This window comes from Carica papaya, chromosome 1, assembly GCF_054855325.1.
Source record: "Carica papaya isolate Zhongbai chromosome 1, ASM5485532v1, whole genome shotgun sequence".
Taxonomy (NCBI): Eukaryota; Viridiplantae; Streptophyta; class Magnoliopsida; order Brassicales; family Caricaceae; genus Carica; species Carica papaya.
In genome coordinates, this window is record NC_142309.1 from 24146442 (window position 1) to 24217789 (window position 71348).

The following is a 71348-nucleotide window of genomic DNA, read 5'->3' on the forward strand; positions in this document are numbered from 1 at the left end:
TTCTCACACATATTCTTCTTCATATTCCAACACGTTAATTATTATCATCTTTCTCTGTTCTCTCTTCCGTAACCTCAGTGTATCACCATCTGGGTTTGGCATTGATTTAGGTCTTTCGTGTGAACTCGCAATAGTAATTTTTTAGGGAAGTCTAACTTAAGCTCTTGTCCATAATCTCAATGTATTTCTGTTATATTTTTCTGCTTCAGGTTCCAAAGTCTTGACTATTATCATCTTTCTTTCTTCTCTCTTCTCTCTTCCTCTGTTTTTGAAACAATTATGCATGCTTGAGGCGATAGTAATTCATTTTTCTTTTTCCTGAAAATAGACTCAGACCATAATATTTGTAACTCACAGATAAGGAAGGAATAATATGGCTGGAACTTACTATGAAACAGATGGCCTTGTGCAACTCTTCTTGGCTTTGGGTGACAAAGGCTGGTGCTTTATTCCTCTTGGTTATTCATAACTGCAATCACATTTTGCTAGACAATATTGGCTGCATGTTTAGTTTTCAAATTCCTTAGCCTATGGGTATCTTGATGTTTCTATAGAAAAGTTTTTATTCAAGTTATTTGAAAATTCTTTATTTATTTTTTTTAAATAAAAATGACCTCTGCAACACTAAAGAACTCTTTGAATATGTTAGATTCTGTTTATTGTCGTGAAATTACTATCCTCTTTTTATGAAACTGTTCTTTAAGAAACTGAAGCATTTTCAAGCATGGTTGCTCCTTTTACACATTCAGTCAATCAACATTAATCAATATTTTATGAATTATTCCTCGCTTTAATCATCTCTCTTGTCTGAAATCTCATTAGTTATTTTCTTGAGATTTATATCTCTCGTGTTGGGTCAATCTATTTTCAGATTTGCAAAACTCAAAGTGCATATGACTAGGAAGGGAAAGGAGAGTACTGGAGAAGTCTCAGCCACAGTTATAATGATAAGTTGAGTGTGACTGTGTAAGTATCCATTTGACAGTGTTCTAGGAGCAAATTCTGCCATGTTGAAGATAGTAATCCTAATATAATATTGGCCACCATCATAAAAATCAATTTATTGTTGTTTTTAGAAGTTTTAGTTTTCTCTTCTTAAGTATCATTGCAATACTGACTTTACTTTTTTTTTGTTGACTTATTTTGAAGTCAACTCATCAATATTCTTTGAAGCAATGTTGAATGGCTACAGGTTATGTTCCTTTTGTGTTGGAAGGACCGATGGCTTTCAATTTGAAAATTTAGTATTTCTTGAATAGTGCTCCTAGCATTGGTTCTGTAATTTATCAGCTTCTTTTATACATTTACTTGGAAAGCAATCACTTGATATGAAACCTATCCCTTGTTCAAGCAGTGTTGTTTAGTTTAGTTTTTGTCTAGGAAGATCTAAATACATGACAGTCATTTTGAATTTCATAGGTTTGTGGGTGTTGTTTATTCTTTTTGTATCATTGAGATATCTAGTTATTTTCCTGCTTTAACTTATTCCTTCAAACCATGTGGGTGGACATGTGATTCACGTCTTAGTCCTCTGTATTTCGATGTTTCTTGGTGTTAAACATATAATATGTTTAATGAAAAGAGGGCAAGATTGTCCTGAAACTCTGCTCCAGTTTTTGTACAAATCTCATGCATGATATCTTGCTGATCCTTATCCACTCTGCTGGTGAGGTGCTGCAGTAGTTTATAGACACCTAGAGATCCGGAGGGTAAGTTGATTGAATGGAAACTTGTAATGAATAGAAGGAAAATTATGATTGCGGAAGAGAATTATATGTCCAAAGAATTCGACTATCATGTTGGGAGAAAAAGAGAAGGAAAAAAGTACCTGAAGAGAGTTCGAGTGATTGTGAAATTCCATCTAAAATTAGGTGTCTTTCTTAAATTCTCTGATTGCTGTTTTGAGTTTTAATATTTATCAGAATTTTTTAATGCTGTTTCCAGTGTTTTTTAGGTGTTTGAGCTGTTTGAGTCTTGGTTACTCCGTCAAATTTATAAGTTACATGACGAGAGGTAATCTTCTCTCTCTCTCTCTCTCCCTCTCTTTGGATTCTCATGAAGACATAAACGTGGGACGCACCTGCTCCCTTTTCTATTATTTCTTCGTTGTTGAAGCATTTTACTGATTCCGTGGAGCCAGCAGATGAGTATATAACTTATAGATGGAATATGGTTGATGCATGATGGTATGTGGTAGACCGTAGACTGGTCTCACCAAAGTACGTAGTCTGGCATAGATGTAGGAAGGGTTGTTGGCCGAAAGCCAATGGACCCCAAAGCTCCCAACCAACATTACCTTTTGTAAGTGTTTCAGCTTTGAGTTGGACACGTGGGTTGATGTCCCATTTGGCCTTTTGATTATCAAAACATTTTCTATCATGTTCATGACTTTCTCTTACCTGGTTTGGTGGACGGTTTTTGATAAAAGTGGTGTGTCCTGTGCTTTCTCAAAATTAGTGGAATTTTTTATTAGGCACCAACCAAATGTCACAGCAGTGCTAGTAAGCCCTTGTGGGCAAATATATCAGTCTTTGCTCTACACTACTGTTACTACATCTAGCAAAGGTTACTTAGATTGATATTCATTTGGGTATTGATTTTTTATTTTTTTTTCTTTGCCCAAAGAGTTGGAGAAATGTGCTCTTCCAAGACTTGTGTGACTGTTAATCGTTTCTTTTTATGACTATTTATATGTAGCTTATGGTACCGTGTGTATATAAAAGTTGATGCTAGTGTGACACCTTTCAAAAGAAGGTACAACACCATTTGGTTAACTGGGGCCGTTTCCTTCTGTGATTGCTATATCCCAAGCATGAATGAAGACTGCGTTTTCGTCTGTTTTTGTTTGAATGTTTTCTTTTTTCAATTATGATTGACATTTAATTAATTAATATATAAATTTTTATTTTTTTTAAAAATGTTTAATCATGATATTAAAATTATCAATGTTCGAATATTGAATTGGATTAGTTATGTTTAATTTTTTTACATATATTACTTTTTGGCTATTAAATATTATTATTTTAGTAAAATTTATTTATTTATTAATTGAATAATATATATATATATCTAATTATAACACGATGAAAATAACTTTTAAATAAGAACGTGAAGTTACAATTTATTTATTTATTTTTTTTTTTTATAAAGAGTTTGTATTTATTGTTTTGTTAAATAGTAATTGGTTACTTGAATACTAATTTGAGTAAAGTTTGAAGAACGTAACATATTAAACAATGGTTTCAATTTGATTCTATCACGATAATGATGTTTGAGAAATCATTTGTTGGACACAACATATGCGTACCCCATCACAATTCACAAATGATAAAAGAGAGCATACAATCAACTCATGGCTTTTCTTTATTCACAATCTATCATTACCTCAATTTTTTTATTTAAACATGTATTATCAAATCAATAAAATAACAAAATATTTGTACAGTAAATTTTTAAACATGAGTACTTTTTTACCTAATTATAAAAATTAAATATAGATTTTAAATTGAAAGTTCTAAAATAATAAATTACTCCAATAACCACACTTATGAGAAAAGTTAATTATGTAATAGTAATTTTAGGAATTATCTGATCAGTTAGTTTAATTTTTTTTTTTTAATCTTACAATTGGAAAAAAAAAAAAAAAAAGCTCCATAAAATTTGTACGTATTGACTAAAATACTTTAATCTCTCAATTTAAGTACATAAAAGATTGATGATAATAATATCTGCTTCTCATTTTTCATAAAACAAAATTATTATTTCTTTAAGCTCAATTCACCTTTTTGTTTTCACAACAACTCCTATCTTCTTATGCCTATAATGGGGACTGTGCTTGTGTGAATTGCCTACCTAACGAAAACACCACGAACTGCTCTTGAGATAAACCCTAGTCAACAACCAATCAGTGGAGTTGATAATCAAAAAGAACCCTAGAAATATCGGACCCACCACCTTCTTCCTCTTCCTCTTCCTCTTCTTCTTCTTTTCCGTTAGGTGTTGAGTCTGTCCCAAGTCATTCCCTTTACATGAATATTTCTTTAAAAAACGCACAGCTTAATTGGAATTTTAAGTAGACCAAAATCACCCAACTTTTTCTTACTTACTCCGCTCTCCCTTTTACAGCATTATATAAAGGCTTCATTTTGAGAAGTATTGTCACAGCTGAACCTGATCTCTTTTGGTGGGTAATTAATTTCTTAGGTTTTCTTTTTCAATCTTCTGAATTCTGATCCGCCATTGACTAGAGAAGAAAGAAAATGGGAAGCTCTATTAGTGTCAGATTTGGGTGTTTGATTTTCATGGTTTTGTACACGGTAGCATCAAGCTTTGCAGCGGTTTACACTGTGGGAGAAGGTTCAGGCTGGGCATTGGGTGTTGATTATTCCGGTTGGACAAGTGATAAGACCTTTGTAGTTGGTGATACCCTTGGTCAGCTCTCATCTCTCATCTCTCTTCTCTTACTCAATTCTTTTTTTATAATAGAAAGAGATGCGATATATATTTCTATTATATCATAAAGAAAAGGATTACGAGACCTTCATCTTTTTCTGATTTTTATTTTGTTGAATCTTGAAGTTTTCAACTACGGGAGTGGACACACAGTGGATGAAGTGAGTGACAGCGACTACAAGACATGCACCGTCGGCAATTCAATCAGCACAGACAGCAGCGGCGCCACCAAAATCGCCCTGAAGACCGCCGGCACTCACAACTTCATCTGTGCCGTAATGGGTCACTGCACCGGCGGCATGAAGCTTGCCGTCAACGTAGCCGCCGGCTCAACCGCCTCACCGTCGGGAACCCCCGCCACCACGACTCCTTCAGACGCTTCTACTCGGAACACAACGGGAACCACTGTATACACACCAGGCGTCACAACAAATATGCCTCAAGGATACTCCGCTTCTGGGACTCTCTCTCCATGGATGGCCATTGTTACTACTTGTGTGGCTTTGTTTACCTGGGTTCTATCGTAAGTTTTCAGGCCAGGGTGCTTGTACGTCTACTACCCGCGCCCTTAGCCAGGAGAGAGGCAGTGCTTTCATTGTTTTTTAATTTCTTTCTCTGTGACTGTTCATCTGTAATGATGAGAAATATTATTTCGTTTGATCTTTTTATTAATGAGTTGTTAATTTTATTTATATTGGCGAACGATTGGACGCATATTAACTTATGATCTCAAAATTTAATTCGAGGTAGAGAATTCAGGGGCGGCATATTAACTTATGATCTTGTTTGGAATTTAAGATCGTATGAATACTTGATTTTGTTCTAATGCAGGATGTATGTTTTGGTGCATATATATTTTTAAAATATACATATATTTGGACAATGAAAATTTGTGGGAGCGAAAATTAAATAAAAGATATAAAATTTATTACCCATTATCTTGATTAGGAGTAGATCATCTCACTGCTAAATCCAGCCCGCTGATCAAAGGGTTACTTAGACTGTGTTTTTGGGCTTCTTGCAAATCTTTGGACTGTCGTTCTAATAAGAACAGAATCTTCAATAGAAAAATAAAAACATGAACCAAAAAATCAGGTGTAAAACAAGCATAGAGTTAAGACTAAACGAACAAAACCTTGGTGTTAAGCAAGCGGTTATTAGATTGAAACCATATATACACAACTCTGTTTGAAATATTTTGTATATATATTTTTTTAATTCTATATTATTTATAAATGTATTTATTTTAAATGTTACGTGTTGAGTTTAAATTTTCTTTTTAATAAAATCTATAAGTTGAAAAAGATAAAATAAAAATAATTTATATACTAATTGGGCTTATTTATAAACCATTAGGTGATAGACCAAAATAGCCAATATATATATATGCATGTACGTGTGAATGTGCGTGTGTATTGAAGAAATCAAGTAGGCAAATGCTGCGTGATATTTTAGTAGAGTACTTCAACAATCATTTTCTACATTAACAATAAATCTTAAGTCTCAAATTATAATAAATCTCAACAAAATTTCTTCTCCTTGTAACTAAATTTTTTAATTAAGACAATTATAATTAATTAATAATATTTATATTATAAAAAATAATAATAATAATAATAATGATAATCAAAGTCGTTGGCCTAGTTGTGTTGCCTCAAACAACAACAATTGCTACAGATTTCATCTGTCACACGTTACTATACATACATACATATATATTGTTTTATAGAGTAATTAAATCAATTGTAAGGGTTAGTAAATAAACTATTCCATTAATCTAAACTATAATGTTGTTGTAATTCTCTAAATTTATTGGGAATAAAAGTTGTAAATTAATTGAAGTAAAAATAAAACTAAAAATTTGAATGATTTTCTTGTGTTTGGATATGAACTGGAAATGCCGCTTTTAGTTCTGTTTCCTTCCAGAACATTCTTGTAGTTCTCGAGAAGTTTCTTCCCACCACACATCTCAAAGAAAGAAAGAAAGAAAGAAATCCAATGCTTTGCGCACTCACTCTTTTCTTTCTGTCAACTTTTCCACACTTATTCCCTACCTTGTTTTTATAATTAGAATAAATAAAGCTACTACTAGTATACATATACATGTATAATTTACACTAAAGAATATGTGAAGAGAGTCCGGATCATCCCACAATATATATATATATATATTAATATAAAGTTTTAAGAGATCATAATTATTAGTTAGAAAACGAACCCCAAAAGAAATATAAATAAGAATGAATTTTCAATTTCTTGTACAATGCTTTAAATTATTATCTACCACCAAAACGAACCCCATTTTATTACCCAAAAAGAACTTTTCTTTTAATATTTTATTATTATTATTAGTAACAAATAAAAAATAAATGACATTTAATTTAATTTTTTAATTAATAAATAAATCATAAATTTTCAACTTATTACTTAATTATTATTTTTTTTAAAAAAAAAAAAACCCCACTAACAGAAATAAAAATAAAAAAATAAAAAAACCGCGCACATGGGTTTTGAGTTTGTGCAACATGAAAGTCATATATATATATATATATATATAACAGCTGTTACCACGTGACACCTGTAAAAGTCCTCTTACTTTTCTTCCAACCCCATCAAAACACCACCTACCCACCACTTGCATTACACTACTCAGATACCAACTTTTTTCTTCTACTTCATAAAACGAATTATATAATATTTGGTACCAAAATTTAATAAGACCAAACTATAGGTACCAAAATACTATTACCAATAACTTCGGGTGCCTTTCCAGCTGTCCCCCCCCTTTTCTCATAATAATCTCACACACTACAAGACAAACCCACCGCACCATTTTCTACTTTTTTTTTTCTCTCTCTCAGACCTCGCAACGACAATCCTGAGATCACTTCAGTTTCAAATTCTCAAATTTAGACCTACAGAACTTGTTCCATGTAATATTTGTTTTCGTTTTTTGACATAATTTAACAAAGAAAATGATACGATGAGAAAATTTATTTGAATAAATGGGAAAATTAAAAATTAAAAATTATATTAACTTATAAAAAAAATGAGCAAAGAAAATTAGTAAATACATATATATATATAAATAAATTAAAAAAAAGAATTCATAAATACCAATAACCATAACAATAGTAAGAAGAGTAAGCAAATGGAATCTCAGATCAACCTCCAAAAGACCCATACAATCACAACCATCAACCACCGTAAATTCAAAATAAATAAACAATAAAATCAAAAAGACGAAGAAGCTCTCGAAAATCCTACTAAAATAACCCTAAATCGTCGGCTCCGTGTCAGATCTACAGCAACAAGGCCGCGGCGAAGACAGCTCCTGCGAAAGATCCGGCGGCGGAGATTCTGTTCAAGGCAGCTCCATTGCCGGGAGTGACGGCAGGAGCCTCACCGGGAGGGTTGGAAATGGATGGTGTGGGAGGGACCGGTGTGGATGGAGCTGAAGCGGGAGAGGTGGGAGGAGCAGGAGGAGAGATGGTGGGAGAAGTTGGTGCACTTGCTGGAGGTACGGTTGGAGCTACGGTTGGTGGAGTAGTTGGAGTGGTGGCTGGTGGTGGAGCCATGACTGAGGGAGTTGGAGCCGCAGCCTTTGGGGCCGGAGCTGGAGTAGCTGCTGGCGGAGATTGGTTCGGTGCTGCTCCGGGAGCCTGAGCAAGAGCGGAGTGGGAAGCCAGTGCCAGAAGCAGAAGAAGAAGGAAAGTCTCGTTGGCCATTTTCGTTTATAGCTCAAGCGAGTTCTCGAGAGAAAACGAAAGGCCAAAGGGCTCAGAAGCAAAAAGGAAGAAGTCGCAGAGTACAGAGGAGCCGACTGGTGAGAGATTGAGAGAGAACGAAAGAGAGACTGTGCGGGCTTTGAAGAGAGAGAGAGAGGAGAAGAGAGTTTATATAGAGAAAAGGTTAAAGTCGGTTCAGAAAATTTCTTGTTTGTTTCCTTTTCTTCCAGATTTTAATCGTAAGATGACTTGTTTATTCGGAAATCTCCATTTAACCACCTTATATTTACGTATTCTTTCATTTTAGTCCTTGCCGGTCTAAATAGATAAAAAGTCTATTTTATTTTTGTCCTATCATGTTGATTTATTTTTTTATCAACATATAATTATACTTTATTGAATTATTAATAATTTATAATGAAATTTTACTTCTTCTAGAAAGAGAATTATTTTCTTTTAGACATGCTTATAAAAATTTATGAGACGCAATCATTTTTGTTATTTAATTTAGTTAAAAATTAGTTTTTTAATAAGAAAATGTCATATTAATTTGTCTTTGGATAATAGTGGCATTCGTAATAAGGTTTAATAAATAATTACTAATTATGGGAGACGAACGGGGAGCAGATCTACAATTGGTTTAAACAATTAGGGGAAGGTTTGAGAGAATGAGAAACTTGAGGGATTCAAGTGCGACAAAAAGGAAACTGCATCTTCACTGACACGTGGTACCGATGATCGCAAGGGAAGGATCTGAACCGTCGGATGAAGTACAATAATTTGACAAACTCCAGCGACGCGTTGTCGTAAAGCATCTTTGATCAACGGCGGTGGGTTGTTGGTTGACTTTTCTAGTCTTTGAAGTTTCTAATTGATCAACGGGTATAATTTTTTAATTAATCAAGTTAATTATTAAACGCGGAAATTGCCCTTATCGTTATGATTAGATTAGCCCGTTGTGGACTGGAATATATTATAAAATTTAAATTACAGGACTATCCAAATCGATGAAGAAAAGACATGGAACTCATCATAAGTTAATACATCTAAAGATGTGTTACTGTTTTCATTATCTTTGTCTCGTTGTCCAGTTGTAATTTTTTAAGACCTTGAACTTCTTTTCGTTGTTAAAAAGATTTAAAATCCAAGATGTACTTCCGGGAAGATTGTTTCATACATCTATTAAAATTTTAAAATTTACCCTAAACAAATCAAATTGCCAGTTAACCGAATTTATATATTGACTAGTTCTCCCAGAATTTCTCTTAAATTATTAAATTCATCCAGCTTCAAAAAGTCTTAAGAAACCTGATTTGCATGTTTATTATATAAGACTACCGTATAGATGAGCTCAAAAAGAAGCACCATAAATACATAATGCCATCTTCTAATCAAAGCAAGTTAAAGTCGTCAAACTCAGAAACCGTGCCGCTCACTAGACGACAAATACTTCTTCAATGACTTGAGAAAATAGCTTTGCCGAATATATAAGTATTTATTTTTCTTCTTGCTTATTCTTGAATTCTAATTCTTCACGCAAGGAAAAAAAAAAAAAAAAAAGTAAAAATTAATTTGCATTACCAATTCAGATCTTCACTACCAAGGAAAGACAAGCCTCTAAAGTTGACTATATAATTAAGTGCGCGTAAAGTCTAAAAACTGTTAATGTTTCATCAATTTGTGATGTAGATTGATCTTCCTTCTTTACCCAAAAGAGAGATCTCTTTCCTTAGTCTTAGAAATACCTGATACCGAAATGATCCCAGAAAACCTGTATCTCATATAGCAGATAAAAAATCTTGGAGTGCTCGTGTAATATGCAGATAGGTCAGGTTCATGACTCATTATTTAGCTTCAAGAAGAATTGAAGAGTAAGGGGCCACATTGTAGATGCCTTCTATGCCTGGGACACCTTCAGGGACAAAGTCATTCGGAGACTCGAGATTTGTGTCCGCCTGAAATTTGACGAGGCAAATAAATTACCAACATGTTTGGGTTCTTCTTTAAATTATTGATTGTGAATAAGGAATATTTTGCATGCCAAGTCAAGCCACAATTATTCCTGATCAAATCATTCAACTGAGACTTTTTTATTTTATTTTATTTTTTAATTCTTGCTTCTTTCACTCTTTTACTTCAAAAGAATCTTTTATTGGCCATAGTTATATCCATCATTTAAACTCGGCAGCTCACTTTACTGCATCCATGTCATGAACGTTACACTAGGAAACTTAATTAAAACAATGCTTTATCATTAATTAGCAGCAAGTCACAGGTACACGGGTTTGCACTTACTGCTTGTGAATGAATTATACTTTACTTTTTTATTTTTTATTTTAAAAAAAGCAGCAAGTGAGAGGCTCCTAATGAACATCACAGCAGGAGTAAGGCTGCATCTATGTGGTCCTTTTTGGGAAAGAAAACTAAAAGCGAAGGAGCATTACAACATGTGGAGAATTTGGAGCAAAAAGTTAGGGACTGACATGTAAAGTGACAACATAGCACCAAACCGCACCATTTACTTGGAGCCTAATATACTCATTTGATCTCCCATCTCCACAAATTTGGATCAACCCAAGGAACATTTTCCGTTCTCACATCCAGGTGTACAGAGAGGGACAAACCCTCTAGTTTTTAGGAAAGCCAAGGAACAATGATCCCATATGCTTAGAAAGCAGTATAGGTTTGAAACATTAAAAATTGACCAAAAATCAGTGGGATAGGTGTCCCGAAACAAAGTCCAAATAACCACTAAGAAATTAAGATTATCACTGAAAGTTGTTTCTGTAGCAAGTATTCTGAAATTGAAAGGTAGCAGGTATCCTAAAATTGAAAGATGAAAAGACAATTTAAGCATATGAATAATATTCGTGGCACTAGGATAATGTAAGTGCTGAATATAGCATTATATGTTGCAGATATTGCAAGTTCAAAGAAAAGAAAAGGAAAATACTAACCACAAGAAGCCAATGCCTCCTTGCTGGTGGTGGAGGTATTGAAACTCTAACAAAAAAGTCATGTGCATTGAATGCCAAATATATATCTCCACCTTTCTTGTCATGAAGCCTGCAAAAACCAAAGATTTCTCATTTGCTGTTCTGACTGCATATGCTCGTTAAAATAACAATGAAATATGCTCACTAGTTTCCAGAAAAAAATATATACGGCACAACATCTTCTAAAATTCATTTCATTATATATATGTTCACACACTAATTGTTTCCAAGCTAAATACTGTGTACATGATTGCTCCTGGAGTCCCCAGCATAAGTTTACTCTATTTAGTAATATCAGGAGATAAGGTCAGAAATAGTAAAACTAATAGGCCATAGATCTGGCTTTTGGTAATAACTGGTAGAAATAGCTTTGTTCATATATATCTAAACAGACTGTAGGCAGTCTGTCCCTCCCTCTTGTTCATAAAGGGAGTGAAGGAAAAGATTAGGGTCATCTATTGTCGGATGGGAACAGTTGCAAGCCTCCAGGTAATGAAACTCAAACTTCTTTTAAAGAGAAAATGAGACTACAATGGCCCATGAAGCTGGGGCTGTGCTGTTAGGAGGAAAGCACATTAACAAAGCTTGAATCCTTTTTTCTGGCAATCAGAGAAAAGAAGAAATACAATTGTCTGCCACAAGGAGACAGGACGGTATATAAATAGACGAGCACATACGCATGCACACAATGAAATAATTCTTTTTGATTAAGAAATAAATCAACAACTTGCCACTCTGTCCAGCATGCAATTTATAATATCAAACAGGAAATGGGAAATCTGTGCTTGATCCTGGACATCAGTTATGCAATTCCATTGCCAGGAGCAGATTATTTTTTACATTGCAGAAAGAAGAAAAATTTTATTCTTACGTGAACGCAAGAAATTTGCTGTCATAATTGTCCCAGTTATCCTCATGCCATGTAACATCACTCTGTATATGAAATGGTTCATTAGCTTCATAGGAATCAGAGGCAATAAACTACAACATGAAAGTGAAACGAGATTTACTTTGCTAATAAAGTTTTCATGGCTAAATACTTGATGACTCCGGCGAAATCTTATCACCTCTGCAAAAAATCTAAAATGACTACTCTTCTTTTGGTCCAACTGTTAACAAAAATATTTTGCATTAGGAGCCATCATGAGTTAAAGCTATCAGAAAGACAGAAAAACAAATAGAAAACATGCCTCGTCCCATTGGAAATTGTTAATGGCATTATCATGACCATAGCTGTTGTTGTTCCCATTACGAGTATGCCCATATTCATCTCCCATTAGCATCATTGGAGTTCCCTGCTTATATACATTCACTTTGGTCACATTAAAACAGCAAAGCTCACAAGCAACATAGAGAAAACCACTAAAAAACCAGGCATAACAACGCACAAGCTACAATGAAAATGATGTAAAAGAAAAGGAAACAGGCGTGGTGTGTCAAATTCGGATGGAATAGAAACGAGCTTTGAAGCCCATATACTGCCTATTATATTGAAGATAACAGCAAGGATTAATAGTAATAAAGGTAGATGACAAACATATGAAATTAGGGAGAAAAAAACAACTTAACCAACTCAATGTTGACTAACCTACACTACAGCAAACATAATTAGTCAAACAAGAACCTGAAACCCAAATAAAATACAAGTCCATTATTATTATTATTGTTCTCATTGTCATTATTTTTTGTTTGAAAAAAAAAATGATTTGTGTATCAAGTTAAACAAAAAAGTTTTAAGACTATTTATCCAAACAGGAAAACATTGAAGATCGTTTAAGCAGGAAAAGATAAAGTTGTAAGGCACCACCAATGTGCGACACTTTATACCAGCTTTCAGATATGTTTTACCTGCGATATCATTAATGCCAAATGGAAGTTCTTCATTTGTCTGGAACGCAAAGCTTTAACCTTAGGATCATCAGTTTCCCCTGTGCATAAATACAGATGAATGTAATATATTTTCTTGCAATTCCCTGAACTGCTAAGTCCGGTCATGTGTTCCCTATACAGCAGCTCTCAAACTGCCAAAATGGAAAATGATCATATAGCACACACACAAAAAAAAAAAAAGAAGGTAACAAGAATTTTGAATGAAAGGGATCATGTAGCGTATGGCTAACTTTCAAACAAAATGGAAGGTAAGATTTAGTTGAATGAATGACAAGAATGCATAAATCCAATAAGGGAACAGCCAACAACCTCCGCATCCATGGAAGCTTTTTTAAAACCTATCAATATCCTAAATTTTCGGCAAAAGATCTAGAGAAGAAAAACCATTATAAAAGAAGCAGACACAGACACTACTATCCAACACTTTCGAACATAAAATGATATCACATCTTCGGGAGAACAGGGTCACTCAAAACAGGCATCCACAGCCAAGCAGTGATGTCCTAAGACATTCAGGAGGTTTAAGGACCAACAAGAACCTGAATGCACCACAAATATGCTATGTAACTCAGTCCTCCCACGAATAGGGTTTGTTTGATGCAAACTAAAAAAGTAAAGCAAAGTACCAAAATGGTTAGTTTAGCTTTTGATCCTCCAAATTTTGGTTATAGAAATCTAAACCAAAAATTTTAATTAGGTTCATTTTGGTCTAGAAGATTTCAACCAAAACAAACCAAACCATCCTATTCGTGCCTAAAAGTACTTACTTTTGTTTTTGTTTTTGTTTTTGTTTTGCTAGGTTGTATATGTAACTTAATTTGCAAAAAATATTGTTTTTGAGATACGCTATTATTAATGTAAGGTAATATTGTTAGACAAAGTTACAAAAATTTTTGAGATACATAAAATGTAAGGTAACTTAATTTAGTTTGGTTTCTGTTATTTTCGTGGTAAATGGTTTGATCTGGTTTGAAATCTTTTTAGTTTCGTATGGTTTGGGTACAGGGTGTAAACAAACCAAATTAAATCTATTTATACTCCATGTATGAAGGGCCTACTTTTAAAGCAAATAAAAAAAACAACTTTCATCTCAAAGAAATTCCATAGTGACTCACTTCACAATCTGTTGATATGAAAATTTTCCCAGTTTTTGAGGTGTCATGTGATCCCATCTTTAGAACCTTAAAAATATGATGCTCTAAACCTGTAATTTACAAACTAAGGTTTCCAGATAAGTAGCTCATTCCTACCTTCAAAACCACAATTCCAGCTGAAATTATCATTGCTCCCATCATTTCCACCTTCTCCATTAGCATCATTGTGCTACAAAACCAACAGTAATGGGCAAAAGTGGATTCATAATATTTATAAAATCAAATTAATCCAGTAAAAGCATATAGTACCTTAAAATTGTACGAAACAAGATCGTACAAAGTGAAACCATCATGTGCAATGACAAAATTAACACTATGGTAAGGCTTGCGTTTATTGACCTATAGAAGGAGAAGAAAAGATCCAAAGGTTAATTTTTGCAATAGCCAATAATTGTGATAACTGATTAGGTGGAGGGGAATGAAAAATATTAAAAGTGATTTACTCATCAGAAGTATGTACTCTTTATAATATTGCAAGATATGAGCAAATTATAATATAGATTAAATAGAATAATATATTTTATTCCTTTACTGGGAAAGTGGATTTTAGTGAAGTAAAACTTTACAGAATATGCAAATAGACGTCTAGCTTCATTAACGAAATTTCTGTCACGTCAGAACTTTCATGAGTAGCATCTCATATTCTAACTTATAAAATACTATATCCTAAAAGATATTGACTAAGAACAAGGTCCATAAGATGAGAATCACAGAATAACACCTTCAAGTCATATAAGTCTGTAAACTGAATCAACCCATAGCTTGACAAATTTCTTTTTTAAAAGAAAAAAAAAATCAATTCATTGTGGAAGTCAACGCTTTGCTCCAGGATCTCATAGGCTATTTTGACTATAAATAAATAAATGTGCTCTGCTCACTTGTTAATTCAAATTCAGTTACAAAAATGGTATGTTAATAAACTTCTGAACAATCTAAACCTCAAAATTGTTACAGTTTTGTGTTAGCAATTTATGCCAAAATATTGAAGATAAAAATTACCCATGATTTCAACAAGAATATTAGTAGAGGACTTGAAGCACCCATGGTAGAATGATCATTACCTTGTAAAGATCAGCAGATCCAGAGATACGAGTAGCAAAGCTTCCCTTCATGCCACAATCACCCTATATCATACAATTTTAAACAAAAAGTAAAGTGGAAATTGGGAAATTGATAGATAAGAAAGCTACTCCTTTCTTTTGTGACAAAGGAAATAGAAAGAAGAGAATAATAATATATACAATCTAACCGAACAAAATGGAGAGAAACTAACAAACAAAATTTCTATGACGAAAAGTGATGAAACCAAGAAAGAATTAAGCATCAATCGAGTAGAAAACCTCAAAACTTCAGAATATCAAAACTGCGAATATTTACATAAAGTTCAGCTTAATAACAGAAAAAGAAAAGGAGATCAAACTCACAGTATTAACTGTCAATTAAAAGTTAAACCAAAAGATATTAACAAGGAGAATCTGACAGTTTCATCATAGCTCTTTAATCTGAAGAACCAAGTTAGAAATATTTTTTTTAAGATAAAAGTTAAAAAATATCTTAATCATATCAAAACATTTTTCTTTAAAGATATACTTATTTGTTTTCATTGAGTCACTTCTTGTCGTTAAGATTTTAATATGACCTAATATTAGATCTTTCTCCCCCTATCAATACCTTTATAAATCTTCTGATGTCATCACGGTACTTTCCATTCCATTCGGCCCACCTACACCAGAGAAATCTTGTAAGTTGAAGGTTGTATATGCAAGATGCCAACAGGAAATAAGAATACCAACTTCTTCCATGCCAAAGCTCAAGTACATCAGTTTTGCTACGCCAAGAAATAAGCGATGGGAAATTGAACCCTATCTGCACTCCTCCATCTCATTTCATGGAGGGAGCAGCTACCCTTACACATTGGAAATAATCAGATTGCCTCCTTTTACTAAAGTACTTTACCCACTTTATACTAAAGGTGATATTCACTCCTATCAAAGAATAACATTTAGGATTAATAAACAGATCGATCTCCTTTCCTTACGTTACTACTCAAAAAGAAGAAAGCGCCAAGAGAATTGAGAAAAAACTAGAGGTGAACTACCTCTCGGTTAAACAAGAAACTCTCCACTAAGAAACAGGCTTTCAAAATATAAAGGGTGTCCAATGAATATAAAGAAAACAATTATGTTCATCTTTAACGCATTGAACAAAAGAAATTGATAAAAAGAACAATAAAAATAAACATTACCTATCCCAGTTTGGGAATCTTCCCACAAGATATAGACCTCCACAATCCCATGGCTCAGCAATTATTTTACATCTCGATAGGATAGTATCTTTGGCAATTGCCTGGTTCATAAGTAATTATAGGACAAAGCCAGTCAGCAAAAGTGAAATTGCCATTTGCTTCAAGCAATGCTACTAATAAACTAGAAGCCATTTCTGGAAGAACTACCAATCAGTTCATAACCATCAAGTCAATGACATTTATTTTTTTGAGAAGACAAACAAAATTGAGGAGGCTGTCAACCAAAGATGTATTGCTTTATCCTTAGGCTAGTGTTTTGTTTAGTGGTTTATATTTGTCCAAAGCTTGTACTAATAAACGAGCAACTTTTGGAATCATTAAGGTTACATAACCTACTTTGCAAGTTATTTTGTCTTTTCTGGGACTCTTCTTGGTTGAAAATCCAACAAGAATAATATACTTATTTTTTATTTCATCATTAACAGGAAAATAGGGGTATAAGCAGATCTTTTTTCTTCTCTGAAATAAGGTATAAGCAGATCCTATAACCAAACAACTCGTAATGCACTAAAGAAAAAGTACAGCCACCTCTTCTAGATCAATATGCATGATAGCTTAACTCAAAGGCCCTGCTCTAACACTACATGAATTAGTAGTACCTAAAAAAAAAAAAGCGAGAAAATTAACAACACTTCAACATTCTCCTCTACTGAAGATTATATCAGACAAGGGAGTTAGTTCTATTTGCAATTACAACTACTGAAAATTAAGCATCAGAATTCAACTCTTTGCTGCTGTCAGTTTCATCATTCCATAGATCTGCAAATGAACTCGGTTTTAAAAGAAATGTTATTTTGCACTCAAGCCTGTGGCATACCAGAGAAAGAGTACAAAAAATTAAACTACCCTAATAAGAGGTGGAGCATTAAGCAGAGATCCATCTGTTCCCCGACAAAGTACACTGGCAAGGTCAAATCGGAATCCATCCACATGATATTCAGTAACCCTACAGAGTTAGGTAAGGGAAAAGAATGAGGAATCTTGAGATAATAATTGCCATGCATCAACCAGCAATTTTCTACATGGATCGTCCCTACCAGTGTCTTAAGCTGTCAAGAATTAGTTCCAGTACAACAAGATGATTACAGTTTAATGTGTTCCCTGCATACCAAAAAATGATGCTTCAGAAAAGGACTTTCAATAGAAATATCCAAAACCCATGCTTTTATCTTCAGAAAAAATAATGCAAATGCAAATTCCGCATTTCTTCAGAGCAGCTCAACAAACCAAAATCTCAAGTGGAATACTATGATAATAGCTTCTTCAGCATAACAACTTCAGGCAGTAAATTGACCGGATAAAGAACATTCAAATGCTAGTTTCCTTTCCAACAGCATGATGTAGTATCCAAGCCGACTAAAATTTTGGTTTTTAAATGAAGATAGAATTATTTCATATGAAACCTTTCAAAATGCATCTTCATTTTTGACCAACTTCCTAAGAAAACTGTAATTTAAATGCATAACGACGAAAAATTTTCAGTGATATTATTTAAAGACAAAAAATCAGAAGAAGGCAATTGATGTAAAAGAAAGAGAGCTTGAGCACAAGAATGCTTCCAAGATCATGGATTATGAAGCATTAAAAAATAATTTTTGGGCTCAGTGAGCAACGCACTTTTGGCTTGGGAAGGAGTTGCAAACAACAATAGATCCGCCCGCCTTATTCCACTTATTATTTTTTGGGTCATTTTGAAAGAAAGAAACTAGGACTTTTGATGGGAGGGAATCTGCTTTTGTGAACTTAAAAGATAGATGGTTACATTATTTTGGCTCCATTTTTTTGGGAGACAATATATACAATCTTGAGGATGTTGGAGCAGTTGTACTTGACCGGCACCACCTTGGTGCCGTATTTTAATACACATTTCATACTTTTATTTCAATGAAAAAAAAACCATGGATTATGAAGGAGCAAAGGAGCAATTAGGCAAGACAAAATCTACAAAATGGAAGAATCACTAACTTTGATTACCAATATTGTTTGCAAAGGGTGTCATTGTTGTAGTTCTTCAAGTATGGCTTCTTTTGTCTTCATAGAGTTTAACTCAACTGGATTGTCTTTACCTTTCAACATGAGCAATATTGTCTTTTGCTGCTAAATTAAAAGATCCACCCCTAGAAAACTCAACTTCATCTATACGAATAACAACCTCTTCCACAACACCCTTTACTTTCTCAATTACCCCACTTGTGTTCATGCAGTCCATACTTAATTCTTGATCATAAGATTGTAGCAGCTTCTATATCTTGTTTATTCATTAATTTATTTCACCCTTTTTTATCCTTTACTTGTTCTTGGTGTTCTATTAAAACTTTTAGATAGGTTACGCTTTTGTGTAACTGAAGATTCTAAAATTTTCTTGATGTAAGCGCTTTTTAATCTTCATTCCAAACATATCAATTTTATTACTCAATTCTTGGATAGCAATTTTTAATCTCACAAACAACTTTATTTGGATAGAATTGCTATGTTGCTTATATGACTTCTTTTCTTTTGCAAATGGAACACTTAGTTTTACTATTCTTCGTTATTGGAAAATAATATTGAATTTTTATTTGGAAATTACTAGAAAATTGCAGAATTTTGGCTCTGATTTGGTTTTAAAATGGCCAAATAACGGTTGGATATGACTCCGCAAATGACTTCAAAATCCCAAGGGTCATTGGATGAAATATGGCTCCACTTGCAGCTTCTGGCGTGTGAGGGCCACACATGCTCTTCCAACATTCTTAGGGGGTTGGGCTTCTGGCTAAGGGTTCCATTGACGATGCAGATCCTGAATCAGACATCGACGATCATCGACGTGGTCTGGAATATTAATTTCCTATAAGAACACTATGATCTTGAGTTGACTAGCAAGCATGGCAGTTACCAACTGAGATAAGGGTTGAGATTTTCGATAAGCTAGGGTGAGAGAATTAGGACAGCGTGATGAATCAAGTTTTTGTTCTGAAACCTATTGATTAGGATTAAAAAAGTTTGAACATAATATGTTGAGAAAAATTATTAAGAACCAAGATTGGAGATCTCAGATTTTAATAATCAAATCCACAACTCAATATCTATATAATAATTATATAAATAGTCTAATAAATAATTAAAGGAATACCCTATTTATAGCCACTAGAATACAATCAAAATAGAAAATATTAAGTCCATAAAAAAAATACCAAATAGAAAATAAGCTAATTACGTGATAACCTATAGTAGAGAATTACTAAATAGGAAATGATAAATCCATACTAATAATAGGCCTATAGTTAATAATTTTTAATAAGCTAAATATCTTAATAATAAATAAACATTAATTATATAAATGTCTATTACTATTGAAAGATGTCTACTTCAGGTCTTCTTGTTCTGCATCACAATGTGTGGCAAAGATCAAGTGCAATATGCAAGGAATTGTGTCCTTGTTGAATAAGGTACATAGTTCTATGATCCTAAAACTATTGCAAAGCAGACAAAACTCATTGATTTTCATGCAAGAGCAAAACCTTGATTCTAGTTACAAATAGCAACGACAAAAAGATAGAGTTATGCAAAATAGTTTTAATAAAATTGGAAAAGAGATTTATATGCAGTTATGACATTTTACAGGAAAAGAGATGCACATCCACTCAATGCATTAATAAAAGAGTATAGTTCTTCCAAAGAAAGAGGAACTATAAAGGACACAGAAAGTACCACAGCCAGAGAAATTCAGCAACTGGCCATTGTTATTTAAATCCACCATATAATAAACCTGCAAATGAGTTACAGGAAATACATGACTAAGGAAGAAATGTAAAAATTGGAAAGTAGACAACTATACTATTCCTTTCTTACAAAATTCAATCAAAAAAGCATTATAGTATCAAAAGCTTATATTAGGAAAAGAACGACAGAATTTATGAGTTAGGTGGTAAAGCTTGTAAATTGTAGTCATCATGCTAATAAATAAGTGGAGGGAAGGGCTTACTACTAGAACTCAAGTGTGTAGAAACCTTGCTCTAGTGGAAAATATGGCATTTTCTTTAGGAACAGGGTTGTAAAGATCAACTTTCAGATTGCTCTAGAACAACTCATACACTAAAAGTGGGTCGTCAATTACTTGAAGAAGTCCTAGGGATCCATTGCTCAAGTTTATGATTTGTTTCATCTTCTTTATTCCTCATCTTTATAGAATGTCTATCAGACCTAATGCTACTATTTTGTCTTTTGTAATAATCTAGATGGTAATGTATCTTGGAACTTTTCTCCCTTCATAAATCTCAGTGAACAATATTAGTTAGATATATGTCCCCAATCACTTTACTTCACTTGCTCTGCCTCTAGCCCTGATAGTCAAGTTTGGACCCTCGATACCTCAACAATCCACACTCATAAATCTTTATTTAAATTTCTTACTCACAACCCTATTAGCATCCCTCAACTTTGCCTTTCTCTTTCTCGAAAAGTGAAAACTTTGTCTGAGATACGGGTTTTCATCTACATTACTATCTTGAATAGGACCAATAATTATGTGCTCCACTCTCCTCATAGAGCTTTGTCCTCATGCTTGATATACTTTCAGAATCTTGAGTACTTGGCTTGGATAGTTTAGAATGGATTATTACCCACGTTTAGTGTTTCGCAAAGAGATTAGCTGGTTGTTTTAGATTGATGCATTTCTGTTTTTTCTTTCCTTTGAAGGAAACCTACTACTACAACGATGGTTTTTTCTTGTTTTCTAAAATATTTTTTTTTCATCCAAAAAAAAGAGCATGCCCCTCTTGACTCAAAGACCTTTAGTTCTACTCTTGTTTCTCTTCTTTTTTTTCCATGGGTTTGAGTGAATACAGGAGTGCATGGTGCTGCGGAGTGGACCACCTTCACAGGTTTATGGATCCTTGGCTACAGCAGAATGCTAGGATTTTTCAAGCAACAGTCTTGATTAGCATTTTGCTAGAGTGGTGTCCTGCTCTCAGGTTCATCCATTTGTCAAAGAGAATGTGATGTATTTTTGTATCAATGCATTTTCTTTACTTTCTTTATTTCTTTTGTTTTGTCTTTTTTCTCTAAAGGTTATGTTATCCTCCCCATCTTGTTTGGAATTCTTTCTCCCCTTTTAACTTTATAGAAAAAAACTAAAAAAAGCTTAAGATTTACTGAAAAATAATGATCTAATTAACGTACCTAAATTTAAAACCATAAGCAGAACATAAACTATAAAATACCAGAGGCATGGTTCCTGTCCTGTTAAATCAATAAAAGAATTCCAGAATCACCTTATTATCTATGCCACGAAATGAAGTGGTGTAAGGGTTTTCATCATCGGCTTCATTGGTATGATTATAAACAACATCTAAAATGACCTGCAGAGTAAGAAACAAAATATTTCAGTCTACTCTAACAAATATATTTCAGGTTTTCAATAAGGCAAACAAACAGAACTATCAAAAAGAGAAAGACATAGTCACCTCTATGCCAGCACCATGCAAGGCTTTAACCATTTCTTTGAACTCCCTTGAAGCCCTAAGAGCTCCACCACCACCACTGGCATAGCGACTCATAGGAGCAAAGAAATTTATGGTTGAATAGCCCCAAGTATTGATCTAGCAAAATGAATAAAGTTGATTTATTTTTCACTCTGTTACATCAAATCCAAGCACAAGGTAAGCAACACGTAAAAATTAAAAGAAAAAGAAGTAAATGGCAGAATGCTAGAATGTTCCCTAGCATTTCATTTTCTTCCCAAAGGTTTATAATGACATCCATTTGGGAGTTAAGTAACCAACCAACAATCATAATTGTCTGAGATTTGAAATCTCCTCATACTTGAGAAATCCAATAAGGATGCAAAGCTACAGCGGCTACTGGGAAATATGCAACTGTCTCAAATGGTATCTCCATTTGCATCACGTCTTAATTCATCAGAAGCCACATAAGGTAACAAATAGGATAAATCGTCATTAAGAAGCATCAAGATAAGAGAAGAAAATGCCAAGGAAACACAGGTTCTAAGTCAAACCCACAAAACTGAAAGTTAACAGAACTTGACTTCTTCAGCAACAAATATCATAGTGAGAACAAAATGCAATAAGGGTTCACATCATAAAAAAATTATAGCATAGAGCAGAGACAGATTTTTGTTTTACTACCATGTGATCTCTTGGGTTTGGACGCCTCTGAAACTCCAACTCATCAAATTCAAAGACAGGCAGTAGCTCCAATGCATTAACACCAAGCTCTAAAAGGTGTGGAATCTTTAAGTTAAAAAAAAAGAGTCAGGCGAGCTACATAACAATTCCCCAATAGGGATCATTCTTTAAATAATAAAGCATGCAAAAGAAATTTTCAACAATTGCATAATGCTGGTGCTGCCCAAGTTCCAGCTAGGCATCCTCACCTGCACTGATTTATGTCAAGAACATTCTCAAAACGTAGAAAGAAAAGTGATGCCTTGCATCACTTTCTGATGAGAATATTCTCATTCTTAAAGCGATTGAATCCCCCAAGGAGTGCTCGGCAGAAGCTTAATTGAAAGATTAGGAAATTAGCTACAGAAGTGATCCCTTGCATTTTGTATTGGAGTTTAGGACCAATTTATGCTCCAGGTCATCCTTTCATTGTCAATGGTTACTGGGAGAGGATGAACATGCGGATACTTCCTCATGGGTCATTTTTCACTCATGTGGCCCTGATTTCCTCATCAGTTGGTCGTCTAGCAAAAGAGTTGGATTTGGAGTAGAGTGGTGGTGTAGCTGTTGAACATTCATCCCATGTAGGTTCCATGAGCGAAAGTCAATTTGTCATGTTTGTTTGATGCATGTCAAACATTTTGCCAAGTCTGGTTGGTAGAATATGGAATTGGTGGTTTTTTTGGTGTTGCAGATGAGTGATGATGGATGGAAAAGTTTGGAATGGTCCTTCCAATGGCAGCATTTGAACCAGCAAGGGTATTACAATCTGTCAAGATATTTAGAAATATAGGAACAGGTGGATGTTTTGTGTGGTTAGGTAAGATAAGGTTCATAGCACTTTAGGTAGATGTTTGTAGTTAATGGGTTGATTTTATTGCAGGAGATGCAGATGATCTTGAACTGATAATGAGATCTTTGAGTTCCTGGAATATCTGATCTTGTTTTTTTTTTTCCAAAAACTCCAGCATCTTCATAATTCTTGGAGTTTCTTAGTCATGCCTCTTTGTAATTTTTTTTTATACTACTGCCATTGCTATTTTTGGACTTCCCAATCCTTTGTAGGACCAGTGAGTTCTAATACCACTTGATACAGTTGATGGAGAGGGAAAAACAAGAGGAGATAGAGAGGAAAATAGATCAATCTTATTCATGACATTTCCAGGTACATTCTTTCAGTATTTATACATTCCTGGATCTATTTAAACCCGATCTCGGCTGCTTGAAACGGATTTAACCTTTTGCAACTATTTTAACTAATTTCTAGCTACTTTTGTTACAATTACTTAACTGTTACCTCTTGCATCAGCTCACACTACATAAACCCTGCTCTCACTGTATTATTCATTCAAGGATCTACTCTTTGAACAATCTGATCCCTTAGTAAGAATTTTCTCATCCAGCTGGAAACTGAAGGAAATAAAAGTCTTTTTTTTTCATTTTAATATATCAATAATTACCTTCTCAATCACTCCAAGGTAGCTGCCACGAATACTTGGATCCAAGCCACTAGATTCATCAGCTGTGAATGCACGAACATTCATCTCATATATAACAAGATCTTTCTGCAAAGATAATAGAAAGCAGAGATGCAGAATTTACAATGTAGAATATAAAAATTGTATGCACGATGCATAAACTCTGACTAAAAAGAATTTTGGAATTCAGTACAAGAAAAAATGGGCATACCTTTAGTTACTAGTTTAATCAACTAATAATAAAGATGAATGACAGGAAGAAATTATCAATATACAAATGTAAAATATAATACTTGTAACATAATGCATAAAATCTGATTTTGAAGACTAAAAAAATTTGGAGTTCAATACTAGGAAAAACATGTAGAGCTTTTATAAGGAAAAATAGACATACATTTAGTTATTAGTCTATTCAACTAATAACAAAGGTGAATGCCTGGAAGAAATATATCAATATGTATGAATGTAAAATCTCAATCTGAGAGAAGAATTTACCATTAGAGTGTGGTAAGGATATAAACATCTTAATACCTCAGGTATGTTTGGTAGCTTGTAGTTATCTCCCCAATCAAAATCTGGACTCTCAAAATCATAAGTTCCAAGAAATTTTGTAAATCTATGGTTGGGGTCTCCAAAATACTGGCGTCCTTCAACAAGCTTGGCATAAGGATCTATAAGAACAATGCTGCTGTCAAATCGATGCCCTTGATGCCAATTTTGAGGACCATCCATGCGATAACCATAGAGAATCTTGCTTCGAGGCAAGTCCTACTTTTACATATACAATTTCAAAGCATAAATGCAAGATGTATTAAAGACCTTATGTCACAGAAGTAATAAAGAAATGTTGGATGTATGCACACATACAGCCAACATTACAAACAGCAAACTTGCAAGATATCAGCCTCTCATGTGACCAATAATGGTTGATGCATATATAAGTAATTAGTATATGTGTTCATATGAATGCTGCACATGGAAGACTTCCCTACTTCCATAGGGATAGAACCAGTAAAAGTGTAATACTACCTCTATACATATGTGCCAAACATCTCCAGTTCTGTTTAGACGTGGATCCAGAGCCAGTTCAATCATTTCATCATTTGGCCTTCCCACCTTATCCCTGTGATATGATCTATGGAAAATGCATTAGGCTTAAGATAATACAGATAAAAGTCAAAACTCCAGAACTTGAGAACAATATTTTTACTGGTACAAAAACATCAGAAACAGTCAGCTAAAATGCGAATGGTACAGGAATCAAAATGAGCTTTTTAGAGTCAAGGTGCAAGGAGCATAAGCAGTTGAGAGATATGACATAAGCCAATACTGCAACAGGACGTACTCAAAAAGCAGATGGCACAAATTTGATACGAAACACGATTTTCTCATATAAATTACAAACCCCCAAAAATAACCACAGATTAATGTCCGTCATAATGAAAACCAGAAGAAGTTAAGCAAGTTTATCTCTGCTAATGAAACAATAGACAAACACAAAAACATTCTATGGTTGTCTTAAAAACCTATAGATAACAACTTGACAAACACCGGAATCGCATGTAACAAACATAATCCAGCATCTACATTAAACTGAAACAAGAATGATTCTAGGACACCAAGAAAATGGCAGAATGAAATGTTAAAGTATAGAACAACATGGTTGAGGCATGAATAGTCCCCTATTCTTTGACCATATAGCAGGCCAAGAAATGAAAACCAAATTCAGTAACTTCCATTGATAATTTTATTTCATAATCCAACCAATAAGGAAATAATTTCACCTCTCGGGAAATGATAAGCAGAGTGTGACTGCAATTGCATGCTGTGAAAAAATAGCAAAATTGATTCCATTATCATCCTCTGACACACCTAATGGAAATGGCTGCCCAGAGGAAAATTTTAATGATGGGCTGGTTTCTGACATCTTTGGGGCTTCTTCCTAGAAGTACGAACAGGTATCAGAAAACAAAAATTAGTTTAATACCCTTAAAGATACCTATAGCATGTTTCAGTCAAAACTAGTAGCAGAAAAACACACACATATATAAGGACAATAGATGCATGAACTATTTAATAACATAAATCTCACAATTTATCCTAAGAAAAAAAAATTACTAGCAATACAACACCAGAATTCAAGATGCAATTCTACTGCATTCACATTTTTCATAGTGATATTGCTGCATTTATACTTAAGATGGTCAGAGATATGGTCAAATAGCCTAAAAAATCAAAAGAATTTGAGAATTTCATGAAGCTTAATAATAGCCAGGATTTAAAAGAAGTTTCTGGTTCAGTGAGAAGTACCTCCAGTACACGATCTTGAGCATGAAGACCATAGACATTAGCTCTTCTATGCTTGAGACTGTCCCTTGACTGCCTCCGCAGAAACTTTTGAAGTCAAAATTCAGACAACTGTTAAATTTCAGAGAAAAAAAAAGGAAGGCCATTGCAATGGCTCTGCAATAGTATAGTGAATGGACATGCCTTACTACAGAATCCTCGCTGTCTGCCTGATGCTCTTCTACTTAGTTTCAATCTATTAGGCACTAGTAGAAGTCAAAATCTCACCAAGTGAAGATACAAGATCATAAAGTAAATGCTCAAGCTCAATTACACCATTTTTAGTCATAACCCGCACTCTCCTTAATGTAACAAAACTAAACATGATACACCTTCTAAGATGTCATTAAGGATGCATGGAGCAAACAGACTATTTGAATATTTATAAATCTAAACTTAAAACATGAAAATTCAATTTCAAATTATTATAAGTGGAACTGAAATCATACATTTCAAATTCGGCGGAATGAATTAGTTAGACTTGTCTTTACAGAATGATTTGCTAATGCTAGAGGAAAACGAAACTAAGATTTCTAAATATATTCCACCAAAATAATTCATTTTGTTCCAAACAAACTCTAAGTCTGATGAAGAAAGAGCAAACATAAGCCAGCAGTTCAAAAGAAAAAAAAAACGATGAAACTCCACGTCCATTCCAGGGAAATAAACTTCAACACATCAATATTAGAACTAAGATTCTTTTGCACTCAGTTGGAGACTCTAGAAGATGACTTGAAAATGCCAAAATCTAGTGAAAACACGAAGGACAGAAGTTGCCAAACGAACTGCGCATTTTACGTACCCCATGTCAAGAACACATGAATATGGAAGACAAGAACGAGTAATGTCGGTTGGAAAAGATGCATGAAACAGAGTAAACTTAGAGGAGGCATCGCAAATAAATGTCGAGGCGAGCATCTTTCACCTCTTTTCCTTCTTTTACGAAGTTAATCCAAAGACGAAGAAAGGAATCGTATTCTGTAAAGAAGATGAGGAGGAAAGACAGAGAGATCAAAATTATGTTTCCATTTCTGATTTTTCAGCTTATATATTGAGATTTCAGTGAGTGAGTATTTGGAAATGGAAGGGAAAGACTTCCCCGTGATCCTTCTGAGCGGGACAGGATGTCAAAGCGTCGTTGGAGAGAGAGTGGCGTTCTGTGTCCGCCACGTGAACGGATGCGCGAGAGTCGAGACTCGCCATATTTCCATTTGACATGGACACCTGTCTCCTTGTATAGTCGAAAAAAATATCATATCTTACTGAAAAAATATCCTTCCTCTTGAATTAGAATATATTAAGATTTTTTTCTCAAAATATATCAAATATGTTTTTATATCTCATAAAATCTTTATACATATAATAGCTTTGGCTCATTCGAGTATTTCTCCACCCACAATAAGTTAAAAAGTTGAAATTTTAATTCAAATTAGAAGCTGAATTTTTAACTCTAGTTAATACAAGATATATATATATATATATTATATTGTATTAAAAAAAAATCCTTATATATGTGATATAGTCAACGCAATACTTCTTTTGAGTCTAAGTCTCTTTACCATAAAAAGTTAAAAAAAAAATATAAAGATAAATATTATCAAATTCAATCAAAAAAACTATGTTAAACCAGCGAGTTCATTCCAGAACAGATTGGACCAAATAATGTTCAATTAGGTATTTGGTCCAAAAATTCCTGGACTACAAATTTCACTGATCCTAATTCAGTTCAATCCAGTTAAAACTAAATGACGACATATTTCAATTATTAAAGAGATTTTCAATTATACGCCAGTTCTTCATGTTAACCATGTGATCCAACTAGCAGAAGCGGGCGAAGTTCTAGGAAATTCTTTGTGGGCTAAGTCAAAAATCAAAAAGATAAATTAGTAGTGTAAAATAAATGGCAACTAATTTACCAACTTCAAAATTGTGCTGACACATTAAAAAGAAACTAGTTTCTATAATGAAAATATATTTCTTCAATTTTATTTTAAATTAAATTCTTGTTTTTATATTTATACAGTTAAACTACATATATTCATATTAGATTATGCAAACTATCAATTATATGGTAAATTAGAAAGAAAGTCTTTGCAGAAGAAATCAAGGAAAGAAAGATGAACATAGCTTGTGATACAAATATTACTATTCATTTTTTCAAATAACAATCAAGGCAATTACATCAATTGCCAATTACATCTGAACTAACATATAAATCAGAAATTTGGAAGAATAAACATCTCATTTTACACCATACATTTTTTTTTCTTTTTCTTCTTTTTTATTTCGGTCTCAACTGGCTCCTCATGTATCACATGCCAGAATGAGTTTTGTCCTCTTCTCGCTAAACAAAGAATATGGGGATCAAAACTGTTTTTCACATCAAATTATCATCCCCAAAAATTATTTTTACTTTTCATTACATACTAACCTGGAGAAACACATTCATCAGAAACCTTGTACACTCCAAAATGCCACCTGCGCTGAACAAGGAGAGGTGGTAAGGAACTCAACCTAACTCATTGATGAGGTATAAAACATGTAAAATAAGAAAACGGTAACATGACCATAGCTACAGCTAAAAAGAACAAAAAGAAACAGGTAACATGACCATACTACATTGGTCCTTATCCTATTTTAAACTATTCAAAGTAGTTCTTATGCTTTTTTTTTTGCACTTTTGATCCCAGTACTTCCAAAAAAAAATTATTTAGTCTTTGGTCATTAATGCACACAAATAAATTAGTTTTCACGCCAAATGTCAATTCATCCAAACCAAAAATAATCAAGTATCCAACTCACTACCACATGGCAAATCCATTAACATTGCTAGCATGCATAAACAGTCAGGAACTAAAACAAAAACTTTTTGAAAGTACAAAGATTAATTTAAATATTTTAACATAGTACATGAACCAATTTAATATTTTAGCCAAAAGAAAAGTAACCAAAAAGAGGGAATTCCAGTAGAGACAGCACAACTCAAGACCTCGAATGAAAGAAAATGTTAGCCTCCACTCAAAGTTGCACCTATTTGTATGCAAAAAAAAATTTCCTGTGTAAGAGGATTCACATGGACTCCACAAGTACTTGCTGAATAATGTCAACAAATGTTTCTGTTAGGCTTGCTTTACTATTATCAACCTTTTTCCTTTTCCTGAGAGAAAATTCTCTTGTTGCTGACCAAATTGGAGAGAGAGAGAGAGAGAGAGAGATTCTTTACAATATTATATGTCAACTGTTGCTCAAATCACAGATGGCACTTTGTCAGCATGTCCCCTAAAAGGATACAACCAATTGAAAATGCTATGCCAGTGGGAGCAACCATATCAGGGGTAATTGATACTTACCTTAGACATCAGCAATCTTCCTTTCAATTGACCACAAAGATTAAGAAAGCAAGCAGAATAGTCGTGGCAACAAGCCTTTTACTAACTAGCGACTGCTATTTGGAGTACTGAGAGAAAGTCCTTTCACACCACTGAAGCAAGTTCCTGGAAGCTCTATCTAATAGCAGCAGATGCAGAGGATGCTGCAGCCTCTGCTATTAAGGAAATTGGTTGACGAGCCTGCAGGCAAGCACTGATATCAAAGGGATGCAACTCAGAACCATCAAAAAGCAGATTAACACCAGGAAGGGTAACTTCTCGGCTGTCAGGTTCATCAGGATCAATCTTCGTTGTACTCACTGAGGCAGCTTCCTCAATGGGCCTAGTGGCAGCCTCATATACAGGTGTTAAAGCATATGATCTGCAATGATAAAATTTTTAAGTGTCATAGTTTTCGAGGTTTGTGACTCGGTATCAGGACAAAATGACAGATCAAAACTGTGGAAGCCAATAAGGCCAACCAAAACTTCAATAAAGAGTTCGGTGGTCCCGATATCACTAAGTCTTAGAAGTTATGATCCATGTATCCAGCAATTAACTTAAATTCATTTGTAAGTAGACAAAGCTTGAGTATATGACCAACAAGTAGTCATCCTAAGAATAGTTTAATACGTATTCTATTAAATATTATAACCCTATATATACAAGTTTTCTAGAATTAAAAAAAAAGTTAATTAATTACAAAATGTGTAATTTACCCTCATATCTTTTAACCTGATTTGCTATCTTTTTAACACCTTACTTTACTTTCTCATTAACTATTATACCCTTTAACCTGATTTACTTCCTCTTTAACATCTTTCAAATATGATGGGTTGCAAAGTGAGAAGCCTACCAATGAAATATCTGGGTTTATCCTTTCGAACCAAATTCAAAAGTGTTTCCACTGGGATCCTATGGCTAGTTGTGTCAAAAACCGTTTGTCAGGATGGAAAAGGGAATTACTTGAATAGGTGGCTGATTCACCCTAATTAAAAGTGTCATGGCAAATATCCTCATATATTTTCTCCTTGGCCACAATCCCAATTAATGTAGTTAAGAGATTGGAAGCGATTGAATGCATATTTTTGTGGGGCGACTCAAAAGAGAGGAGGTACCATTTAGTGACATGAGATGTGGTGAAACAACTATTGAAGAAAAGGAGTTTACAAGTGAGATCCTTGATAGAGCTCAACACCACTCTTCAATGGAAGTAGCTATGGAGGTTTTCAGGGATAGAGACTACGAACGGCATTTTGCATCGCAACTTGCTTAATTCAACCCACCCGAACCCGATTCAATGAGGCTTTTTCAGTTAAGGTACAGACTCAGTTTAGGTGGGATTCAAGTTGGCGGGAAAAGATGCGCAGATTTGGGTTTGGCCTTCCAAAACCTATCTAAACCCAACCTGCTAGGTATATATATATATACATATATTACAAATTTATTTATATTTATTTAAACAAATAAAATGTATTATATTAATAAATATAATTCACATATATTATTATATATATCAATAAATATATTTTTAATTTTTATTAATTTTCATTTTGAACTACAAAGTGTGAGAAGTGTATTAATATGCAGCACCAAAAAAATGTCAACCCATATTCAAGGTATTAAGAAATCTAACCAAAATATCAATTTAATTTTTATTGATATAAATGTAATTATGTTTATTCTAATATAATGAAATGACCGGGTCAGGTTTGAATTGGATAACCAATAAAGGCGAGGCGATCCGAAAAGATTAAAAAAAATCCAAACCCGCCTCAAGTTCAGGGCAGCTCAGGTTTGTTTTTTATAAGAATTGGTTGAGTTTGGGTTTGGGAAATCTTGCCTTGAATCCATCTTGTAATCATCCCTAAGAGAGACAGAGTATAAAGGAGGGTGATTGAAGCAAAATTTGGCCTGGAAATGTCTATGCAGCAAGCAAAGAGCCCCCAAGTTCTGGATCGTGTATGTATGTATAAGAGAATTAGCATGGGTAAGGAGAGTCTTCCATAAGTGCATTACATGGAGTGGGTAAAGAAGTCTTCCACAAGTGCATTATATGGAAAGTGGGATCTGGGGAGAGATCTGGAGAGATGACTGAATGAAGTGTAGACCTCTTTACTTGCAGTTTCTTTCCATTTTTGCTATTATTCGAAACAAGAACATTTCTATCAAAGAAAAGAAATAAGAGCGTTTTTGAGAGTTGTGGATCTTCTTTTGACAGATTTAAAGATTATTTATTTTAGGCTCTAGGCTTTTTGATTAAGGACCAACCATTGTATTTCAATGATGATCTTGAGGATCTAGTAGATATTTTACAAGACAAAAATATTTTTTATTCAGATTGCATCCTATTGGTAATTTCTTAACTGGTTCAATTTTTTCTTCTCAAAAAATATAAGACTACGAGTTTATATATACGATGATGTACTACAATATATATGTCATTATGGAGGTTGCTTTATAGTGAAGCAAATTTATATGAGACTATGCAACTGTGGTTGACAAGTTATGCAGAGCAAGGCTGGAGGTGGCAATAAAACAAGGAGAATTGTAACTGACCTAAGAATGCTCCCATCAAAGCTCAAAACTTCAGTACGGCAGCGCTGTCTATTAGCAAGCTTCAAACGCTGATGATCACTAAGTGCTCCTGAAATGGGAGAAGAAGGGTCCACAAGCGGATTCCATCTTCCACTAGCATACTTCACTAGCTGCCGAGATGAGTCCTTTGATTGCTCTTTCTGGTAAAGAAGTTTGGCAGTGGGACCTGTTGCTTGGTACTGTAAACAAATATCCCGCAACCTTTTCCGTAAGCATTGCATTGCGTCATGATGTTCACTAAGGAAATCTGCTTGAAGTAACTGTGATGAAACCATCCTTTTACATATGTCGTTACACAATTTTGGACTAAAGAGCGGTATCCCAAATTCTACACTTAGCGGGACCCATTCGTACTTGTCATCATCAGATGAAAAATAGCCTGATTCTCTTTCTTTGAAAAGTTTTAAGAAACGAATATAGCCAATTGTCCACAGCTCCATCTTGTTTGCCAACTCAGTTAACAAAGAATTCATTTTCACCTTCTCCCCTTTAGGTAGTCCTAATTCATCCCCCAACTGTAAAATTGAACCGTTCGAGTTCTTTAGGGGCAATGGTATATCCACAGTAACAATTCTACCAGAATCATCGAGGTCATATTTGCTAAGGGGCTGTACCAGGACAGCTGAGTATTTAAGAAGTGAATTTAAACAATGTAATAGTATACTTCCCTTTACTAAATTGCCTTCAAACTTGCCTCCTAATCCTCCAATTGCAGAACCATCCCAAGACCATATTAGGGCTTTCTCACAGCCAGCAAGTGGTGCAGGAAGCAGTCTTAGACACTGTCCTTTCATTAGAACAACTGATAAAGGCCCAGCACGAACAGTTGAGTACATTACCAACTTCATCCACTGTGTCATTGATGAATGAGATGGAGGACCAAAATGAATGGGGCCCGTTGGTCCAGGAAGAACAGATGAATGGGGAAGAGGTATCATAGACACAACAATATCATAGTCACGATGAAACAAACGATCTAAGGTTGTTGGGGCAAGAGAAGCCAAGCTTTCACATCTGAGAAGATCCACACGATATTTCTTTTTCTTCCTTAAGTTCACTCTCCCAATATCAGATCCTTCAACTGGTATTGATTTCTCATTGCTCTGCAAGCTTGAGTCAGATTTAGAGGCCTCATTTAACAAATTACTATTTTCAGACTGGCTGTTTCTAAATGTCTCATCATTGGTACCCCCATAAGCAGGTTCAATCGGAGCAGAACCATTCTGAGGGATCTCCAAACTCATTGACTCATCCTCATTCTGAATAGCTTCATCGCCAATAGACTTTCCATGTTCTTCTGTTTGAGCAACATCTGTTATCAGAGAAATGGTCTCATTGTTGCTTGAAGACACTGTATTCATCTTATCTTCAACACTTCCATCATTGATAGCAACTCCACCTGACAACAAACATTCAAGAATACAACGGAGGCTAAATGCATGGTTTGCAAATTCCTGTAGTTCTCCCTCAAATTTTGCTCCTTCCAAAGTGCTCAAATCCTTGCAAAGATCTGCAATGCTGGCATGACCAAGTTTTCCCGCTTCATACAGCGTTACAGCATGAGATTTCAAGCCTGCAAAAAATATTAAGTGAAATATATAAACAGCTAGAAAAACCAGTTTGAAAATGGCACATGAAATGCTAGCTGAAATTATTGACTTATAAACCTGGATTACATCTGACTGCCAAATAAAATAACTACAATAAGCTTATTTCAAAAAATAATAATAATAACCACAATAAGCAAGTCGGTTCCTCTTTGGGCTTAAGTTGCTTGTCAGTAAATTTTTTCAGGAAATAACTGGCTTAATTTTGTCTACTACCTGTAACAATTCTCGATTAAGGAGATATGAGGAAACATATTCTAGGAGAAAAATAATAGAAGTGAGATCCAAGCCTTACCCTAAAAATAAAGATCAACAAATACAGTTATATTTACTTTTTCCTGTCCTACCAGCAAAACATGGTGTACTGAGGGAATGAATGAGCCGTGTGAATCAAATAATGTAGTTCAGTTTAAACTAATAATATGATAATTAATTAACTAGTCTAGACTTTCATACACTAGTCGTTCAACCAGTCTAGAGTTTCTCAAACTAGGCCCACATTGAATATGAGGGGTAAGACATTCTAAGTTCAATAAATAAGACTTCAGCCATCTAGTCAAGAACTCTCTAATAGTTCATTCAAACAATATCATGTCTCTGGATTCTGTATGCTCAGGAGGATGCAAGCTATTGAGAGGAAACAGGAAACTTCATCAAAGAAAAGTTCATACCGAACACAAGTTCCAGGCCCACACTAATTTATTTTCTCTCAAGAAAAATATCAATAATGCTCATGCGCACTATCACTAACTGTTTTCAGTCAACAAAAACAAAAAGGACTAAGGGACAATATACACAAACATGGACCTTTATTGTTCTCCAGAAGCTACTGCGACCAAGAAAAATGGAATAAGAAATTCAATTGAGGAACAACATCACAGAAAGAAACATCAGAGTTACCTTGCTCTTCTAGTTACTTCACTTGTAACACCCCAAAACTATTTTTATTTTGTATGAAAATTTTTTTTATAGTTAATTTATTTTGTAATAATTATGTGTTTAATTTAATTTAATTTAATTTAATTTAATAGAAATAAAAATAATAATAATTATAAAATTGGATAAAATTATTTTTAGAAAGTAATTAAAAATAATTTTAGAAAAAATGAGTGAAAATTTGGATTTTGTGAGTGTTTTTGAAAAGAAAATCGAAAATCAAGAGTCAAAACGCAATTTAGAGAAGTTGCACCATGTCAGCAGCCCCAGCCAATCAGGACACGCCACGTGGCAGGAACGCTGATGCGGAAAGCCACGCGGACGGGGCCACATGGACGATCCGCGTGCGCGCGATCGGACGGCTCAGATCCGTTCCCGCACGCACGGACGGCACAGATCTCACGCGTGCGGACGGCCCAGATCGAATCACGCACGAACGCCTCAGATTGCATCGCGATGGACGACCAAAATTTGTTCCTATTTTAATCGCGATCGGACGGACCAGATTAAATCGTGATTGACAGCTGAGATTAAAAGGGGAAGGTTATAAATAACCTCACCCACACCCAACCCCAAACCCTAGCCGCCAGTACCCTCGTCGGAGAAGACGACCCAGTCACCGAAGGAGCCGGCCGCCGCCACCCACCGCCGCACACGAGGATTTTTCAACCGCCAAACGAGGTAAATTTTCTCCCCTTGGCTTGTTTTTCGATACTGAATCCGCCTATGGCCAAATCGGAACCAAACCACCGGCCAATCGGCCGGAAAACACCGCCGAAGTCCAGCGGTGCCGCCGCGGCTTCCCTCGGTTTTTGCCTCCGATGAGGCCCTTTCCGGTTCCCGTTCGATGAAATTTTTACACCACTGTGATCACCATCATTTTCTCTACAGGTTGACCGGAGCAAAACATCGAATCGCGACTCGCGCCGGAGAAGCCGCCGCACCCGAGAGCTCCGCCGCCAGTAAGTCTCGGTTTTTCGTGATTTTTTGGCCCACCGAGGGCCCTAGGGTTGTTTTATCGCAAGAATTGATGCGAGTTTGGCCAAATTCGGCCAGAAACGGCCAGCCCGAGGCGGATCGCCGCCGTGCCAGAATTCTGATATTGGCCGAAAGGGCCCTGGGTCTGATTTGGGGTTTTTTGCGACACGTGCAGGTACCGGAAGTATGTCAGTTTCCCGAGAAAAAATTCAGGGAATTTAGGGACAGCCCGTAGGCGCAGTGAGAACCCGATTTCAGACCCCGAAACAAGTAAGGATCTCTCACCCTATTTCCTATCACGGTATTAAAGCTCAATAAATGATAAAACGGTATTTCATGAATTAATAGATATGTATAATTGCTTAAGGTTGCTAATGGAGCCCGAATCTGGTGTATTTGGCGGTCAGTTGTTATTTGATCTATTTTACAGTTTTAAATGCAGTAGGGTACCTGATGTGTTTATTTTATGATTTCATATGCATGAATCACGGTTTCATTTATTATGCTTTGAATTATTGTGAACCCGATGTTTTGTTGCCTTGTTTGGTGTTCATTACTGGTTTACGTATTTTGTATTTGACTGGACAATTGAGATTAAGAAAAATAGTAAAAAGGTATGTGAATTGATAATGGATAATGTCTACAGCTTCACTAGATATCTTGGGAGATGGTGGACGGATCGGGTCCGTAGGGAACCCTACCGGGAACGTGGTCTCTCATATCAGACGGGGTATGAAGACCTTATGTGTTTTGACGCCCATACCGGACGGGGTATGGGGATGGCCCGTTTCACCCTCATACCGGACGGGGTATTGAGGTTTATGTTTTTGACGCCCATACCGGACGAGGTATGGGGACGGCCCCGGAATCAAGTTATTAATGTGAATGGTTCACGTGTGGCGGAGACCCCTATGGATCCACATGGATACTAGTAGGCTGATAAAAGAGGAAAATTGTTGTCTGATGATTGAAAAACGCGAGTTTGATATGTGTTATGTTACAAAGTGTACATGATTTTATGATATTTATGATGTAATTGTTTTCATGAATCTCACCGACGTAAGTGGACAGTAAAGGTTTTTATTACTATTGATAAATGAGTTTACTATAAATTATGCTCCAATGGTCGTTTTTGTTTTCTACAAACATTTTCTCCTGTGGTAGTGAGATCGTGTGATGTCTTTAATGGGCTAGTGTAGCTCATTCCTTACTTAACCATTTCAGATCAGGATGACTTGGTTCCCGAACCCGTCCCGCAGGAAGACGGCGAGTAAATGACTAAGGATTTGATAGATTTATTTATAGCATTCATTACTAGTGTTAACTTCAATTAGTTTATTTTTTCATACATTTAATACGTTTTAGTTATTGTGTAAGAGATATTAATCAGAATTTTTATGTCGCTTCCGTACTTAAAATTTTTAATACATACATTTTCTTTAAATTTACGGGGCCGTTACATCACTAAACACAAAGAAAAAAACCAAGAGGCAAACAGATTATGCAGTCAACGATATTAAGTCTTCCACACAGGATCCTCTTTTTGCAACATGTAATAAATTTCATATTTGGACAACAAAAACTATATTTGGAATAAATACAATTTTTAATCTATTAGAAAATGAAAGTAACTAAATCTACTCCACACCAGGCATGCTTTGAATTTTCTTTTTCTAAAACAAAGTATATTCAAATTAGAACATATTGATTTGTAGAGGCGGCAAAACATCTGCGACCCATCAAAACCGAACCAACCAGCTCATATCCATCCCAGATTTTAATCAAAACCGAACTGACACATGTCTGCTCGGGGTGGGTTCTAGTTTTATCATACCAGGGTGGGATGAGTTTGAAGGTAACAAACCATGTCCGAACTTTGACCCACTTTTCTCCTCTTTATCTCTCCATATGTAGTATAATATATATTTTAATTTTTTAATTATTAAATATAAAACATATAATTGATATTTAAAAAATACCCAATAAAGCCGTCTCCTACACCCTTTTATATATATACTTTTTTAAAAATAAAAGAGATATAGTATTATTATGCACAAAGGTATCAAGGAGGTACCACCTGAAAATTACAAAATTAACAGTCGATCAGGTAGTCTATAACAATCCCAAAATCTTCCCAATCAGTTATGTCATGACCAATCAAAATAAAACTAAAAGTATAAAACCATCTATCCCTAATATTTACAATGTCTGTTTTAATATCCTCAAAATCTCTAGTATTCCTCTCTCCAAAACACCCAAATAAAAGAAAGTGGGATAAGGAATAAATCTTTTTTCTTATTACATAAACCAGCCCATGCCCACAACTCCTTACTAACACTACCCGCCATAGCCCACATCATTCCCATAATCTCATACACGTACTCCCAAATTTTGTAGACCATAGGACAATGAAGTAACAAGTGGTTGCATGATTCTTCTTCAGCCTTGCATATGTAACACCTATTGGTTATTATCATTCCTCTCTTTCTCAACAAATCAATGGTCAAGATTTTTTCTTTGACAGCTTCCCATATGAAAAAAGCCATTCTACACAAAACTTTAGACCTCCAAATTTGCTTAAACGGTGCTGTCTTGGCACTCTCCTCACCATTTTTGGCAATAAGATTATAGTAGGACTTCACTGAAAAGCCTTTTTTCTTGTCCGGTTTCCAAATTCTTTTGTCATTCTCATTACTCACCTTAAAAGCAGCAAGCCACCGAAGCAGATTACAGAATTCTACCTCTTCATCCTCCTTTAAACTTCTTCTAACCTGAATACACCACCCACCCCCCTTCTCCCCTACACGCTTCTATACATATAAGCTGTATGTATATATATATATAATGGAAGCTGTATATATATAATCCACCTAGTTTCCTAGTTTATGTATTTCATTTCACCTAGTTTCCTCTTGCAGCTTGCAGGTGTTTGCCAAAAACTGCTCCAAAAGCCTATATCAGATCATTTCCCAATCTGCCTTGAGTGGATGGCATTCAGTGGGGCCCTATTCCGTTCAGGTTGGATAATCACTGGCTAGAGGATGAAAGGTTTCGGCTCTTTGTGGAAGAGAAATGGAAAAACCATAATGTTCAAGGGAAGGCTAGTTTCAGAGTGGCCTGTAAACTGAAGTACCTAAAAAATGAAATAAAGGCTTGGGCAAAGGACAAAGGGAAGAGGAAAGGTGAAGAGATTAACAAAATGATGAAAGGAGTTGGGGGATCTTGATATGAAGGGTGGGCGGGTCAGATTTACAATGGAGGAGAAGGCTGGGAGGGATGAGTTAAAGCTAAAAATAGCTAATTCATTACAGATTGAGGAGAGGGAATGGAAACAGAAATCTAGGGAGATATGGTTGAAGGAGGGAGACCAAAAATACTAAATATTTCCAAGCTCTGGCCAGCCACCGAAGGAGGAGCAATTATGTTGATGAATTGTGGGACTGGAGGAGGTAAGACACTGGGGAAACAACAACATGAGGGAAGCTGCCCGAGCTTACTTTTCAAGGCTTTATGAGGAAGAGTTTAGGGTGAGACCGAAACTGGATGATTTGGATTTTGCGAGGATTTTCGAAGCTAGCAAACAGATGATTGAAGCAGATTTCTCTGAGGAAGAGGTGCTAGAGTGTTTGAAAAGTTCCAATAGGGATAAGGCGCCGGAACCAGATGGTTTTAACATGTTCTTCCACAAATTTTGGAACATCATCAAGGATGATGTCATGGAGGTATTTAGAGAGACGCACGAAAATGATAAATTTGTTAGATCATTGAACTCAACTTTCCTTATACTCATCGCCAAGAAGAAGGGAGCTAAATACATAAGAGATTTTCGCCCTATAAGCTTAATTGGTTGCATCTACCAGCTCATTGTTAAAGTGTTGGCAAGTAGACTCTCTAGGGTGTAGGGGGGAGGCAATAGGAAAATGTCAACATGCATTTGTAGGAGGTAGACAAATCCAAGATGCAATTCTAATAGCTAAAGAGATTGTAGATGCCCTGGTGGTCCAGAAAAAAGAAGGTTTGTTGCGTAAACATGATACAGAGAAGGCATATGACCATGTATGTTGAGATTCTGTAGATTATATGTTGGGGAGAATGGGTTTTGGACAAAAATTGAGATCATGGATTCACACTTACATGACCTGCACATCATTTGCTGTTTTAATCAATGGTGGCCCATCAAAATTTCTCACTACTTCTAGAGGAATTAGACAGGGCGATTTACTCACCCCATTACTTTCCATTGTTGTGATGGAAGCTCTAAATGATTTGATGAATAGAGCAAAAGAGCTTCAGCTCTTGCAAGGAGTTTATGTGGGCAATGGTATTGAGGTCTCTCACCTCTTTTTCGCGGATGACCTTGCTGTTCTGCCAACCAGAAAAACAATATCTGCTTCACCTAAGGTGCATTCTCCTATGTTTTGAGGGTATTTCTGGACTCCACATCAACCTTAATAAAACTGAAATGGTTAAAATTGGGGATAAAAGGGATGAACAGGAGCTGGCTCGGGTTATGGGGTATCAAGCAGCCAACTTGCCTATCAAATATCTCGGTGTTCCTCTTGGGGCAAAGTTCAAAGATCAAAGAACTTGGGAACCTGTGGTCGAGACGTTTGAAAGAAGGTTAGCGGGCTGGAAAAATAATCTTTTGTCAAAGGGTGGGAGGCACACTTTAATTAAAAGCACCTAGCAAAACTCACTATATACTTCCTTTCCACTTTGACGATCCCTGTCAAAATTGCATGAAAATTGGAAGCCATATAATGTCAGTTTCTTTGGGGAGATGAGGAAAGGATAAAAAGATATCATTTGGTGAAATGGGACAAAGGTAAAAAGTCCTATAAAAAGGGAGGCTTGGGTATTAGATCATTGGTAGAAATGAATGCGGCTCTTCAAGGGAAATGTTTGTGGACATTTTTGAAGGAAGAAGGAAGGCTTTGGAGGAGGATTATTGAGGTGAGATGGGGTGTTTTGGAGAGGTGGGGAGATGCCGGACAGAGGAGGGGTCATGGGGTCTGTTTGTGGTGATATGATGGCCTAGATTTAAAGAATGCACTATATGGAAGTTGGGTAGAGGTGATGAAATAAGATTTTGGTTGGATGAATGGATGGAGGGGGACTGTCTGGGAATCGGTTTCCACGTATCTTTGCTTTGCTCATTCCAGAAACTTGATAATTGAGTAAGTATATGCTGGAGATAGTGAGAGTACTGCCTGGATGGATAATGTTAACAGAAACTTAAACAATTGGGAAGTGAGAGAATATGAAGAATTGCTGCAGCTTCTTTCCAAAATTCAGATCCCTACTGAGCCGGACCAACTTCTGGGGAAGCTTAATCAGAAAGGATGTCTCTGTTAAATCCTTCTATTGGCATATCGTTAGTGAGGAGTCTGTCAAGACATATAAGTTTCCTGTTTATCAGGTCTGGAAAGTGAAGGTGCTACCCAGAATTGCTTCTTTTTGCGTGGGAGGCCAGTAGAGAAAGCATTTTGACCATAGATAAACTGATGACAAGAGGTCATATACTAACTAACAGGTGTTATTTGTGTAAGCAGGCAGCGGAATCATGTAATCACATCCTCCTTTGGTGTCTGGTTGTCTATGAATTGTGGTGTATAATTTACAGTTTAATTGGAATCAACTGGGTGATGGCCGGGTCTGTAAAAGATAAGATCTGGGCATGGGGTGGGCTATTACTAAGGAAAAATATGTAAATTAATACAATTGGCTACTTTTTGGGTTATTTGAAAAGAGAGGAATCTAAGAACTCTTGGAAGTAAAGAGGTTGGGAATTATAGGTTGAGAGATAGATGGTACAATTATTTTGGAGCTTTCGTATTGGGGCATGATAGTATTAGGAATGAGGATTTTCATAATGTTATTGACATCCTAACACATTTGTAAATCTTTTGTATACGGGTAGTACCCTCTTGGTAACTTGTTAATACATACTTTACACTTTTTATTTAAAAAAAAAAAATACATAATCCACCTCCTGGCCCACCTTAACATGTGTGCATATATATATATATATAACTGGACGTTGGTACCTGGGTGTGTATATAGTCTAGCCACCTCTGTTTAATGCTTCCCAAGGAAGCTTTTGAAAAGCTTACATGGGAAGCTTTTTTACCCAAAAAAAAAATAAGAATGAGAGAAGAGAAAGATCAGCGCCACTGATGATGATGATGATTGGCACCATCAACAGAGGCCAAAAGAGATAAATCCTAGGCAAGGCGGATTTAACCTAAAATCCGCAAGGTACGAATGGAATGCCATTTTATGAACCCATTGCTGATCCAGACCAGCTTCAGGTTTCTTTCATTCACGGACAGATCGTGTTCAGATTTCGTGAAACCTATCCTGACCTGACCTATTGGCATCCCTATTAATTTGATATTCAAAATATAAACAGAAAGGCGTGCAGACAATCAAGGAGGAAAGAAAAATGAACCTGGTGAAACGGATCCCATCATGAGATATGATGTTATATTAGCATCAACGACAAAAGCAACCCTAGCCTGGCCAGGATGTGGTCCATAGCTTTCAGTCACCAAATTATCCTCATTTTGAGCAGCATCACCATCAGCAAATGCATTTGATCCCATACTAGAATCTTCTTCATCACTGAGGGTGGCTCGTGGAGAGCCAGGCATATTTTTATCCTGAAGAACAGACGACGGATCAATTACTTTCACTGCCCAACCCAATCGGCAAACAAATGATGCAGCTGCCTGTAACTGAGTAAGATCAGCTTGTAAAGTTGATGCCAGTTCAGCAACAGTTGAATTTTCGTTTGAAACAACAAAAACTGCATACAATAACCTGAACAATAAAATTGCTAACATTAGGACCTTATCTCACTTCTAGCAAATAGCTTGAAATTGCAAAACAAGGCATCCAGATGTAACAGTAGTTGCCTTACTCCTCAATAGGATCTTCATAAGTCTGCTCTCTGTTGGAAATGAACCCTTCAAGCCTTGAAACTGAAAAAACATAAATAATCCGAGGAAAAAAAGTTCCATCTTAGGTTATATCTTGTAACCAGAAATAAGAAATGTGGAAATCTATTTCACAATATAGAAACTCCATGTTTTAATGCACATTCAACTCCCTAAGATGCACTGTGGGTGTCAAATGAAATAATGAAATAATGAAAAAAAAAGATAGTTCCTTTTATCTTCTTTCCATAATGAGGTGGAAGGAGGATCCTGAATAGATGTGTTATCCAGAGCACAACTAACAAAATTTAGCAGGACACTATGAAACAAACAAATTACCTTTGAAGCGGTCATCAGGATAGACAGGGACATCAAAATATATCAATCCCCGTCGATAAAGACCCTTTATGATGTCAGGATCAAACAGGACATACGCATTAGCTTCCTCCTTGCATACCTTGTCTATTGTTGCCATTTCTTCCTCTGAGAGTTTCTACAGTAGAGGGACAAAAAATTATACTTGACATCAATGAAATATACCAGTTAACTAGACTCACTTAAAAAGTTTATTCACATGAATACTGATTCATAAGAAGTAAGCCAAAAGAAACCTGGAGGCTTGGGACTGTGGCTGACCTTAAATTCTTCTATGGTGAAGTTGACAAGACAAACTCCCCACCATGGCTCAATGGGAAAGTCCACAGGTTGGATAGGTAATAGCTCTTTCGCGATCGACTTATTTAGCTTCCACATGATTTTCTAGATAGCTCAAGAGGAGTAAATATGGGTTTTAAGACAATATTAAGCATGCTCCATGCCATATAATAGCTTTGAAACAATGCTCAGACATCAGGATATTTAATCAATCAGGAAAATAAACAACTAGTAGCACCAGCTAACGTATATTCTAAACAGAAAAATCCATTCAGCTGAATATTTTATGTCCATGGCATGTGATAATTATGCTATGCTCTCGCTTAAAAAACAGGTGACATAAAGTTAATTTTCCAACAGGCCCTAGGTCCCAACAACCTCTATAGCGCCTTAGGTAAAAGAGAAGGGATGTCATCACAAGGCATATAGGTTTGATTTGTCCAATTAGGGTTTGGGAATTAAAACAACTTAGACATCACACCCAAGGTGTTTTAAGCATCACATCCAAGAAGTCTTAAGTATCATACTTAAGTGTTTAATTGTATCACACAAATTAAAACTGAGGAACTCTCAAAACATTATTGAATAACTTGAATAATCAATAAGTGAAATTACAAAGTTATTGTATCACACAACTAAAAGAAAAAAAGTTATTAGTAACTTTTCCTAATTAGAATTAAACTAGAAAATAGTAATATAGCAGAATTAAGAATACTAATGTTAATAAAAATAAAAACCTAGACATCGCATTTAAGAAGTCTCAAACATCACATTTAAGAGTTTGATTACATGACACGACCAGAAAACTAATAAACTCTCCAAGTATTACTAAATAACTTGAATGATCAATAAGTGAAATTACATAACTATTTCTAATAATTTCTAAGTAATTAGACATTACACTCAAGAAGTCTCAAACATCACATTTAAGAGTTTGATTATATGACACAATCAGAAAACTAATAAGCTCTCCAAGTATCACTAAATAACTTGAATGATCAATAAGTGAAATTACAAAACTATTTATAATAATCTCTAAGTAATTTTCTCTAATCAGAGTTAAATTAGGAAATAGTATTCTAATAAAATTAAGAATATTAATCCTAATAAAAATAAGAAACTAATATTAATAATATTAGGACTAATAAGAATATAAATCCTAAAAAGAATACTCGTAGATAATATAGTACTAGAGTTCTAAATGGTATAACTGGTTTACATTTAATATAATTACAATTTCTGATTTATTTAGGAAATCTAATGCTAACCCATTCTGCATCAAGTTCCTAGACAGGAGCTTGTGGCCAGCTTTTTATAGATCAGTAGCACCCCTTTGGTGCCTTGTCTATGTATTCCTCTTCCTCTCCCGAAAAGGAAAAAAAAGGAATGAAATAGAATTCTGTCCCACGTAGATGCATAAGTAAATTTTACAAGAAAAAATCAAAATACAGAAAGAGAACCTATGTGGTGATCCAATAAGAGTTTTCCTTGCATGCATGAAAATTGTATAAAGCTTATTGCAAAGGACTGTAACCAATTTCACACCATTAACTTTGCAAAACAATCAGATTTGTTCTGCAGAAAGTCAAATCTAAACATTTAAACTGCAGCATAGCAACATATGAAAGTGCATATTACTAAACACTATGACATCCGGATCAGCTTAAATATTATTTTCTCACACACATCTTTTTCTAACTTCAAATAATGGTATACACGCAATAGATAGAATTTCATATTACAAATTGCATGAAACACTTTAGGCTAATGGCTATGTTACATGGACATTCTTTACTATCCATCAAACAAGAGCCACAGTTTGTTAGATAAACACGCAGCCAACATAATCCAGTACCTTAGATCTACATTTGTTCATGATGTCAATAAATTCGTTTCTTCCTATCCCTGTAAGCCGAAATGCATCTGCAGCACTGAAATTCGGAATGCTGTCATAAGGTTGCTCTGTCATAATAGGAAATAAATGAGAAAGATAATTTACTGGCAAAAACATGAAGCAAGTAAATGATGAGGAATTTAGAGCAAAACCAAATTTCTTGTACATTGAGAAAGAGCATATATATAGGTGAATATAGCTTTTACAAAGAGAAAAAATAAGAAACTAATTACAGCAAACCAAATCTTCATATCAGTGGGATTCCATAACTGATATCCCATAATTTAAGGATGACTAATTTCTGAATATTAAGATAAAAAATTGATGAATTTTCTAATGTTCCCCCCCAAGCTAGTAACTATGCAATTTTTCATTTCCAATCAACAACATTGTACCACTGAGTTTTTTCATTAGCATATCTGCAAGTTGACCATGAGTTGAGACATTCGGAATACAAATAAGTTCACTATTCAACTTTTCCTTTATGAAGTGCTTATGTGCTTCAATGTTCTTCATTCTGTAATATTAAACAGGATTGTGAACAATCTCAATAACAGACTTGTTGCAAAATAATTTATTGGTCCTTCCCATTTGATCCTTAGATCATCCAAAATTATTTTGAGCTATTATAATTTACACACTTCTTGTGTCATGATCTTGAACTCTGCCTCTGTGCTCAATCTAGCTAGCACATTTTGCTTCTTATCCCCAGTGCACAAGATTTCCTCATAAGAAAGTGCAATAACCAGAAATAGACCGTCTATGAACTAGTGAACCTACATAATTTACATTGATGTATGTCCAAGAGACTAATCTAGTGCTTTCTTTTGAATATAATTCATTCATCTTGATTAGCCTTTACCTAATGTAGTATACTGTAGACTACAAAAGAGGTGAATCTCTATTGAGCTATGCATATAAATGGGCTAACCATGCTCAAGTCATATGCAATATCTGGCCTTATATGAGCAAGATATGTAAGTTCTTCTACAAGTGCTTGATACATCTCTCTATCCACAGCCTAATCTTCCTTTTACCTCTCCCAATTTGTGTTTTGCTGAAGTGTGGTGGAGATAGGTTCGCATGCTAATTTTCCTGTCATCCTTTAGGAAATAGATCACATACTTTCTGCTACGAGATAAAAATTTCTTCTTGCAAATTAGCTACTTCAATTCATAAACACTTTAGTCTCTCAAGTTCTTTTACCTCGAATTCTCTTATTAGACACCTTCTCATGCTTTATTCTTTTTCTCATCATTTCCTATTACAATTATGTCATCAACATACATCAAGAGAGATGCCATGACTCCTAAATCCAAGAAGTTTATAAAGGGTGTATGATCAAATTGACTATTTGTACCATGTGTTTGGCAAATCTTTCAAACCAAGCCTTTGGCAATTGCTTTAGACCAGTAATGCTTCTTCAATCTGCACATTCTGTTGTCTCTTAGTTTTCTCTATATCCATGTACAGCTCTTCCTCCAAATTGTTGTGAAGGAAGTATTTTTTACATCAAACTCTTCAGCCACTAAGATTGTAAAATCTTTCATAATATTCTTTTTTGCCACTAAAGCAAAAACAAAAGAGACTAACTGTTGTGTTCTAGATACATTTAGAGCTGCAGAGGATCCCTAGATATTATGTGGGTCGAGTAAAACATGACTGAACTTCTTTGGTTACCGGTTGAAAAGGGTGCATTGGTTACTGATTGAAAAGGCATTTTTGTCTTTTGCAACTTCACACACATCACAATGCAAATAGTCAACAATCAGTCCTTTAAGTAAAGAAGGAAACATTCTTTTTAAAAGTCCAAAAAATGGGTGTCAAAGTCTAAAATAATGAAGCCAAATAGTATCTTTAATTGGACAATAAGAAAACACGACTAAAAGTCCCATTGAGGCGGGGGGAGAATGTGAGATGAAAAAGAGACTTGCATGAAAACAAATTAGAGGACTCCAATAACCAAATTCTACCATCCGGAAGTGACGGGGACAAAAAGACTCAAGAATATTGACAAAGGAAATCATTTTTCATACTCACAATCATTGCAGTCCCCGCAGAAAGAGAGATTCTAGGAGATTCACCCATCCATCTGGTAAAATGGCATATGAGGGTGCGATGGTGAAAAGAAAGACTATAAAGGCAAGGGAAAAGAATAGCAAGGGGGAGATCACCAATCCAGAAATCAAAAGATTACAGCTAACAAGCATGTATGCAATAATCAATATACTACAACTGACAAGCATGATGCAAATTCAAGATATTACACCAACATGTTTATTTTATCATAAATTTTTGTAAAACTAACAGGTAGGCAGACAGATATAGCAATTTACTTCAAGCAGAATCACATTTCTTTCAGCAGATCAAAACAGGATTACATAGAAGAGAGGCCAACAAAGGATAGACATAATAGATCTAGCAAAACTCCAAGATACAAAATTAATGAGCTATACATGACATAAATGCATTATAAGTAACTTGTTCTAAATTTCTCAAAAAAATAATTGAAATATTACCACTTTTCATAACCTCAAATATCATATCACAGTAATATCTGAAAGGCGATATCCTCATTACACGGCAAACATACTCCGCAAGATGATAAGGAAACAGCTGCAAGTAAGAACTTAACAGAGTAAACTGCAGAGGACCTGTGAATAAAATAGAAGTGTTGACACTAGGTTGTCTTATGCATTAAACATCCCACTCACCATGTGTTAGGCATTCAAACTTCTCAGTTTCTAAGTCTTATGTATTTAAAATTCTCACTCGATACCTAAATCATGAAGCTATGCTAGGCAAAAAATGTTATATATTAGCTTAGTTCTTTTAGCATGCAGCAATCCAGAGACATAGTATCTGCTTTGCAAGACCGATCTTCATTTTTGTATCATATGTTCACATTTTGTTTCATTATAATGGCAAAGTTACGGTACAATCCAAAATAAATTTTGAAATTTTTCCTCTCATAAAAATCTATAGGAGATAAACTCAAAATTGCAATTAGAGCCAATGTGCCTTTGAGATAAACCTCCAACAGAGAATTTTGGTCACTTTAAAACAAATAAATATATTGCTAGCAAAATTGAACTTTTTAGACGATCCAGCACTCTTTTCATATAAGATGGGCCTCTTAAAAACTTTCCATATAACACGCACCGCCAGATTCTTTCGCAAGTAACGCATCATCTCTTCATAATATTCACCTTCTTTGCACACTTTGCGAACAAAACATGTGTTCCATTGGAGTCTTTTTTTAATGCAATGTTCAGTGACCCTGCAAGAGATCACAACAACACCAGAAGAAGAACTGTGAGATAAAAAGGTCATCTCTGGAGAAGTGAAGGAGATGTGAACCCAAAACAAAGAAAATTCAACAAAGTGACAAGTTGTCCTTAAAATCATGTCAGTCGGAAGTCAAAAGCTAGAACCCGAATTACATAGCTTCTTACATTTAATGACAATAACAAGAATCATCCTAACCTTCTGTGCCAATCCTCTTTGGAACCAAGGGTTGCTTGAAGTCGTTTAGGTAGATTCTCCCATGAACATTCTTCCTTTATTGCCTTCAGTATTAATTGTTCCTCAATAGTTGTTGGAACGTGCTGCATCGTATAAGACACTTAAAATTGCCCCTGCAGACAAGAAAATTTGAGCTTAATAACTTTCATTCTGAAAATTACAAATAGAAAATTATGTACCCTATTACGTATTTTACCATAATCCACGCTATTAACTGTTTCACAATGCACTTGACAAGATCCCATGAATTATATGCCACAATATAAAAATGATAAACAAATGAACTGAAAAATAAAAAAAAAAATACAATGTTTTCATTGATGTAAGGCATAATGTAACCTAATTAATTAGTATAATTTGCATGCAAAATTAAAATTCTATCTATAATGTAAGTGTGTGCTAAATAACAGCAAAGTAAAAAACACAAAACTTTCACATAAAGCTCCATGTGATTAATTCTTCCGCGAACCCCCTTTTCTGGGAGCTTGGTGATGTGTCGACACACTTTGTTGCTCAATGACCAATAAAGGAAAATTATCTTTTGTTGTTGCTACTTGTATCCTTTTCTTTAGCAACATTATCCTTATCATGTTCTTGTTTTTTTGTACTACATATGATGCTTAAAAACATCCTTATGAGAATAAAACAGAATAAAAAGCCCAAAAGTTGCCAATTAATACTTCAATAAGAAAAAATATATTTACACGTAATTCATTTTTTGTCCTTGAATTGGAATATTCATCAAAGTAACCAGCATCAAACAAGTACTCAACCAAAATCGAACAATATAAGTTCAATGATATTATGGAACTATTACCTAAATATTGAAAGAAAATGTAGGATCAAAAAGAAAACCAAGACTTAAGCCTCTACCTTCACCTTCCATTCAAATGAAGAGAAAAGGCCGACATAAAATATGCAATGCGTGTAAATAAGTGTTTCAAAAAAATGAATTAAGCCTGAGTAAAACCATTCTTCCTAGTCATGAACAGCGAAATTCAAGCAACCCCAAAAGAGATAACACACCCATGACATTGCAGATGAATTGTAAAAATGGCAAGCAACAAACCTTTAAGATGATTTAACAACCAGAAAAAAAATAAGATGATTAATTGAAACAGTCAAAAGAAAAATGGTGATACATACACACTTAAGTGAACAAATCTTGCCTTCCTTCCAAAAATTCATTCAATGACCCACAATTAGAAAAAAAGACAGTGCATAATCCAATAAATTAAACCGTCTACGTTAATTTATTATAATAGGACTGGAACTACATTCATATATTATAGTCTTCCTCTTCAAAATCTCAAATAAATTCATTCCATTTCAAGAAGATCAGTTACAATCTTGCCCTCTTAAATCCAAGATATCCTTGAGATCACATCTAAACCGTACAAGAAAATAAATAAAGATTCAAAGAAACCATACCTAAAGTCGGCAAACGCTTGGACCTAAATCTTTCCTTCGCCTCTTCTTCGATCTTTTTTACTGATGAACACACCAAAACTCTCACAATCCCTCTTTAGAGAAACAAGAGGGCCCTTCTGGTTTTCGGCATTTAGATCACGCTCTCCTCCCTCTCTGTTTTCACTCTATCCTCTACTGGCTCTCAACAAATATATTTTCTCTCGCGCCCCCCTTTGTTTTCTTGTCTCTGCCAGCTCTCCCGAATAAGAAAAGCCTTGTGTTTTTTCTCTGCCACCAAACCTGAAAAACCATCGCTCTTTTCCCGGCCGCGCTCCCCTCCTCTTTCCGTCGCGTTCCTCCCTCTGTTTTTATCTCAAAAAAAACCCCAGCTCCCCTCTTCCTTCTCTTTCTCCTTTTTCCCGCCGTCTCCTCTGCTCTCTTGCCCAAAAGGAAGAAGAAAACCAGATCGATCTCTCAAGCGGAAGCCTCCAGATTCGCACTCTCTCTCAACGCTCCTGTCCACCCTCCCCTTTCTGTTGATTGAAAGCGACGGAAGAGGAATGGAACAATTTTTAGAGTGAAACGGCACCGTTGCGCTCTAATTTTAAATGGATTATGTGGGCTGGGCTTAAGCTAATTCTGCGGACTAGGTTTATTTAGACAAAATCGAGCCTTAATCTTGGTTCTAACTCATCCGGTTCCTGATTTTGGTCTAGGCTAAGCTCGTAAACATTTTCTTTGATACAATAAGTTAAAAAATATACATGGTAAATGGGATAAAATGGAGATTTAAATTTTATTTCCCTCTTTTTTTCTTTATTTTTTTCTGTATTTCCTCTCGCATTTTCTATTATTCATTTTTAACTCACTTTTATCTCCTTTTTTGTTAATTTTTCTCTCTTTTTTTCTTTTTTTAATTTTCATTTTTACTCTCTTCTTTTTTAATTTTCTCTGTTTCTTTTATTTTTGTTTTTTTTTTCTTTTTCTCTTTTTTTTATAATTTCATATAATAATAATAACGACAATAATAATAATAAACTTTAATTTTAAAAAAAATAAAAAATGTGACAATTAATCTTACTAAAATGAAAATATTACATATGACAATTAATAAATAGTTAATAAATAAATTTACTTATTTTAAATTTATATCAACAATGATATTATGCTAAACATTTTAAATAAAAAATTTTAACATATACAGTTGAAACTACGATTAATATGTGGATGTTAGCGTTTCAGTTTAATAACACTTTAAGATAAATTTTTTAAAAAATATTGATAATTTATTTTTTAAATTAAATTTAAAAAAATAAATAAATTATAGGTATTTAATCTCAATAGAGATGACAAATCAAAATTAGGGTTTGAAGTTTGAATTTTAGATCGAGTAACTATAATCTTATACATGTTTGTCACATGCATGCCTCATTAATATGATAAGCTTTTGACTTTCAAATTTTCATTTGCATGGTTTAATTTTTTTTTTTTGAATAAAACAATTATAAATATAAACTCGGCTTATTAATATTTACAAACTCCCAACTGTAGGATCTAACCTCGTGAATTTATCACAAAATTTTTCATTTTTCACGTTCTCTTATTTTTATTTTTTTATTATAAATTAGATAGTAACTATTATCTTACGTAAAAATATTTTTTTAAATATTATATTTAGACATTTATGAATGAATATGTATAAATTTAAATATGTAACGGCCCCGGAAATTTAAATATGAAATATGTGTATTAAAAATGTCAAATGCGGAAGCGTAACAAAAATTTTGATTAACATTCCTTACATAAAACAAAAAACGTGCTCAAAATATAAAAGAACAAATTAGCTAAAAGAGATACTCGAAAATAATAACTATAAATATAACTACGGAGTCTTTAGGCGTCCCCTTCGCCGTCTTCCTGCGGAACGGGCTCGAGAACAATGTCTTCCTGATCTGAAATGGTTAAATAAGGAATGAGCTACACCAGCCCAGTAAAGACATCACACTGTCTCACTGCCACGGAGGTAAAGGTGGGTAGAAAACACAAAAAGACCAATGAAGCATAATTTATAACAAATTCTTTTATCAGTATTAAAATCTTTTACTGTCCACTTACATCGGTGAGATACATAAAACAACATATGAAAGCAATAACATTATTATCATCATGAAATCATACGAACTGTATAACATAATACTTACCACGCATTTGCATTTCAATCATTAAACAATACATTTTCCTCATTTACCAACCTACTAGTATCCATGGGGATCCATAGGGGTCCCGCTACCCGTGAACCCTTAACATTTATAACCTGATTCCAAAGCCGTCCCTATACCCCATCCGGTATGGGCACCAAAACCATAAACCTCAATACCCCGTCTGGTATGAGAGTGAAACGGGCCGTCCCCATACCCCGTCCGGTATGGGCGCCAAAATACAAAAGGTCCCCATACCCCGTCCAGTATGAGAGACCACGTTCCCGGTAGGGTTCCCTACGGACCCGGTCCGTCCACCATCTCCCAGGATATCTAGTCAGGCTGTCCACATTATCCATTTACCAATTAACGTAACATTTTATTCTTTTTTTTTTCTCAGTCACCATCATCAAATCACACACAAACATGCAAACCAGTAGTTTATGTCAAACAAGACAACACACAACATTGGGTTCTCAGTCATTCAACCCATAATCAATAAAATAGTGATATATGCACACGAAACTATGAAATGAAAACATCAGACATCATACTGCATTTAAAACTGTAAAATAGAACAAACAACAACTGACCGACAAATACACCAGACTCGGGCTCCATTAGCGACCTTAAACAATTCCACACATATATTGATTCATGAAATACCGTTTTATCATTTATTGAACTTTAATACCGTGATAGGAAATAGGGTGAGGGGTCCTTACTTGTTTCGGGGTATGAATACGGCTCTACAGTGCACCTACAGGCTGTCCATAATTTTTCCTGAATTTTTTATGGGGAACTGAAACGCACTACTGGTACCTGCACGTGTCCTAAAAAATCCCAAATTAGACCTATGACCCATTTCGGCCAATATCGCAATTTCAGCACGGCGGGGATTCGCCTCGGGTTTGCCGTTTTCGGCCGAATTCGGCCACGCTTGTATCGGTCCCTGCGATAGAACAACCCTAGGGCCCTCGGTGGGCCGAAAAATCATGAGAAACCGAAACTTACAAGCGGCGGTGCTCTCGGGTGCGGCGGCTCATCTGGCGTGAGTCTCGTTTTGATGTTTGGCTTTGATCAACCTGTATAGAAAAGAACGGTGATCACAATGGTATAAAATTTGCATCAAACGGAGGCCGGGAAGGGCCTCATCGGAGGCAAAAACCGATGAGAGGTGCGGCGGCGCCGCTGGGTTTCGGCTGGATTTTTCGGCCGTTTGGCTGGTGGCTTGGCTCCGGTTTGGCCATGGGCGGACTCAGCATCGAAAAACGAGCAAGGGGAGAAAAATTACCTCAATCAGCGGTCTGAAACTTCCCCGGTGCGACGGCGGCGGCTGGCTCCTCCGGTGTCTGGTTCTTATTCTCCGGTGAGCACTGGCGGCTAGGGTTTCTTTGGTCAGGTGTAGGTGGGAGTATTTATACCCTTTGCCTTTTAATCTCGACCGTCCATCAAGATTGAATCTGGGCCGTTCGATCGCGATTTAATTGGGATTAAATCTGGACTGTTCATCGCGATGCAATCTGGGCCGTCCGTGCGCGTGAATCTGGGCCGTCCGTGCGCACGTTTGATCTGGGCCGTCCGTGTGCGTGGGAACGGATCTGGGTCGTCCGATCGCGCACACGCGGATCGCCCACATGGCCCGTTCCATGGTCAGCGTTGCCTTGCCACGCGGCGCGTTCTAGTTGGCCGGGGCTGCTGACCGGGCCGCTGACGTGGCTGCTGACGTGGCACATCTTTTCTAAATTGCGTTTTAACCCCCTGGTTTCCGATTTTCTTTTCAAAAACACCCCCAAAATCCAAATTTTCACATCTTTTTTTCCAAAATCAATTTCAATTTAATTCAAATAATATTTTTACCCAATTTTATCATTATTATTATTTTTATTTTCATTGAATTAAATTAAATTAGATTAAATAAATAAATAAATAAAAATAAAAATAAATAAAATTTTTATTTTTTTTTATTTGGGTGTTACAAAATACCTATATGATATGAGCTACAACCAGATATAATATTCATGAGTATTTATAAGTTTTGTAATTTAATTTTGAAATTATCTAAATTATAAAATCAAATTAATATTTCTGTTTTCATATTTTTTATTGAATAATCAAGTAGCTTTTAATCATTTTATTGCCATTTGACTATTTTTTAATTGTTCTCACCAAAAATAAATTTAAGTTATGAGAAAAAATAGATATTAAAATTTGTAGTCCCACTATAAAAATATGTGAATTTGTGTTGCACTTAAAAAAATGTATACAAAAATATATTAGAATAATATATTGCATTTGATGGTGATGCCCCTTTTTATCATTTTAACAGTTTTTTTAATTGTCTACAACTTCAAAATAAATGTACATTTAGAAATAAAATTTATGATATTTTTATACTTATTCCAAATATATATGTAAGGTTGCTTAACCAACAAAATAACAACAATTTAAATAAAATATTAAAATTAATATTTAGAGTTAAAATAGTACTGAGTGACAATTAGTTTGATATAACATACGTGTTTAGAGGTTTGGTAATAATATATTAATTACTGTGCATCATTTTTAATTTTCATATGAATTATGTATTATAATATTTTTTTAAAATAAAATTATATATTGTAGCTTTTTATCATATAATTATTGATATTTTTTTACACGGTTCATAGTCATTGTAATTACTATAGTAAATTAATTATTGTAAAAATAATACATTGTAAATATATTTTATGTTGTATTTAAATAAAATTATTTAATAATTAAAAATTTTTTAAATAAAAAAATAACAATTAATCATAATATCACAAATTCATACTTTATTAATAACATACGACTCAGTGTTTTGTAGACATATTATGAATTAATTATGATTAACTAATGATATAAGATTTATCTATTTTGTAGTCGCATTGATTTAATTTACAAGTACAATTACTTTTATCTTATTTTAATTAATTAATTATTATTTTTATATTTTGTTTGTTTTAACTTTATCATGTTTATAGGGATTCGAGCGATGTTATCTGTATATTCAACCCTAATTATTTCATGATATACAAATAAAAAAGTACCGATAATTTTAAAATACAAAAATAAAACATAATAAAATAAAATAAAATAAATAAATATATTTGAGTGCCTCATTATGTTAAGAAAAGATATTCATCATTTCCGAACATTAAATCAAAATAATAGTAGAGAAAAATTAATCCGAATAAAATTAAAATATTACAATACATAAAAAAACTAGGTAGAATTCTTAAATAGGTGCGTGGTACGTACATATTTGCACACAAACCATCTACGAACGAAAATATTTTGTAGAGCCATTTAGTTTTAACCTTTAATGTTAGCCCAAATAATTCAAAACCTAGCAATGACAGCCCAAAGAGACACTAACGGCTCTCCACTGAATACTTTCTTAGGCCGACTGAATAAAAAACCCATAAGATCCGAAATGCCCTGGTACCTAACCGAAACTGCCCGTTATAAAGAAGACCGCGAGTTGGCGCACATACGCACAGCCGCCGAGGAGGAAGAAGGTGCCGTGCTTCTAGGTGCTGCCGCCTGCAGCATATTAGATTTAGAGGCACTTTCTTCACCTTCGTCAGTCGACTTTTCTGTAAAGTATTCTAAATTATTCGTGACTTCCATCAATTGTTTTACCTTAAACACCATGGCATGAGAATAAGCCTGACATTTCGTTTCCACATTACAAGCTTAAGGAGTCAACGCTCCGTGCTTTAATGTGCGCGCAATGCTTTAATGGCCCGTCTGTGTTTGTTTGTCATTTATCTTTTTGGTATTTCATACTGGTTGTATAATCTTTTATTTTTCCTATGTTTTCTGAATTTTCATCGACAGAGTGCAAGATAAGCAGCTGCAGGATAAGGAAATTCTTTGATGGCGCTTCGTTTCGAGGTTATAGTTTTAAATTTTTACGCCTGATTTTCTGAATCTATGTTTTAGGACTTCGTATGGGCCGGTCTTATGCCTGTTAGCTAAAACGATACTTGCTTTCACGAATAAAGCTTAAAATGATGGAAAATATGGAATCTGGGCACGAAAGAAATAAATTAAGAGGTTATCTTTTTTAATATTTCAACATCAGAGGTTGTATATTGGTGCCTAGTTCGGTCAATGGGGACAGCGAAAGGAAAAAAACCCGCTTGGAAAGAAAGATTTGTTGATTCATGTTATCTCAATGTGAGAATATTTGTTTTGAGAAATATTTGTTAAAACTTGAACGGTTTATTTATAGTATTGTATGTTTTCTTGTGTCAAATGTTTGACTGTTATTTCAACACACTATTTACTTCAATTTTTATTTAAGTGGATGTGGCAGCCTAGTTTAATTGTTGTAATAATGAACTTATTGTTGAACTGTGCCATATCTCTATTAAAAAAATGTTGGTAAAGTATGTTGGTTGAAGTAGCATTATTCGCTTCATTAATTGTAGTAGTTATCATCTTCTATTAATTAGCACCAAGTTGGTTTATGTCTTCCATTTCCTTCAGGGTTTCTAAGTTGTGGTTTCTCTGGTCATTGATTCAGCCTGGCCAAAGATTTAGAAAAACCTACACCATAGACCTTAAGTACCAAATGTAAAATAAAGACAATGTTTTATTGCAGTGCAGAATTTTCTTGTTAGAGGAGTTTCTTTTCATATGGTTTAGTTTTATTGCATATTCGTGCAGTAAACAGATTTTGGTTAAATAGAATATTTGATGATTTCGTGGGCAGAGAAGCTATGCAGTTCTAATTTTCCTATGCCATTTGCATGGTTATCAACTGTATTTCATATCCTGGTTTCTTGTTTCAATTTTCTTTACTAAATTTTGAATTTTTCTTTTCCGTTTTTTGTTTAGGTTCTTGGGCGATTTAATCGTGCTCGTGCAGCTCAGTTGACACTTCCTCACTTTGGGTGCCAAACGCCTCTTTTTATGCCTGTGGGCACACAAGGTTAGAGTATGTGTCTATTGTGTTTCTTCTCATCTGTTAGAACCTAGTATTTTTCTAACCGTGCTTGTTCTTTTGATTCTAGATGATATTGGATTTTAGATGGAGGAGGCATCTGTTACTTGTAAAGTTAAAGGACAATAAAATGAGTTCTGTGATATATAGATTTCTTGGCAAGTCAGACATCATGATAAGTTGAATGTAATTCCCATTTGTGGAGGCTGGGAACATGTGTCTAACTAGTTATGTTTTATCATAAGAGAGTTGACTTGTACTCACATAATGTAACTATCACGCTTTGCTATGCTTACTAAGTTTATTTTTATTTTGAAAAAAAAAAGTTTATGTGCACATACATTCTAGAAATAATTTACTGTACATCTGAGATTTGATAGATGTATTATACTTATAAAACATGGTTGGTGTTTCTCAATTCAGGGACGATAAAAGGTCTGACAACCAATCAGCTTGAGGAGATTGGTTGTCAAATAATTCTTGGGAATACGTATCATCTGGCGCTTCGTCCTACTTCTGAGCTCATTGATGAATTGGGAGGTCTCCACAAATTTATGAACTGGCCTCGAGCACTCCTTACAGACTCTGGTGGCTTTCAGATGGTTGTCTTATTTTTTCTTAATACTGCACTGGATTTTTCTTACTTATTGATAAGTCTTTTTAGAAGTTCAATTCACCAGGACATGATGCAGACTCAGTTTGTGACGTCCAATCAAATCTGATTGATTTCATGTGTATTATCTCGAAATCCTATCACTTCCATAGTAATATATTCATCCTTTTCATTATGGATGAGTTGTTACAATTACTTATGGTTGTTCTCTTTGGTTTTTATTGCAATCCATTGTGAATGCGTGCATCCATACATAAGGAGAAAAAGCATCTAGATGCATTTATTATAGAAGATCAATGGAGCTAAGAGTAATGGAATGATGATAGCATCGAAAGAGCATCTCTTAAATTTAATAGAGAATGTTGCTCTAGATTAAGGTGATAAAGTAAAACAAATTACAAATGCATTTGGGTGCAAGTGCACTTGGTATGAAGGCCTTGGGTGAGTCATTTTGGGTTTCATCAAAAGATGACGATTGTAAACTGTGTGGACTAGTTTGAAATTTTTGGGTGTGCAGAACCACCTTTTCATTCTTCTATTCGTAAGATGTCCTTGCAGAGAAATTTTAATCAGAAACTTTCAGAAACATGAAAAAAAACACTTGAAACGTCGTGTGATCATATTTTACTGCTCTCCTTCTTGGGCATGGAGTTTGCTTGACACTAACCCTCTGTTTTCTTATGAACAAAACAAAAAAAAAATCATCTATGTTTTGTTTTAAGAAGTCTCAAAGCTTAAATACTCTTGTATTGGAAAGATAATAGTTTTATGATTTTATAAGTGGAAGAGGATTCCATGTTTTATAATTCTGTAGTTTAGACTAACAATATACTTAACTTGTATTTCCAGGTCTCGCTTTTACATTTAGCTGATATCACTGAAAAGGGCGTAACATTTCAGGTGCACTGTTCCCTCTTTTTTTTTTTTTTGTGTTAGGAAGTGTCTTGGGTATAAATATGATGCATTAGTACCAGTGGAAGTCTCAACAATGGTGTTTTTTTTAAATTATGTTAGATTCATATCTTGTGTTAGGCATAAAATATTATTTTTTACAATTATATAAAAATAATATAAAAATTATCTTATATGAACAGAAATTATGTAGAAGTAAAAAAAATATTAAGAAAAATGCAAGAAAATTGTCATACAGTGAAATATATGCAGGATTGAATGAGGTGTAGAGAGAAAAAAGTGATGATGAGTTTCTGTAATACAAAATTCCAGATTTTGTAATTAACTAAAAATTAATCAAATAAAAATATTATATACAGAGAATTCAGTGAATTAAGTGATGCGTGATGGAACTCATTCGAAGATAGAGATTGTTGGGTTGTGCTTTGAGTAGTGCATGGTTCTTTTTGCATGATAGAGTGCGCGACCCAAACCCTAGATCATTTTTTCATTTAACCACCACATATATGCACATATATTGGGGCTAGGGTTGAGGGGGAATTAGAAATATCTTGTAGTTGCAAGATTGTGATAGTGAATTCAAATTCTCTTTCTCTTGTGGATGTAGATTATATTAACTGAACACATAAATAATTATATCCTCAATCTATTTATTATTTATTTGATTAATTTTATTCGCTCATAGTGCTTTTATTTGTTGCTTGTGACTAAGTTTATATTTTCTTACTTCAGTCACCGGTAGATGGAAAACCAATGCTTCTAACACCAGAGGAGTCAATCCAAATCCAAGTATGCACTTTACCTTGTTTTGTAGGCTGAAACTTGACTGATAAATGTTTTGTTTACAAAATGATATTTTTTAACAATGCACATGATATTATAATCTTTAGGAGTACCCCTGAACTTTTAAGTGGTAAGATCCTTTCCGGTGCATTGATTTATCATGGTTGTCATTGCTGATGTTGAAACTTCTTAACACTTTAAACTTTTGATACGGAATGCAGAATTAACTAACGTGATCAAAAACTTTGCATATAACATTAATATTAAAAATTATAAAACTTTTAATAAATCCTCTCTATTTGACTTATATTTAACATGTAAATGTCAATCAAGATAATTGAAATAGTTTGAATTCATTAAAAATGCCACAATTATAAACTTGACAAGTTATAAATCAATTCGAAAGAAAATTGATAAAATGCCATAAGGATTTATCTTGATAAGTTGAATTAATTTCCATTCAATGAGAAGATTAGAGAAACCTAACTAGTTGAAAACTAAAACTTTATAATTTTATTATTCTCAAACTTTATTTCTTATAATTGTGAATTGAAAATCTATTTATAGAGTAAGTCATATGCATTAGAAAGAAATAAATATCCTAAATTAATGGTATAAATTATATTAAATTTTATCTTAAATGAGAAAATAATGAAAATTAAGAAAAATTTGAGTAGAATAGATTAGATATGATATTCTTTTTTTAGATAAGAATATTTTGATTAATTGTGAAAAAAGTATGGGAAGTAAATATGATTAATTAAGACTGACTATTAAAAGAGTAAAGAAGTCACACATATCTTTCCTGAACTATGGTATTTAGTTCTTTAAAGAATGAGATTTGATTTTCTATTTTTTAAGATATCACATGATTTATGAATAAGTCTTCCTCTTGCTTGATTTTCTCTTTAAAGAAATTATTTTCCGTATCCTTGCTCACATCATCCCCTCTCTCTTCAAAAACGATTTGTTTTCGAATCGAACACTTTTTATGTCGGAGTTTCACCAATTCTGCTTTCTTTGAGAAAATGTCATCAACTGAAATGTTGCATAAGATCATTGCTAAAATCTGCAAGGAATGTTTAGTAAAAAATAACACTCTCTCACGTATTTCATTTCTTGTGTTTTACTTAATCTCATTTCTTAAAGTTGAATGTGAGAATTGAATTTTCTTGAATCAAGTTTTGTTTATGATACTTTAAGAAATTTTACGGAAAAAAGGTAGTTAAACAATTTTAAAAGTAACAGTTCAAATACACAGATGAAGATAGTGTGTGTTTTATGTATAATGTTAAGTAATTAAGGTGCAATTTGTTACTTAGAGATATAATGGAATAAAAGCACAATGAAAAAAGAAAAAAAACTTAAGAGTGTAAGAAAAATTAATACGAATATGATATTTTTTTATGCGTAAGAAAGGACGCAAGATATGTTTTTTTTTTTCAATGTGAAGAATTAAAAAAATATGTAAGGATAAAATATGTAAGATAGTAAGATTTATCTCGAGTTTAAGTTATGATACCAAATGATGCAAAATTCAAGATCAATCAATGTGATCAGAAATTTACACAATTTCATTTAAGTTATTGAAGAAATTTGATTTTCTGAAAATGCTTCCTACTTAACTTTCTATCAAATATGATAGAAACTAAAATTACTGGAAAATAGAGAATTAAAAGAAGAATGGAAAAAACACCACAAGGAATTTATCTTGATAAGTAGATCTACTCTTGCTTAACAAGAAGGATGAAAACACCTCTTTTAAATAAAACTCACAATATTATTAATTTTTAAGCTTGAATGCTTACAATGAAGATTTGATGATTTATTTATAAAGTAAGTCATGTGAATAAAAAGACAATAAAAATTTTCTAATTAAAATTTTAATTACATAGGAAATTAATTAAAAATAAAGTATAAATTCCTAATTAGGTGCAATTACATAGGAAATTAATTAAAATTAAAGTCTAAATTATTAATTATGATAAATATTATCTTTCCCTTTTTCTTGACTAATTGCTTCCTTTTCTTATCCATTTCTATCATGTACTTGAAGAAAGTTGATAAGACCATTATGCTATTGGATTAATTGATTGGGTAACTTATTTCCTTGAGCTCTTTAGTGGATCCAAACTCATCTTTCTCGTTAATCCAAGTTTGGATGAAGAATTGGAAAGCTTGTTGTAATTTTTGGGTCTGGCTCCTTATTATGGGCCCATTTGACATGATGATGTCTCTTCCATATGGCCAAGATGATCCATGCTCACATCACCTTCACTGTCTATCAACCTGCTCTTACTCTACTCAGTAGTCCAAGCCATATGTAAAACATAACACACAGACTAAACCATGTATTGTTTAGAACATAACCTTAGTTTTGGGTTTCCATATGTATCCCATACTTTGTATGGGAAATGTTTGTATAAACTGATGTATTGATCTGCTAATCTGAGCTTGTGGTAGAAAATTCTGGAAGACTAAGAGCTTTTTTAATCCTTTTATTCTGCAATTCCATCTCAAAATGTTGCACAAATTATATATCTTGTTATAATGATGTTGCAGAACAGAATAGGAGCAGATATCATTATGGCACTTGATGATGTTGTCAAAACCACCATTACTGGGCCACGAATTGAGGAGGCTATGTATCGCACCCTTCGCTGGATTGACAGATGTATAGCAGGTAAATATCCAATAGTTAAATGTCATTATTTCTTTGGACGTGAAAGGGAATTGAACAATTTACATTAAAAAGTTGAATTTAACAGATGTTTTCTCTTTTAACAGTTTTAGAAGTAGTTCCGTATGTACTGATTTTCTCTTTCTTTTTCCTTTCGAGAAAAAAAGAGGGAGGGATAAGTAATGCTTGAAGTTATTTCTTTTGTCAAATCTATAACTCCACTAATACTTTTGGAATGCTGCTCTCTTCCATGGATTTTCTTTTAAAGATGGATATAACCTTATCGATGTAAGGCAAAGAGAGCTTGAACAATACTCGAAGAAAATTTATTAAGAACCAAAATACGACATCTAGCATTTGAATATTTGTATGACAATCATATGCACAGTCTTACCAAATAAATTAGGGTATCCTATTTGTAGGTACTAAAACATAATCAAGATAGAAATTCATAAATCTATCTAAGAATTCTAGAAAATAGGAAAATGAGCTAATTAATTTGAATAACCTATAATAGAGAATAACTAAATAAGATCGTAAGTAAGTGGGAAATAATACACTCATATCATTAATAAGTCTATAGATGCTAGTTCCTAAATAAGCTAAACACCATAATAGTGCATAAATATTGTAATTTTTAAAAAAATAAAAAATGTGAAGTATGTATTAATAAGGTACCAATGGGGTACCATCTATATACAAAAGATTTACAAATGAGTTAGGGTGTCAATAGCATTCTCAAAATTCTCATTTTTAATAATGTCATACCCCAACATAATAGATCCAAAATAACGGTACCATACGTCTCTTAACCTGTATGCCCCTATTTCTTTGCCCTCAAAAGCTTTTAATTTTCTTTCTTTTCAAATGACCCAGAAAATGGTTGTTATAATTACATAAATATAATTTATTGTAGTAAGAGTTAGATTAACTCTTTTTTGCATTGACTTTTGTGTGCAGCTCACAAGAGGCCACAAGATCAGAACTTATTTGGCATTGTACAGGGTGGTTTAGATCCTGTGCTAAGGTGAATTTGAATTGGAGCTCTTATCTTTACTGCAAGATGCATGTTTAGCTCTTTGGTTGCTATCAGTCCTACAGATCTTCAACTAATTCTTTTGATGTCTATTGCGGTAATTATAATCAGGGATATATGCGTTAGAGGCCTGGTTGACCGGAATTTACCTGGGTATGCAGTCTCTGCATAAAAATTTATCTTTATTCTGACTGTATCCTTTCTAATGTATACATTGGTCTCTTCCAGAAGCTGTTAGAATTCCTAATTAAACAAATGTTTTTGGCTCAAAATAAATAACTAAAAATTTTGTCAGCCTAACATATGCACCTGAGGGAATTGCTATGTATTTTGTCAAATCATTTAAGAAATGTATGAGTTTACTTCATTTCTCACTTCGAGGGATTTTAAGATATTCAATAAATGCTAGGATTACCAGTTCACTGCAGCATCTTTGTTAGAGATATTCCCTTTATTTCTTCATATCAGTAATGTTTTTGCTATTTGATCAACAATTTAAAAAAAAAAAAAGCTGACTTAACCATCTTCTTTTACAGGTATGCTATTGGTGGTCTTGCAGGAGGTGAAGATAAAGATTCATTTTGGCGTGTTGTTGCTCAATGCACTGCAGCATTGCCTGAAGATAAACCAAGATATGTCATGGTACAAATTATTTTTCAAACTTTACAACTTTGTTTTTAACTTTCAACATTTTGCTGAATTATGATATTTGTCTCCTGGTTTTCTTTTTTGCCCTTTTAGGGTGTTGGCTATCCATTGGATATTGTAGTTTGCAGTGCTCTTGGTGCTGACATGTATGACTGTGTTTATCCTACTCGAACTGCTCGATTTGGCACTGCTTTGGTTCCCGAGGTGATTTCTTCTCATTAGAAATTTGAAAAAGAATATATTTATGTGTATATATATATATATATGATAAAGATTAAATATCAGTCTTAATTTAGAAAATCTTTCCGCCATATAATTGAGTTTGCTAGTAAAAAGAACTCAAGGGTTCAAGAGATGATTTTTGTTTGATTGTAAATTGTAATTCATCTTGGACATTGGAATTCTGATGTACATGTCTTGTGCACCGTGCACATTCATGGAACTCTGATGAAGTTATAATTTCAAGCATCTGTGTTGCCTATACACCTTGCACACACAGAAAATACCATATACTTGTGACTAGTTTGAACTCTGATGTGAACTCTGATGGGACCTTTCGATCAAATATATGCATATCTATTTCTTACCTATACACATTTCACACTGGTTCGTTGTAATTATTGAATGACTCTAGTTTCGCATGGCTGATTCTTTGATTTTCTGATATATAATAGTCATTATCTCTTCATGTTATGGGTCAGTCGTGATTTTCAAGTTTAATTTTTTTGTTAGTTTTTGCCTGGATTGAAAAATTGTTCCTGTGAAACATATTAATTGAAGTAAATGTCTAGTTTAGTTATCATTATGAAACAAGGCATAATGTATTGTTGACCTTCTTATAAACTTTGTGCGTCACTTATGAATGACTGAACCTTTCACAAAATTTCACCTGCTAACTAATAAAATGTCCATTGTATCTTGACAAGTTTTGGCAAGAAGACAGGTCATTACAAGAACATGACCCATTTATCATATCTAAGCATAAACGTCAGTCTCTGGTGACTTTCTCCACACTCATTCATGATGTTGAACTTCTTGATGCAGGGAGTTCTGAAGCTCAAACACAATGCAATGGCTGATGATACTCGCCCAATTGACCCTTCATGTCCTTGTATGGTATGGGCATAATGGGACAGTATCTTTGATCATTTCTGTGGAAATTGCCATTATGATACCTCTCCTTATTCTTCTATTTCCTTAGGTCTGCAAGAACTATACAAGAGCTTATATACATTGTCTTGTCACAAAAGATGCCATGGGGTCTCAGCTTCTGTCATATCACAATTTGTATTACATGATGAAGGTACGAGGCCTGACTTCTCTTTGCAGTACTTTCCTTTCTTTAAGCTTTACCACTTCTTTTTTGAACTTTAATAAATTTCTCTGCTGTTGCAGCTTAGCAGGGATCTGCATTCCTCGATAATTGAAGGAAGGTTTCCAGAGTATGTTTGCCTATTGGTTTAATTCATTTCCTTCTTTTTTAAACAGTCTACATTTCTATGTGAAGAGCTTTGTGCTATTCAGTATTCACTATGTCGTATGCTAGGCCTTACGTTATTGACTTCCACTCATGGTTTAGTAGCTGATTTATTGTTTTTTCCTTGTTTACAGGTTTGTGTGTGATTTTCTGCAGAAAATGGTATCTATTGCTTTCAATTGTCCTTATTTCTTCTGAGTCTCTCTAACTTCAGTTATCTGCATGTGAACAATCAATACCATGTTGTCTTTTTTCTCCAAGACAATAACAGTATGATGACTATGTCTTGAGGGATGCTTAGCTGACCGTTCAATTAAATTATGGGTAGGGGCATTAATAGTTTGGTCTAAACTGAAAAACCGAACAGAACTGGTTTAAGCCAGTTCGGTTCAACTTTGTTAGTCAGTTATATTTGGCTTGAATAGGTAAAATCTTAGTAATTATATATAGATTGTCTAAATATTTTTACACATGATAGTAATTGTATATTTATTATAAATTATTCAGATAATCTTTATTTTGTAATTACATAATAATAGTTTAAATTAATATTTACATTGAATAAAGTAAATCAATAATTAACTTAAAAATAAAATAAATATTTGAAAATAATTTAATATTAGAATAATTTTTTTAAATAGTATTATTTAGATAGTTATAATAATTATTTTTTTGTTCATGTAATTTTTTTATCATTTCTATATTTATGATAATTTCTAATAACATAATTAATTTCATATATATATATATATTTATATAAGTTTGTTCATTTATGTAAATTATAATATTGTTAATTTATGGTCTTGTTTGTGAAATCAAGGCCTTTGATATGTTTATACTTGTTTCTTAAAGTTATTTGTATGAACTAAATTGATCTATACTTTATTAATTATTTTGTATTTAATTGGAAAATTTAAGTTCTAGGCAAAAATTTTTAGCTTTTATGTATGACTTAGATTTTAAAGAAGCCTAAAACTAAGGCTCAGACAGATAGCTTGTACCTTTAATCGGTTTAGTTGGGGTTTTAAAAAATAGAAACCAAAATATTCAGTTTTGTTTGTATTTATCATCAAAAGCAAATTGAGTTACACTCTTAATTTTTGAGCTTGTGGGATGCTCAATCTTTACCTCCTCTTCTAGGTTGATATAGGACAAATTAGAGTTGATTTGTCTACTTAGAGGTATAAAAAACCTAGATCTCACACCTAGGATTCTTAGGCATCACAACTAAGAGCTGATTGAATCACGCAATCAAATACTGAAAAATTCTCAAAAAATGTTATTGACTACTTGAATGATCCTCTCAAGAGGTTATAGTTATATTCACAAAGTATTAAATAGTTATTTTTTAACTATATTTTGAAATATTAAAACTAATTTAAGAATACTAATCTTAATGAAATAAGAATATTAATATTAAAAAGATTATGAAATATTAAAACAAATGAGAAAATTAAGTACTACAGAATAAAATTCAAAAGTTATTAAAAAGTATAACAAAAGACTCTTAAATAGTACAGTAGTTTTATATTTAAAATAGTTATGATTTCTAATCTATTTAGGTAATCTATAACTCTTCCATTCTACATCATAGATGGTGATTTTTGCCCGTGGAGTAAATTTCAATTGTATTTAGTGTAACATAATTGTGTTATTTGGTGGCAAAATATTAATGTCTTAACCCAAGTACAATGAGCTTGTTTTGCGGTTGGGATCAAATGAAGATGTCATCTAACCAAGGTTGTACAATGCTATTGTCACTGTACAATGAGCTCACTAGCCATCAAAGTACCAAAAACCCAGAAATGAAAAAGGGTAAAAAGTGAAAAAACTTGGGGGTTGGAATTTATTTTGCTGATTTATAAGTTGTCACATGGAAAGAATAATTTTTTGCCAAGTATATTTTATACTGGTTGCTGGAGCTTCCTGATGATTTGCTTGTTTTGCGCACTTCATCAATAAGCAGATGAAAACATCATTACAGCAAACCTCGCTAAAGATAAAATCTTTCATGATGTGATCTTATACTTAATCAGTGGCTGTGGACTGCTCTGAACTTTTCTTTGGCTTAGACGGTGAAAAGATTAATGTAGCCTTCGGTAGGTCTTTGATTGAATTTTGACCTGATATGAAACAAGTAAGAAAGAGAATTAAAAAGGAAAACCAGTAAAAATATTGGAGCTGGCTCTGGTTAGAATATTATTATAACCTTGTGATTTTGTCTATTATCTTGCAGTTTCCAAAAGGTGACATCCCAGAGTGGGTTTGCAATGCAATGGAGGTTGCTGGAATTGATATTTCTTCTTGCTGTGCTCCATTTTCACCATCCCGTGATTAGATTTAACATGTTGAGAGAAAGTAGGAGTATTCGATTTCTGACATTGAAGAATTTGGTCTATAGGTGACAACACATACCACATGGCATAAATTTTGTAGCTCATATGCCCACTTAGGAAGATTATACCCAGTTGACAAAATCTTGCTGTCTTCTCCAGAAATTTCTTCCCCCTTTAACTGATATACATACTGGTAAGTGCCAGTTATGTTGTCATTTTTTAAGGAACACAATGTATAAATTAATGATTGTTGTCATATTTTTGTTTTATTAATGTTAAATGTTATCATACAAAGTACCTACTTATGAGAATTGGTCTTGTGTATTTCTTTCCTCATTTTTATACCAGCTGTTCGCACATTAGATTTCTCCATGGATCCTGAAGGTTTAGGGTTTTCTTAATACATAATTAAGTCAAATTTTAATTATGGAGTTTCTTTTTCACCTTGGTATTTTTCGGAATATGCCTTTATTTCCTTGAAGGTTTGTCTAAGGCTTGAGCCGTGGCTGAGTTTCTGCCATAATTTTTTTTTTCTAAAATTTTTGTTGAAGAACTCAGCTACTGCATTTTCTGTAAATGTAGACCGATTAACATGAACTCTCTAGATTTTCTGTTTGTGATAATTTTCTTGTTTGTTTATTATATTTGCGCACAATATTATTATTCCTTTTTTTTTATGGACATTAACTAATTTGACAGCTAGTTCAAAGTTCTTTTCAGCTAAACATGAGTTATAGGAGAAAGCTCCATGAAGATGAGGCAAAGTCAAAAGACAAGGTGGAAACAGAGTGAAAGGTAACCCAAAATAGCTTGCCTGTGATACTCTATTTGTGGCTGTGAAGGGTATGTGACAAAACCTACTAGTGCCTAATAAGCACTGTTAAATTCTTAATCCCAAAGGTTTCGAGCTGTAAACCAACTGATAGACAGACGCCTCTCCTTTTCTTGTGTGCCAAATGCCAAACCATTGCCTGCAAGATCTTTTTTTCTTTTTTTTTTTTTTTTACACATAAAGTTTTAGTGTAAAACTTTGAGATCAAAATTATTGTGAGCACTAGTTTTTTTGGTGTTAAATTTAACATTTAAAGAATAAAAATTCTGAATAATTATAATATAACAGTTAAAATATCAGTGCTTACAATCAATATTTTTAAGTTTGACTTAACTGTAATGCCACCATTCTTTCATATGTCCTTAACCTTCTTTTGCATACCACTCTCGGTGTAAATAACCTTTCCTTTTTACGACATTTTCCCGAAGAAAAGGATGCTTTCTTTGTTAACAAAGTTTCCCTGAAATATGGCACATTTCAAAGGTGTGAAACCTGCAGCATTTAGGGTATCCTTTTCCTTTAGTAAAAATTAAAGGGCGACTTTCTCACCAATATGAACACTTTGTTATCCAAAATGATTTTCCACATGATCTCATCTAACCCCTTCGAAGGACTTCTACCTATAACTCAATAGGTCACGAATTATGTTGCCCTAAACCACACGGCTTCTCCCACATTCTTCATTGTCTTGATACTAGCTAGTTTAGATTATTGTAGTTATATTTTAAGAGGTTAGATTTAGATTGCTTCTAATAAATTTAACAATAAATAAATTGCAAATATCTCCCTCCGTAACTTTTTTTTATTTTTGGTCTAATAAAAAACTGTAACTTAAAAACTAACCCATGTATTTCTAGAATTACATGGGTAGCAACATGAAGTCAATAATATTATTCTACTGTTTTAAGAGCAAAGTAAAGCTATGGGCTAAAGCAACCTTTTCTAGTGTAGAACTCTATATAGTCCATGGTCTCAGTTCTCTCTTTTCTCTCACCGTATACATTCACGAAGATAGTAAAGAAGCGCCCCACCAACCCAATCCAGATCTTTTCTTGAACAGTAGGATTGTTTTGTTCTGATTGACGATTCTATGTATCTTTTTTACTATATTTTTCACATGTCTATCACTGGGTTCCCTTTTATAGGGTCTATTAGGTACTTGGAAAAATGAATTGAAGCACGCATCAACTTCCTTTTTCAAGCTTGAAGACTGAAATGGGATGGGTGTTGTATGTCGAAGTCGAAGTTATTTATGTTTTGCTATCGTTGGTTTTAAGATATACAGCTGTCTCAGGGTCTTTTTGATACATAATAATACTTTGAATTACATTAAAAAGTTATTTTACTATTTAAAAAATTTTGAAATCTAATTTCTTTATTATTTTTCCTTTGAGTACGATCTGAATTTTTTAATTTATCCGAATAAATAATTAGTATTAACTGTGTATCTATCACCATTAAACACACGTCGTATGACAAACAATGTGTTTACATTGATCATTAAGTTTTAAAAATGCTGCTAGCATAATGCGGTTTCCATACTAGTAATCACTTTTTTTTTTTTCATTTTTTTTCACAAAATAATTATAAATTAAATATAAATTTACGAAAAAACTGTAAGAATACATAAAGTTAAAATAAAATTTTCAGTATTAATTTCGTTCTAATATCTCTATTTAAGTACTATCACTCAGTTCAATGGTGTTTCAAAAATATAATACTATAAAAGAGTATACTCGCAATAGTATAACTAGTAATGTAATTATTATACTGACAATATATTTAAAATTTAATATTTACATTAATATTTTTTATTATGTGGATATTTATGTAACAGTATTATAATATTTTTAATAAATAAGAATATAATATGATAAAATTAAACTAGTCTCAGAATAGTGAATATTAATTTTCTTAAATAATAATAACTAAGTTTCCTTTTTTATTTAAAAGATGCAAAAAATAATTAGTAAGAGAAAAATACATTTTGGGCACCTTTAAAAGTAAATTTCAGAAACCATGACCAAATTACAAATAAAAGGGGGCACATATAAAAGAAAAAATTTGAAAACAGAAGTCAATTCGCGAAAAAGGAAAAAGTGGACCACGTGAATGCTCAGTCAACAGCACAACGAATCGTTGCATGCTGCGTGGTAGCCACATCAACAAGGGCTCCGCATGGGAAGCCTATGCAGGCAATCCGCGTGCCAGGAAGATCGAACGGCTCGTGTCCACTCTCACACGCGCGAACGACTCAGATAAATTTTTCGAATAAGCCTGATCAAGCGACTCCTGTTACCCCATGCAAACCCAAACGAACGGTCAAGATCAGGGGAAGAGAGGTATTTAAACCTCTATTCAGTCGGCCGCAAAACCCTAGCCGATACAGGGTTACCAAAGAAGAAGAAGAAGGGCGGTCGGAGGAGAGCTCAACAGC

General features: G+C 34.1%; 5 protein-coding genes across 26 annotated transcripts; 2 read left to right on the forward strand and 3 right to left on the reverse strand.

Moving 5' to 3' along the window:
- The first annotated feature begins 3864 nt into the window (after positions 1-3864).
- Positions 3865-5124, forward strand: LOC110816720 (blue copper protein-like). Its single transcript, XM_022045028.2, has 2 exons — positions 3865-4431; positions 4579-5124. Exons 1-2 carry the CDS (start codon positions 4260-4262, stop codon positions 4977-4979), a joined length of 573 nt encoding a protein of 190 aa, XP_021900720.1. The 5' UTR covers positions 3865-4259; the 3' UTR covers positions 4980-5124.
- A 2421-nt stretch (positions 5125-7545) lies between these two features.
- Positions 7546-8341, reverse strand: AGP10 (arabinogalactan protein 10). Its single transcript, XM_022044862.2, has one exon. The coding sequence runs from the start codon at positions 8178-8180 to the stop codon at positions 7755-7757; it is 426 nt and encodes a 141-aa protein (XP_021900554.1). The 5' UTR covers positions 8181-8341; the 3' UTR covers positions 7546-7754.
- Positions 8342-9737: 1396 nt separating this feature from the next.
- On the reverse strand, positions 9738-27756 carry ISA3 (isoamylase 3). Of its 4 annotated transcripts, none has more exons than XM_022044937.2 (24): positions 27316-27753; positions 26658-26709; positions 26478-26561; positions 25952-26109; positions 25197-25290; positions 24699-24935; positions 24150-24254; positions 22651-22755; positions 21970-22104; positions 21778-21864; positions 20216-20273; positions 17563-17626; positions 17372-17471; positions 16466-16566; positions 15892-15943; positions 15282-15344; positions 14470-14559; positions 14317-14389; positions 13025-13104; positions 12367-12471; positions 12187-12285; positions 12048-12109; positions 11138-11246; positions 9738-10135 (listed from the first exon to the last, which is right to left on the reverse strand). In XM_022044937.2, exons 1-24 carry the CDS (start codon positions 27429-27431, stop codon positions 10025-10027), a joined length of 2340 nt encoding a protein of 779 aa, XP_021900629.2. In that variant the 5' UTR covers positions 27432-27753; the 3' UTR covers positions 9738-10024. The 4 variants fall into 4 exon arrangements, with proteins under 4 accessions (XP_021900629.2, XP_021900628.2, XP_088077770.1 ...); XM_022044936.2 differs by having other exon boundaries at positions 25197-25302; XM_022044938.2 differs by lacking the exon at positions 9738-10135 and adding an exon at positions 10412-11003 and having other exon boundaries at positions 25197-25302; positions 27316-27756.
- An 865-nt stretch (positions 27757-28621) lies between these two features.
- Positions 28622-50994, reverse strand: LOC110816617 (FAM91 carboxy-terminus protein). 10 transcript variants are annotated; one of them, XM_088221638.1, is made up of 13 exons: positions 50443-50994; positions 48973-49124; positions 48649-48766; positions 48006-48102; positions 45448-45554; positions 43575-43697; positions 43278-43431; positions 42923-42983; positions 42452-42822; positions 32441-34052; positions 29864-30263; positions 28945-28991; positions 28622-28857 (listed from the first exon to the last, which is right to left on the reverse strand). In XM_088221638.1, the coding sequence occupies exons 2-11, from the start codon at positions 49098-49100 to the stop codon at positions 30017-30019; spliced, it is 3018 nt and encodes a 1005-aa protein (XP_088077764.1). In that variant the 5' UTR covers positions 49101-49124; positions 50443-50994; the 3' UTR covers positions 28622-28857; positions 28945-28991; positions 29864-30016. The 10 variants fall into 10 exon arrangements, with proteins under 10 accessions (XP_088077764.1, XP_088077763.1, XP_021900569.1 ...); XM_088221637.1 differs by having other exon boundaries at positions 28945-28996; XM_022044877.2 differs by having other exon boundaries at positions 28622-28996; positions 48006-48140; positions 48696-48766.
- A 5046-nt stretch (positions 50995-56040) lies between these two features.
- LOC110816734 (uncharacterized) lies at positions 56041-69047 on the forward strand. Of its 10 annotated transcripts, none has more exons than XR_015821102.1 (17): positions 56041-56367; positions 56484-56540; positions 57489-57582; positions 58018-58196; positions 59057-59107; positions 59852-59908; positions 62465-62585; positions 63543-63609; positions 63730-63771; positions 64155-64260; positions 64360-64470; positions 65311-65382; positions 65468-65569; positions 65662-65708; positions 65878-65905; positions 67710-67842; positions 67980-68101. XR_015821102.1 is itself a non-coding variant. In XM_088221651.1 (17 exons), exons 2-16 carry the CDS (start codon positions 56523-56525, stop codon positions 67813-67815), a joined length of 1131 nt encoding a protein of 376 aa, XP_088077777.1. In that variant the 5' UTR covers positions 56042-56367; positions 56484-56522; the 3' UTR covers positions 67816-67842; positions 67980-68101. The 10 variants fall into 10 exon arrangements, 8 of the variants coding, with proteins under 8 accessions (XP_088077772.1, XP_088077773.1, XP_088077775.1 ...); XM_088221651.1 differs by having other exon boundaries at positions 56042-56367; positions 67780-67842; XR_015821096.1 differs by lacking the exons at positions 65878-65905; positions 67710-67842 and adding an exon at positions 68800-69047 and having other exon boundaries at positions 56042-56367; positions 67980-68272.
- The last annotated feature ends 2301 nt before the right edge of the window (positions 69048-71348 follow it).

What these genes read in the sequence shown, in the direction of transcription:
- LOC110816720 (XM_022045028.2), top strand. Translation starts at nt 4,260, where the DNA reads ATGGGAAGCTCTATTAGTGTCAGATTTGGGTGTTTGATTTTCATGGTT. An exon ending in TGTAGTTGGTGATACCCTTG is followed by an intron (nt 4,432 to 4,578) that starts GTCAGCTCTCAT and finishes TGAATCTTGAAG; the next exon opens with TTTTCAACTACGGGAGTGGA.
- AGP10 (XM_022044862.2), bottom strand. Translation starts at nt 8,180, where the DNA reads ATGGCCAACGAGACTTTCCTTCTTCTTCTGCTTCTGGCACTGGCTTCC.
- ISA3 (XM_022044936.2), bottom strand. Translation starts at nt 27,431, where the DNA reads ATGCTCGCCTCGACATTTATTTGCGATGCCTCCTCTAAGTTTACTCTG. An exon ending in CAAACCCAAGAGATCACATG is followed by an intron (nt 22,105 to 22,650) that starts GTAGTAAAACAA and finishes TCATTTTGCTAG; the next exon opens with ATCAATACTTGGGGCTATTC. An exon ending in GGAGGCATTGGCTTCTTGTG is followed by an intron (nt 10,136 to 11,137) that starts GTTAGTATTTTC and finishes GTCAAATTTCAG; the next exon opens with GCGGACACAAATCTCGAGTC.
- LOC110816617 (XM_088221638.1), bottom strand. Translation starts at nt 49,100, where the DNA reads ATGCAGCACGTTCCAACAACTATTGAGGAACAATTAATACTGAAGGCA. An exon ending in TGAACAAATGTAGATCTAAG is followed by an intron (nt 43,698 to 45,447) that starts GTACTGGATTAT and finishes TGAGCTATCTAG; the next exon opens with AAAATCATGTGGAAGCTAAA. An exon ending in TCCTGATGACCGCTTCAAAG is followed by an intron (nt 42,984 to 43,277) that starts GTAATTTGTTTG and finishes ATGTTTTTTCAG; the next exon opens with TTTCAAGGCTTGAAGGGTTC.
- LOC110816734 (XM_088221646.1), top strand. An exon ending in GCACTGCTTTGGTTCCCGAG is followed by an intron (nt 64,471 to 65,310) that starts GTGATTTCTTCT and finishes TTCTTGATGCAG; the next exon opens with GGAGTTCTGAAGCTCAAACA. An exon ending in ACCCTTCATGTCCTTGTATG is followed by an intron (nt 65,383 to 65,467) that starts GTATGGGCATAA and finishes CTATTTCCTTAG; the next exon opens with GTCTGCAAGAACTATACAAG.